At 38.4% G+C, this 72089-nt stretch overlaps 1 protein-coding gene and 1 non-coding gene across 2 annotated transcripts; one reads left to right on the top strand and one right to left on the bottom strand.

Annotated features, from left to right (window-relative positions):
* The first annotated feature begins 55235 nt into the window (after window positions 1–55235).
* Window positions 55236–55309, top strand: TRNAN-GUU (transfer RNA asparagine (anticodon GUU)). The gene has a single exon. It is a non-coding gene; the product is annotated as a tRNA-Asn (tRNA).
* Window positions 55310–64353: 9044 nt separating this feature from the next.
* On the bottom strand, window positions 64354–67367 carry LOC104589880 (protein IQ-DOMAIN 11-like). The gene is made up of 6 exons (XM_010248328.3): window positions 67011–67367; window positions 66464–66625; window positions 66078–66374; window positions 65701–65925; window positions 65411–65551; window positions 64354–65333 (listed from the first exon to the last, which is right to left on the bottom strand). Exons 2-6 carry the CDS (start codon window positions 66536–66538, stop codon window positions 64722–64724), a joined length of 1350 nt encoding a protein of 449 aa, XP_010246630.1. The 5' UTR covers window positions 66539–66625; window positions 67011–67367; the 3' UTR covers window positions 64354–64721.
* Window positions 67368–72089: the final 4722 nt, after the last annotated feature.

The following is a 72089-nucleotide window of genomic DNA, read 5'->3' as shown; positions in this document are numbered from 1 at the left end:
ATGGATTCAAATTTTATTAAACTCATTTTAAAATTTCAATTACATGAAATTAATGACTTGAAATAAATAAAATTTAATGATTAGCAATTGGATAACCGTGACCCAACCTAATCCAACCCATTAAATAGCAGCCCTTTATTTGATTAGCCAAACTTCTTACTGACCCAGGCTAAATGGATACAACCCAACCTAATGGATGGATTTGTGGGGTTAGCAAGTTAGGTAAAAACAATTGCCACCCGAAGCAAATTATGATGTAGCATCCGGGGTTGGCATCATAATTCTTGATCATCATCGCCCTATCTCATGTTGGTTTTGGAGCTTCAATTATCTCATGTTATGGTTGAAGGGAATGTGCATAACATGATTATTAATTAATTCGATCACTTTTAGAGGTTAACAACAATTAATCCAAATTGTCAATCGTAGGTTACATTTGAATTAGATTCATGTCTGTATAGTGTCTTATTAAATTCTCCCCGAGCTTTTGCAACAGGGTGGCATAGTCAGTTGCCAAACATATTCTCTTAAAATCTTTTGTGATTATGTAGTCTCAAAATGCTCCAAACATTATTTGTGATAATTCTCTCTTGAACAAACATCAATGTATTTAACCTATAATATAAGTTAAATACATTTTCCATTTCAAGAAAATAAATTTTAATATGGAATTTCATTAAAAATATTTGTTATTAAACATTATAAAATAATATATGATGGTAATAATGAGAAAAGAGAAGAGATTGAGAAAGAGGAGAAGCTTTGTAATTTCATGCAATAGTTTCTTTCTTTGGCCTCAATGGAGTTGCACTCGTGTGCGCATTGTCGATGATGTGTACCTTTGGCATGCAGATGTGCACTCCTTCTTGCATATTAGAATTGTTGCACTAGATAATTCCATGCACTTGGGCATGCAACCGAATTCCATGCAATGTTTCATATCCTTCACAAGATCTCGTGGTCTCTCAGGGTTAAAAGTCTTTACAAATTCCTCCCAAAATGATTTACATTTTATTTCTTCTATGTGCATAGACATCACCAATGCAAAAACCAAAAGCATTGCAACTACTTTATTGTTGGCCATTTCACTTCCCTCTCTCTCTCTCTCTTCTCTCTCTGTGAAGATATCCTTAAACCTCCAAGGAAGTATCTAGGAGGCTTGTAGATCCTTGATTTGTGTAGAGAAGAAATGACATTTATATAGGAATTAGCATTTAAATTTAAGGTAGCTAATTAGTTATGAGATTACATTTTTTAGCTTTTTAGTTGAGTTGGTTGCAAAGAGATGGTGTGAAGGAAAATATGGCCATAGGAAATGGTCTTGGTAACTTGGTTTAAGCCTTTGAAATGTTAACCAACTTGATTATTTTTGGGAGAAATTGATGATAGAAAGCACTCCTTCAAATGTTGTGGGACCCATATCAATAATAACCAACCCTTAATTCTGTTTCTTAACTCAAACAAAAGACCAACCATAAAGACTTTAAATGTGTTAATTCATGTAGGTTCTATACATATAGTTAAAATGGCTATAGTTGTTTAAAAATTAAACCTGATCTATTTAATTTTTTTAAGTAAATAAGAACCAAATCCAAATTTAACATGTTTTCTTTTTCAATCCAATAAAAGAAACTCCATTCATCAATAGATTTAGTACAAGACATGGTCTTTTTGACAAATAAGTCATGCAAGCAACTCAACATATAAGTGTCCTATTGTCCAATAAGTGAAAAGAGGTTACACTGTAGTGCACTGTGACCTCATGACACGACCCAGTATAAAATCACAAAACTCATTACGAATAATGATACTAATACCACCAGTTGGGAACTATAGAGCCCCATAAACATATATTTTTAGAACACAGGAGAGGTTTCATCCAAGAGACATACTAATAATGTGTAGCATTATGTATTATTCATCGTCCCTCAATATTTGTGTGAGGATGAGAATAAGCCTAGGTTCTCAATAGAACATTACTAGGATGAAAAGGTTTTGGCTCAAAAACATGAATTAAAAGATACGAGAATATAGAGAGCAACAACACTTTAAAAAGACAATTACTTAATGGTAATCCCATTATACACAACTGAGCAACAACACTTTATACACAACTGAGCTTAAGTATTTATGGGCACACAAAATTTGATCTACCCAAAGATTATACTTCCTAGCCGAACCACAAGAGAGAAAAAATGGAATCCACACAATTCTTGGCATCAAATAGGATTATAATGGATGTCCACTGATTAGCTTTAGCAAGAAGAAGAGCCTTCCAAATTTCTCTTAATTCAGCCACAACCAAATCCTTCTAAATTCCTCCTATACTACCTACAACTATAATAAACTTCTTATTGCAATAAAAACACAAAGTCCGTAAGTAATCCTAACTATGACTTCATAGGTTGATCATTTTGATTTGGATGGTTGAATTACTTAGCCATCAATTGGATAAAGAATGGTTTTGTTTTTTAGCTAGTTCAAAAATTGATAGGTCTAATAGAAAATGAGAGTTAATGCCTTTAAGTACAAGAGTTAATGAGAGGGGATTAAATGAGGTGTAAAGTAATAGTTAGAGTTATATTTTAAACTCTTACAATTAGAGGTGGACTAAATACACAAATATGGGGATTTTAATATACACTAAATCTGGCATTAAAACTATAATTAAATGACTTTTATATCATTTCTTAGACAAAGAAATAGAGGGTAATTTGAGTCCAAAAACACATTCACTCTGTACACCTAGAACAAGCTAGCAAGGTGCCAACCAGCTGGTTGGTAAGGTCTCCCATTGATCATAGTGGAGACTTAGGCTCAAATCCCACCTGCACTAAGGTTGGGGGGTTATGGGTTGGGGGATGGGCTACCCGGTTATGTAACCCTTCAACAGATATCTAAAAAAAAAGGAAGAACAAGCTATTCATTGCAATAAATCACCTAATTAGTGTTTAAAATTCATCTTTGATGGAGCTAGGGGTAGCAAATGGGTGGGTTGGGTTGGGTTGGGTTAGGTTTGGGTTGACCTTCAACCCAACCCATCTAACCCACCAACCGGTTAATGGCCCATTCCAGAAAATTTAAATAGGTTGGGTTCAACCCAAAATTAACCACCATAATCCTACATACATTAAATAGAACACAACATAAATTACAGAAAAAAAAAGATTAGAAAACATAGAAACAAAAACAAACAAAAATTATAAGAAAATATAACAAAAGTTATAAATAAACACAGAAAATGAAAAAATAACAAAAGTTATAAATAAACACAGAAAATGAAAAAATAACAAAAGTTATAGGAAATAGGAGAATTCTAAAAAAATACAAATAAAGATAAAAATGAAAGAAAATGCAGAACTGTACAATAATGAAGTTGAAAACAAGCAAAAGCAATAAATGAATCTATTATTCACGAAGATGACAAGTAAGGGCTTGAGGGTTTCTAGTAATTAAAAGGAGAGTGTCCCGTCCCCATCCCTTTTACAAAGAGGCCACAATTGATTCATTGGACACTAGACCACTTATTTGTATGTGTTGGGTAGCCTAACGGATTGGCCCAACCTAGGCTGTTCATGATTGAGCTTGGACATAATTGAAGGTCCATGAGCTCGAGCTCGAGCTTTCGCAAATAAGTCTTGCTTGAGCCCAGTTGGGTAACATTACATATAATACAAGTAACACACACACACACATATAATATATATATATATATATATATATATATATATATTGAGTTAGGCCGATTTTGAGTTATTGGGTCTTAGGCCCATTAGTTTATGTTATTTTAAGTTGTGACTGTTCAGCTACTTAAAGTAGCCACCCTACTAAGGGTATTCTTGTAATCTTCCATTTTTTTATTTTAAGTATATAAATCAAGAGCGGTTGGTGGTTAGATCTATTCAACTCTGGCGACATCCAACTTTCTTTTCTTCTTCTCTCTTCTTCTTTACTGCTGAAACCCTTAAGCTTCTTCTACTTTTCTTCATAAGGCATTCATCTGAAATTGTTATCAGCAATTTCTACTTGGTATCAGAACAGGCCGAAGGTTTCTTGAGCTGCTCTATCATTAAACCCTAGATCGGCCGACTACATGGTGATATGAGAGGCTGATCGAAGACCTCAGGTAAGCCTAGTTTTTGGATTTTTTTGGTGGGTCTATTTTGCCCTGTAGCTAGTCAAGGTTTTCCCATCAAATTCAGGAAGAACTAGAGAGGGAGAGTCATGTTTTTGTAGGACTCTTCATTTTTTACCTAGGAAGTGGTGCCCTAATTTTTTAGGGTTCCTTAGTGTTTTTTGAAGGGGCGGCTCAAGTCCCATTTGTTTTGGAGGCCTCTAGAGGGAGTGGCTATTTTTTCTCTCTCTTCTCTTATCCAACAAAAAAGGAATCTTTTGTGGAAAGACAACCTAGGGTCTAGAAGGGTGTGTGTGGTGCCTGAAAGGGATTATTTCCTTTTTCTTCATCTCAAAGTGATTTTCTAATCCTTTGTTGGAAATAATAGAGGGCATGGAGTTGAAAACAAATGGGACAAGGGGAGGAGGTGTCGAAGACGTTTTCTGGGCTGGGACCATCACTACAGTTAAGTTGGATGGTACAAACTTTTTAGAATGGTCACAATCTACAAAGATGTCCATTGGTGCTCGTTGAAGGTTGGGGTATATCACTAGTGAGGAAGTGAAACCCGAGACTAATAGTTCCTGGTGGGTACAAAAAAATTATATGGTAATGACTTGGCTGTGCAGTTCTATGCTGCCCCATATAAGTAAAATTTTTTATGGGAAAATACAGATAAGGAAATTTGGGATGGGGTTGCAGAAACCTACTCATAGAGTGAAAATGTTGCTAGGGCCTATTAATTGAGGAACCAGGTTATTGCTACCCAACAAGGAGATAAACCTATTCCTATTTATTTTTCCGCCCTTAAAACCCTATGGCAGGAGATTAACCATCTAGAAACAATGGTTTGGGAAACCACTAAGGATGCTGCTACCTACAAGAAACTCTTAGAGGATAATAGGGATTTTAAATTTCTTGTTCGTCTCAATCCCGAGTATGACATTGCAAGGCAACATATCCTTTATAGGGATAGTGTTACTCTCTCTCAGGCATATGCCTTTGTATCAGGGGAAGAGAGTAGGATGAATGTGATGATGAGGAATTCGAGTCCTGAATAGTCAGCCATGGTCAGTATTGTGAAACCTAAACAGAGTGGAGACCAGGGTGGTAGTGAAAGTAGGAAGGAAGATAAGAAGGATTTGATTTGTGACTACTATAAGAAGCCTAAACACACGAGAGATACCTATTGGAAGCTTCATCCTCACCTTATTTTGAATAGACTCAAAAACAAGAAGGGAAATGTTAACATGGCAGCCACTAGTGACTTACCTGGCCCCCCTACTACAGCTACTTTGGAGTCTGTTGCAGCTACTGTAGTGAGGGCCGAACTTGAGAGATATGGGCAGTTACTAAATCAACGAGATACAGTCAACCCTAATCTAGTAACAAGTGGACAGCTGGTACAAGTGGTTCTGGTGGTGGACATTCTACTTCCTTTGCTCATATAGGTAGTTCACATGCCACTACAAGCTATGTTTCTACTACAGGTAAGGAGGGACCTCCTTGGATTATAGATTCTGGAGCCTTAGAGCACATGACCCATAGTTTCACTTTTTTTTCTTCTTACCAACTTTGTTCTGGCAGAGACAGAGTTTCCATAGCCGATGGATCTCATGTTCCCATTGCTGGGAGAGGTCTGTCAAGACTACTGATTCCATTTACCAACCCTTTGTCCTTTATGTACCCAGATTAAGTACTAATTATCTATTAGTAGTTTAACTAAGAACTTGAATTACTTGGTGATTTTTTCTCCTGGCCATTGTGTTTTGCAAGATCTGGTTTCAAAGAGGACGATTGGGAGTAGTCGTGAGGTGAATGGAATCTACATTCTGGATGCGCTTCCTCATCATCAGAGACATCATGTTAGTAGGGATTTTGAGTCAGAGCTTGTAGGTCAAATTATGCTTTGGCATAATCATTTGGGACATTTGTCTTTTCCTTCTTTGCATTTCTTATTTCCAGAGTTATTTGAGTCTGTTAATTTGTCTAGCTTAGAGTGTGAAAGTTGTCAGCTTGGAAAACATTGTAGACATGAGTTTAAAGCTAGTAATAAAAGGTGTTCATTTGCTTTTGATGTTTTTCATACTGATGTGTGGGGACCATATCATGTTCCTTCTATGGGTGGCTACCAATATTTTCTTTTATTTATAGATGATTTTTCTTGGTATTATTGGATTTATTTAATGAGATCTTGTGATGAGGTACCGTTCTTGGTTTGGTAGTTTCATCAGATGGTGCTAACATAGTTTGGGGTATGAGTGAAGGTGTTCAGATTAGATAATGCCAAAGAATATTTTGAGAAGAACCTTGCTTTGTATCTATTAGAGTATGGAGTAATCCATCAGAGCAATTGTTCTTACAGTCCACAGCAGAATGGTGTAGGAGAGAGGAAGAACAAACACATTGTTGAGATTGCATAAAGCATGATGATTACATCTAATGTTGCAGTTCGGTTTTGGGGTGATGCAGTTCTCATAGCAATCTTTCTGATTAATAGGGTGCCCTCTCGTGTACTTGGATTCAGCACCCCATTCAACATCCTTTTTCCTGAGGGTTAGATGTTCCACATCCCTTTCAAGGTCTTTCGTTGTGTTTGCTTTGCACATGTTCTTGGTCCTCACCGTTCGAAACTTGACCCAAAGGCAAAGAAGTGCATTTTTCTTTGGTATACAGAAAATCAGAAAGGGTACTATTGCTATGACCCAGCCTTTGGGAGTCAGTATGTTACTATGGATGTCACCTTTTTTGAGTCTACATCCTTTTTCCCAAAGGGTTCTTCTTAGGGGAAGTGTTTTGGGGAAGTAAGTGAGCAGTCTATTCCTCTTCCAGTTCTAGTCCCTATGTCCATTCTTGTGTTTGATCCTCTTCCGGTTCTAGTCCCTATGTCACCTATCTTACCACCTCCCTTGCATCCTACTTCTTAGTGTTCTTCATGACAACACCTACGACTTCACAAGAAGGTTGACTCCACTACAGAAGAACCCACATTACTTCCTATCGGTTCCTTAGAGACTTCAGATTCGGTTGACATGGACTCAAGTATTCCTCTTGATCCCTCTAATGTTTCAGTTCTTATTGATTCTACTAATCCCATTACAGATGACCTAGACCTTCCTATTGCGCTCGAAAAAGGGAAGAGAAAGTGTACTGCTCATTGTATATCACAGTATCTATCCTACAGTGGACTTTCTCCTTCTTATCGATCTTTCTTTTCTTCCCTTGACTTTGTATCTCTACCTAAGGGTGTTAGTGAGGCTCTCTCCAAACTTGAGTGGAAGACAACTATGTAGGAAGAAATGGAAGCCTTAATTAAGAATCAAACATGGGAGATTGTGGATCTACCAAAGGGCAATGAGATTGTTGGATGTAGATGGGTTTATACAGTTAAACACAAGGCAGATGGAAGTATAGAAAGGTATAAGGCTAGACTGGTTGCAAAAAGGTACACTCAAGCCTATGGCATTGATTACTTAGAGACCTTTGCACCAGTTGTAAAGATGACTTATGTTCGGATCCTTCTCTCTCTTGCTGCTATATACTCTAGCCCCATTTCCAACTTGATGTAAAAAATGCCTTTCTGAATGGGGATTTGCAAGAAGTGTATATGGATCTTCCTACTGGTTTCTATAGTGATGCTGAAAAGGGGAAGGTATGCATATTTAAGAAGTCACTTTATAGTTTAAAACAGTCTTCTAGAGCATGGTTTGACAGGTTCAAGAAGGCCTTGATTGCTTTTGGCTATACTCAGACTTAATTAGACCATACTTTGTTTGTGAAGCGAAGGGGATCCCTAGTGTTAGTTCTGATTGTTTATGTGGATGGCATTGTAGTTTGAGGAAATGACCTGAGTGGGATTGACAGTTTGAAGAAGAATCTACATAAAGAATTTGATATCAAGGATCTTGGGGAGCTGAGGTATTTCTTGGGCATTGAGGTCGCAAGATCAAAGCATGGAATTTTTATTTCTTAAAGGAAGTATGTTCTGGACCTTTTATAAGAAACAATGAAACTTGGAACAAAGGCAACCAGTACTCCTATTGATCAGAATCACAGAATTAATGCATCAGAAAGTGAGATGGTAAAGGACATTGGGAGATATTAGAAACTTATGGGGTGGCTGCTATATTTATGTATGACAAGACCAGACATCTCCTATGTAGCGAGCGTGGTGAATCAATACATGCATGCCTCACGAGTCTAGCATTGGGAGGCTGTTGACAGGATTCTTGTTTATCTAAAGGGACACCCATGCAAAGGCATACTATTTGCTGATTATTGAAATGTTGTTATTCTATATGTTTAGTACCGTAGGGGTACTTTAGTACTTTCAACACTTTTTATTTTAAGTTGTGTCACCCTAGAATAAATAATAAAAAGTTGGTGTTGCCATTTTCTGAAACTCCAAACCTATGTCTCTCTTCTCTCTTCTCTCTCTCTCTCTCTCTCTCTCTCTCTCTTCTTCTCCTCTGGATAACATGGTATCAGAGCGGGACTATCAAATCTGAAAGAAGAGATCGAGAAAACCTTCTTTGTCTTCTCCCTTCACCAGATCTAGATCCAGATCCAGATTCAGATCGAGCTGAAGTACTCTTTTTTCCTTTTCCTTTTCCTTTTTTTTATTTTTTTCTGGTTGTACGCCAGAACAAAAACTATAATAGGTTCAGTCTGTTAATATGAGGCGAGTAGTCCCTCTTATTTCCTTTTTTGTGGGATCGGTTGATCCTTGTAATAGACTGTAGGTCAGTAATGACCTTTATATGCTGCGACAACAACCTTCTGGTGAACTTGTAGGTCAGGGGATGACTTGTATATGCTGCAACAACAGCCACACTTGATTTGTAGGTCAAGAAAGGACCTGTATATGCTACTACAACAACCATACCTGATTTATGGTAGGCCAGTGATGACCTGTGAGTTCGGTAACAACAACTGTTTTTTGTTGAAGAACTAATATTTAAAAGAGGGGAAAGGAGGGGAGTGGTTGTCTCTAATTCCCTAGTGCAATTTTTTTTTATTGGGGTGTTTGGCTACTTTTATTTGGGCTCCCTTATGTTCAGTTGGAGTGTAACTTGAAGTTGTGATTATGAGTGATGAAGACTTTGCCACATCTGGAGTCTCCTTAATGCAAAACGGAACAAGTGGGGGAATAGATTTATCCTTCCCTATGGCTATTATACCCCTAGATGGTCTGAATTACTTAGAATGGTCGAGGGGGATTAAATAATACATTACTATAAGGAGAAAAATAGGGTATATAAATGGAAGAATTAAAGAATCGAATTTCAAGAGTGCTAAGTATGATAGATGGAACTAGGAAAACAACATGGTTATGTCTTGGCTTTTGGTGTCTATGCAACCTCAAGTGAGAAGGAACTTTATGTGGGCTGAAACGGCTTATGAGATTTTGGAGTAGGCAAAATCGACCTATTCTGAACTACGTCACTATGCAAAAATTTATCATTTATAGGCAGAATCATCCACTTGTAAATAGGGGGAGAGGAACCTTTCTGCGTACTATTCAAATTTGACCTCTGTGTATAAGAAGTTAAATCACTATCAGAGTATAGATTGGAAGTGTGATGAAGATGCAAAAGCATACAAGAAGCTTGTTTCCAAACAGAGAGTGTTTGCATTTCTCCATGGTTTGAATCCAGTATATGAATCCATCAGAGTCTAGATCCTATGCAGCAAGGATCTTCCCTGTCTAGGAGGTTTATGGATTAGTACATTTGAAAGAGAGTAGAAGAAATTTAATGAACAACTTCGGAGGGGATGCAGTTGTGTTGGTAGCAAAAGGGAATGCTACTACAGGTGGGGAAAGCTTATTTAAGAAGGGGGACCCTCAAAAAAGGGTGGAAGACAAAGACAAACAATGGTGCACCTATTGCCAAAAACCCCAACACACAGGGAAACATGTTGGGATCTCCATGGGAAGCCCAAATGGGCCCAGGATTTAAGCAAGAAGCAAGGGTCAAACATGAATAAGAAGTCAGGACAACAAGGTCTAAGAAAGTTCACCACAACAAATATCTTCTCAAGTGAATCAACCCCCTACTACTACTATGACTCAGACATACACTTCTAGTTCTGACTCGAGGGAGGATATTGTCAATTCCTTCTATGACCATTTGGAACTCTATGGAAGAGCAATTCGTCAGATGGTTTCTTCTCCTCCTTCAACTTCATTTGCGTCTACATCAGGTAACTCTGCCACAGCTTTTCATGTATCGTCTCATCCCCCTGACTCTCCTTGGATAATTGGTTCTGGAGCATCAAAACATATGATTGGTAAGTCCACGTATTTTCATACCTACCACCTCCTCTCTGGAGGAGACAAGGTGAGACTAGCTAATGGTTCATATTCTACCATAGCTGGTCAATGAACCATTTCTCTTCCCTTTGGCCTCACCCTGACTAATGTCTTACATGTTCCAAAATTCCCCATTAATTTGTTCTTTGTTAGTAGTATCACTAATTCTTTAAACTACTCAATAACATTTTTTCCTTCTTATTGTTTACTCCAAGATTTGCCCTCGAAGAAGACAATTGGTAGAGGACGTATGGTGGATGGACTCTACATGCTGGAGAATAAGGCTAGTATTATAATCATAGAGTCTAAGAGTCAGTTTAGTACAAGTCAGATCTATTTATAGCACAGTCATCTCAGTCATTTGTCTTTTTGAGTTTTTAAAACTAGTGTTTCCTGAGTTGTTTAAGTCAATGTCAGTGTTACAGTTTACATGTCAATTTTGTCAATTGAGTAAGCATTGTAGAATTCATTTTTCTTCAAAGAATAATAAATCTGAATTTCCTTTCCATATTATTCATTCTGATGTTTAGGGCCCTGTTACTTTACCGTCCGAAAATGGCTACAAATATTTTATTACCTTTATTGATGATTACTCCAGATACACATGGATATATCCCATGCGAACCATGGATGAAGTACCAAAAATTATCCATGATTTCCATCGAATGATCTTCACCCAATTTCAAATTGAGATTCAAATTTTTCAATTCGATAATACAAAAGAATATTTTCATAATGATTTCATGGAATTCTTTGCTTCGCATAGATCACTTCACCGTAGATCCTGTGCCCGAACACCAAAACAAAATGGTGTTGCTGAAAGAAAGAACCGACACCTTCTTGAAATGGCTAGGGGTTTACTCATCCATATGCATGTTCCAAAACATTTTTGGCTTAAGGCGGTCCTTTGTGCTACCTATCTCATTAACCGTATGCCCTCTCGCTGGTTAGAGTGTAAAGCCCCACATTAGCTTCTTTTTCCCAAGGCTCCTCTTCTTTCTATTCCTCCTCGTGTGTTTGGTTGTTGTTGATTTGTTCAAAATCTAGCTCTCACCCATGGAAAATTGGATCCCCGTGCTATTCCTTGCATCTTTTTGAGGTACTCTACTCAAAAGGGGTACTACTGCTTTGATCCCATCTCCCAAAGATAAACCCGGTGGCTGATTTCTAGGGTTCACAACCGGTTGACTCGATAGTTGCCCTACTTCTCTCATTGCCTTTACTTTCGCCAGTTGTCCCATTTGGCTCTCTAGTCTATCGATGAACTATTACTGATTTAGGATCAGCTGATGAAGCTGCATGAATTGGTCATCTACAGTATGGGCTTGAGGAGGTTGTGGGTAAGCTTGATAACCTTGAGCCGGTTGATTCCTAGGGTACATCTGCTGGAATTGGTTCTGTACTTGTGGCCTCTGAAATTGCTGGGCCATGGAGTTAGATGGATGATGATATTGTTGGGACTGTGTATAGGTGACATGGTTGAGCTGGTTGAGTCCCAGGGTAACCATTGTACTCCCACTAGGTTTGGGCTTTAGACCATTGGGAGTGCATATCTAGTAGGGGGTTTCTTGGGCTTGGGCCCTGTAAGTGAAGTTGGGTTGATTTTCCCACCCAGGGTTATATGGGCTAAAGAATGGGTTAGCATTGGGTTGGAAAAATCTGTTGGCCGCATGTACTTGGTTTGGATTGACTGGTTGACATGGGCCCACCGCAGGGCACTAGCTAACATGATGGTCTAAGCTTGCATAGATGGAACATGATGGATAGGATGACAAGGTTGGGTATGGGCCACTTTGTTGATGATATGCAAGGACTTGGTCAATTCTATGGGCCATTCCATTAATCTTGTCTAGTTGTCGGGATACATGGTTCCAATCTAGTTGTGGCTCAGGTTAGAAGTAGTTTCTCATTCCACAAAATCCGGCCATTGAATTCATTTTGTTTTAACCCCCATTTTTTTTGAAATTTGAAACTTAAACTTAAATTTGAATTTTTAATTTTTTTTTACTTTTTTCTTCTTCTTTTTTTTTCTCTTTTTTTAATTTTTTTTATTTCAAGTTTGAAATTTAAATTCAAAATTTGATTTTGAAATTTAAATTCAAATTTGATTTTTTAAAATATTATTTATTTATTTTTTTGCTTTTTTCGAAATTCAAAATTTAAAATTTTGAAATTTAAATTCAAATTTAGATTTTGAAATTTAAATTCAAATTTGAATTTTTAAAATTTTATTATTTTATTTTACTTTTTTTAAATTTGAAATTTAAATTTTCGAAATTTAAATTCAAATTTAGATTTTGAAATTTAAATTCAAGTTTGAACTTTTAAATTTAAAAAAATGCAAGAAAATCAACCACACGACCTAGGGGCTGACCTAGGGTTTCCTAAACTAGTGGTTCAACCATTGTGAATCCTCTTAGGTTCACTTGGAATTACACCACTTCCTTTGGTTTGCCAGGTAAGAGGTGGGGATGTGGGAGGCTCCCCTTGCTCTCGCAAGGACTTAATTAAGTAACCACAAAACCTGCTTTGGCTTTGCCATTTAACCTCTTTCCTTAGACACCAACCATCGGTTATGGAAAGTAATCACAAATTTCCCTAAAATTCAGCACACCTTTGAACCAAATGTGAAGCTTCCCTAAAGGATCTTGCTATCCAAATTTTAAATTAGGGTTTAGGGTAAACCGCACATGAAGGGTGGTAATTTTTGGGCCAAGGAAGGGTGATGAAATCCCACCTTATCTTATTTAAGTTGGATGCCCTTAAATGAATTAACGGAAAGGCAAAATAAACACAACAAAATGCAACTAACTACAATGCATGAACAATTATTTCTAAGATGAAATTCAGTAATTAAACCTAAAAGAATAAAGCAAACAACTAAGCAAAAGGAACAATTAAAATAATAAAAAGAACACCTAAATAAATTAAATAAACCTATATAATGCATGCTCAAGAATATCTTACCCTAAATATTGGAATGAAAATGCAAGAAAAATATTAACCATTTTTTTTTCGATTTTTTTATATATTTTTTTAATTCCAAATTTAAATTTTTGGGAGTTTAAATTCAAATTCAGATTTTGAAATTTTTTTATATATTTTAACTTTTGTTTTCATTTTTTTCTTTTCAATTTTTTTTTAAATTCGAAATTTTAAAATTTAAATTTTGAAACTTGAAATTAAAATTCAGATTTGAATTAAAATTAAAATTTAAATTCAGATTTGAAAAACTCAAATTAGAAAATTTCAACAATTTCCTACTTAGCAATTATTTATTCAATTAAACAACCAAAAGAAAAGAAATTAAATAAAGCAACAAATAATAATTACAAACAGAAAATAAAACAACAATTAATTGTGCTAAACAGAATTAACAACTACCAAAAATAAATTCTAACAAACTAATTGCCAATCTAAAAATTAAAGTGAAAATAAAATGATCAAAAAGAAAATTATGCAAGAAATAGATAAAATAAAGAAAAAAATACAAATAAAAAAATTAAACCGAAAATAAAATAAACAAAAGAAAAAATGCTGAATTTTTTATTTTTTTTCGTTCTACAATAAAAGGAAAACACAAATCTAAAAATTAATACAAAAATAAAAATAATGAAAGAAAAATACGCTGCAAATTTATTTTTTTATCTGAAATAAAAAAAATGAATCTAAAATTTAAACCGAAAATAAAACAAAGTAAAATAAACAAAGGAAAATTATGCTGCAAGAAATAAAATAACAAATTTTTTTTCTTGTTTTTTTTTAAATCTGAAATAAAAGAAAAACACAAACCTAATAAAGCAAAAAAATCGAACAAGAAATTAAAATAAAGAGAAAAATAGATCTAGAAACAAAACGGAAGAAAAATAATACTAAAAAATAAATCAAGTCTAGAAAAAAAATTAATTAAAAATTCAAAAGTTACTATTCTATAGAAAAAGAGTTTGAAAATAAAAAAAAAAAGAAAATTAAAAATAAAATGAAATGACTACAGAAAAAAAATTAATTAAAAATTCAAAAATTACTATTCTATAGAAAAAGAGTTTGAAAATAAAAAAAAAAGAAAATTAAAAATAAAATGGAATGACTACACCTAAAACGCAATCCAATTTCTCTTCTATTCTCTTCCGTCTCGTAGTCCCGCAACGCTCCAGTACCCCACCTTTCGCTATTCCGTCCTGTAGAATCAAAGTGAAACAAGAACTAAACTGAGGTAATGGATCAAGTAATAAAATGAAAAAGAAAAAATAATGAAATGGATCTGGAGAAAGTAAATAAAAAAAATTGTCCATTGCTTCCCCGGCAATAGTGCCAAAAACTTGGTGTTTATTCTGATTCTCAAACAACTACTAACGCAGTAAATGGGTGAGAATGGGTAATATCCACAGGGAAGCAAGGGAAAAATTAATATACACTCAAATCCAGACAAGAGAACACAAGAGGGAAGTGCAAAAATATAAAAAATAATTAATTAAACAAGAAAGATATAGAATTCGATTAGTATTGAAAGTTAAAAGTGTAGAAACATAAATAAATAAACAAAAAGAAATGAAATAAAAATATGTAATCCGATTAGAGGTAGTAATCTTCGGATCTCTCCTTTGACCCTCGAACTTCTCGAGCTAGGCTTTTTGTCTTACTTGGCCGAATTGCAGATCTACAGAAAATAAAACGAAGATCAAACGGATTGAAAATAAATTGCAGAAAGTAAATAACGAAACTGGAATTGAAAGAACACAAATTAAAATTAAAATAAAGTAAAAGTGGTTGGGATCCGATTCCAGAGGTGGCAGTAGTGGTGTTGGCGAACTGCAATGAGGAACCCCTCCTCTTGCCTGGCGTCCTCTCTTCCTCTACCCTTAAACTTCTCAAGATCAGCCTTCTGTCTTACTTGGGGGCAGAATCCAACCCCTTCTGCAAGACCCCTTGGGTTCTTTTTATAGAGAAGGGTGGACATAATTGGGAATAGAGAGAAAGATGGGGGCGGCAGCTAGGATTTAGCAAAGTTAGGGATGCCCTAGGGTTTTTAATGGATGGCTAAGATGGTTTTGGGGTGATCCTATGCCTGAAAATGGAAGGAGAGGGCACCTAATATTATGTAAGGTTGAGATTTGAGCACCCAGAAATGGAGGGTGTAGATTAGAACATATAGGGTTGAAGGGTTGAGATTAAAAGAATTGGTGCCCTAGCTTGAATGGTAGGGATATAGGATGGAGTGAGTGGCTGAGATTTAATGGTGAGGACCTGAATGGTGAGGATTAGCAGAATAGGTGGCACCCTAGGGTTTAAAAACTACAAAGGAGAGCCCTAAAATGGATGGTGGAGATTAAAAGGAGTGGATGATGGAGATTTCACATCTGGGGTGGCTAGGGTTAGCTAAGGAGGAAAAGATTAGGTTGTAAACGCCTCCCTAGGGTTTGCTAATGAGAGGAGAGCATGGTAATATAGTAGGATGGGCGCCAACTAGGTTTAGCAGATAGGAGGCGCCCTCTTGTTCTCAGTTCTTTACAAAACACTCCCTCTCTCAGCTGGACTTCACACCAGCTTCCCAAAAACTGCATTTCAGCCATGAAAACTTCCCAGTTTTCTATATAATTTGCACAAAGACCCTCAAAGGTCACATAATTGATTTTAAATGGGAAAAGGGTGCACTTTGACTATTTTAAGGCCAAAAATACCCCTGAATTGATGCCCTTAAGGCATCAAAATGCAAGGTTATCAGTGGCCACCAGCTGCCTCTAGCGTCGATGTTCTTGGGGTATTTATATGAATAGTTGGACAACACTGTTCACCAAATGATGGATCCTAGTTGCAGATGCTGAATCAGCTATGTCTGTGCTCCTTTTCTTTGGATGTACCTGTGCAAAAGTTTCAATCTCAATGTGGTGCCTCGTGAGCTTTCACCTCTGCGTCTCAATGTGGTCACCTTAGTAGGGGACGCGTTTGAATGGAAGGTGTTTGGTGTTTGCCGTGGGAAGCGGTGGCCACAGGCTACTAGGCACTTGGATATCAAGACAAGTGATATTGATATGAAGCTTTCTTCGCTCGATGGTTTTACCTAGTGACCTTATGTCCAGGCTGTTCCGCATGCTATGGCATTTTGTGTTGGCATGCCCGTTCCCGAGGGAGGTGACCAGCATCGTGTTGTGGACGTCAGAAATGCTTTCGCTAGTGTAGCTCAATTGGTGGTCTGGCCCGATGTGGTAGCCTACCTTGATCACACTGGTGAGGCACAGCTGTTTGTGTACCGTCCTTATCGTGTCCTTTGTCAATTTGGGTATGATGACATCGGTGCCCAATTCTTGAGGGTGTCAGGGGAAGACGTGTTCTGGACTCGGCATCATGAGCTCGCCTTTCCCAGCATGTCGAGGCTTCCCATGGCAGGATATTCCAAGGCTTAGGGGTGCCAGTCACTTCAGTTAGTGTATCTTTGCGCTCTTTTTGGGGGTTTTCAGGACCTGATAAGGGTGAATCCCCCACCTCCGCCATGTGTTGGCACCTCTGGAGGGGCACACTACTAACTTGGGTGGAAGGTCATCTCTAACTTCATTGCACTCACCGGTCAAGAGGGGTGCCAAGCATAGCCGAGGAGGGCTTGTTTTTGGGGAAGAGGAGTCTGCTCGCCCTCCTATTGTGAAGAAGTGAAGGACAGTGAGGGCCTCTCATGCTAATCTGCCGAGGTCAGTAGCACCATCTATTGGCTCAGGCATGGCTTCATTGTAGGCCCAGGGGCATCTTGTGGAGGTTGATCGATTGTCTGCAGTACCTCAACCAGAAAGGGAAGCTTCGTCGGTGGTGGGTCCAACGCAATTGGTTGTGACAGCGTCTGTTGGGAAAATCACCTGTATTAGATTTTCGAGTAGTCGTATGAAGAAGGTGGCACCCCCCGCCCAAAATGGGGTTTTGAGGATGATGATTTGGTATATGACTATTGCTATTGTGCTCTTTTCCTTTTTGAGTTGTATTATTGCTATGTAGTTGAACTAACATTTTTCGCTTACCTTTCTTATAGGCTGTGGAGAGTGATGGAGCTCAACTGGACACAGAAGTTTCAGTAGTTCCCTCCAAGCAGTCAATGGGAGTTCCAACTAACTCCCTTGATAGGATAGATTTAGTGAGTAACTTAGTACTTATGTTTACGTTTAGAATGCTATGCTTATTGCTTACAATGGTGATTAACGGTTGAACAGTCTTTTGTTTTAAAGTGAGTGGATTGCGATGAGACGCAATCCAGCGAAGGTGTCGCGGGGGTTGGTGAGCCGGGTCAAGAGGTAAGTCATGTTGCTTTCTTCGTTATTCTTTTACTATTTGGCACATGGCCAGAGCCGTTATGACTGATTGTTGGTATATGACTATATCGCAGGTGCCCTTCTCTAAGTATCTCACTGGGGTGCCAGACATGCCTTTCTTCAAGTGTTTGACTGAGGAGCTTCTTAGACAGTGTATGCCCTTAGCTCCAATTAGATTGATGTACTTTTGACATTTATTGTAAATGAATAATAGTACATAATTGATTCATGTTATATATGGTGTGTTTCTGTGTAATACCCTTAAACTGGACACTTATGAGATTCGTGTTAGTTTAGAATCTTCACAGTCGTTGGATAGACCAGGGAAGGTTTATCCTACTAAGGCTAATACTAATGTGCTACCAAGTCGGTTGGGGTGGCTTGTCTCAACTGCCAGGGTGAGACCTAAAGCACATGTAGTGTGGGTTTGATTGAAACTCTGAATCAGACCATTTTCCAGTTATACCCTGGACCTTGGAGACAGATGGGCAAAACTGTAAAGTTACACCTAAACCCTAGACTCGATTATGGTACTGCACTAGGTGTTGGATTGGGATATCTTTGATATGCCAATCAGTGAAATCCTTAGCGGGGGTCAAAACCTGAGTATGTTGGAGCAGTCTGAGAATTCACCTGAGTGGGTGATCATAGTGACAAAATCAGCCCCTTTGTCAAACAAAGTGAATGATTGGGAAATGCACTATCTCTGATGGAAACCTAAACTGCCGATAGTTGATTTCAAACTTGTTGAGATTTGTTTTGCAAAGTATATTTATATAGAGATATACATATATATTAAGGTTTCACAAAATGTTTGCAAAAGCTTTTAATTCCCGGGATCCATGTGAGTAGAGAGTGCAACACTGCACCTTGCAACTGGGGGAGAGGTCCTTTCTTATCGGGTAGTGTTTGATCATTATGGGCTGAAAGGTTAAGTGTAAGACCATTTAGGGCTTTTACCTGATGGGATAATCTCACTTAAGTCCATAGTTCTTGGGCCTTCCTAAGGTGGTTGGACCCAAGGACCATTTAGTGTAAATGTTGGGCCTATTAAGAGCCCATATGGGCTTTTGTGGAGATCAATGTTAGGGTTCCACGCCATACAAAGAGAGCCAAGCTAGCCAGCAAATTAAAGGGAAAGTGATCTTGATAACTTAATGGGCCTAAAGCCCAATTCGAACTGGGTTAATTAGATTAATTAATAGTGGGCAAATTTGGGTTTAGATATGCTTCTAAATCAGCAAGAGGATAAGATATGTCTTATCTACTTAAGAGTTCATATCCAAATAAAGATCTGGATCAAAGAACCCTTTCCTGATAGAATTAGGAAGGTGATCTAGAGAAGTTGTAAATAGAGGGAGAAATCCTTCTGTTAAACACTTTTGCTGCATCCAAATCTTCTCTCTGTTCTTGCCGCCCTACCTAGTTCGATCTCCACATTCTTGGACTGATCAAGAATAGTTCTTGATTCTAATTCTTGCTTGAAGAATTAGATTTGAAGTTGTGCTCACATCCTCTGTGTGATCCTTGCTGAAGGATTGCAATTCTTGCTATTGTTGATCCTAGCTCATCCTAAGCTGTGTCATCTTCAGTGGAGGTGGGATTTGGTGACCTCTTTGGGCGTGAACACCTACGTTGGGAGCTACTTGCATGGATTTCGTATTAGGTATAACGCTCCCTTAATCTTGGTTTCAGATCTGGTCCGGTTTGTTTCAAGAACGAACCTTGAAAAATGTAATTTTTCTAAATTAGGGAATACGATTCCCAGAAGGGAGAAAGAAAATTTTTTAAATTCCACCTAGCCACACTACATGGTTCGACCATCCATATGATGGATCTCCCTTCCCTTCAGAGCTAAGGTCACTGCAGCCCCCAGTCTTAGTTCTAAAGTTGCTGAGGACGTTGATGGTGACAACAACGTCCCTAATGCTGTTGTGCAGGGGGTGCATCAGGCCAGTCAGCCGACTGTAGAATCAGCCGTGCATTGTACTGAAGAATCTCCTACTGCCATTACTGCCAATGCTGAAGCTCCCATGAGTGCAGAGCGTAGAGCTTCCATTAAGCCGGAATCTCCCATTGTAACGGGTGGTACCCCTGGAGACATGCATGACCAGTCTGGAGATACTAACGTGAGGCCTGAGGTTGATCTAGCTGTTGATCCTAAGAACCCCATTGTCATGGAGCCTAGGATTGATTGTCTTCCCTCTCGAGGAGCTGACATATATGGAGGAATTAGTTCAAATATAGCAGCAGCTCCTAGAGTTTTGCGATAATCATGACATCCTGACTCTTCAGTTCCCGGTTATAGAACCAGTTGTGGTTCAGGGTGATCGCAAGGGTGTTCAATACAATATTTCCACTATAGTGGCAAAGTTTGCATCAACTGCTATACGCATTGGGTCGCTGTCGGAGGGGAAACTGCACCCTGAGGTCTTGGTTCTACATTGAACACCATCGCCATGCTGATTGCCTGGTGATGACCTACCTAGCGGAGGAGCTATCATTGTCTGACTTCAATTTTTGGCTAGAGGCTTGTCGAGGCTTTTTGTCAATGGGTTTCTTCATGACATAGATTGAAGAGTGTATTGTGACATTAGCCCATGCCTTCGAGAAGGATTGTTGGGACATACCGCAATCTGATTTGGTTCATTCAATGTAGGACATTTGTTAGCGCCGGAAGGTGGTCGAAGCAAACATTACTAGAGTTGTAGGTAAGCTCAAGAACCTTGAGAACGAATGCACGCGGTAGAAACAAATTTTAGCAAATTATGAGGCGGAATTGGATAGTTTGATGAAGTTTGAAGAGACTAGCTAAGTGTTAGAGAGTATATCTGCGATACGTGAAGAGTAGGCCAAGTGACCATTGATTGTGCTGAATTGTAATGGGCTATTCCAAAGTCCTCTACGATGTACTGTGCATGTGTAGCAATTTGATTTTAATTTTGGTGATTTTGTAATCTTAACATTGTTATAATGTAAAGCAACTTTCTGTTTTGGACAATCTCATGAAAAAAGTTTCAGGTTAATTGCACTGTGTGTTTGTCCATGTCGTGGCATGAGTGAGGTAGACTTTGTCGCGATGCATTGGGTAGTCAAGTGATGCTTTGGTTTATTGCAACCAAATTTTGGGGATGTAAGTGGAGTGTCATTATTGATGCTGGGGTGGGTGGAGTGTGTACTCTTGGGATTCATTACTGCTAAACAGAGTATCTCCGTTTGTGGATTTGGTAGGATCAAACTCCTTGCCAAAAGAGTACCTCGCGGACAGGATACCCAACCCCCCTTTTGTTTTAGTAGAAAGCATTACTAGTATCACATCGGGTATCTAAAATATGGGATGAAGGAAAACCCCCCATTTATTGTGCGAGATTTGTGGACCATGTGCATAGGGAAGGGATTTTGAACCATTTTGTAGAAGGATGTGAATACCATTGTGAGTGTAATCAACTATTACAAATAAGTACGTTTCATGAGTATTTATGAGAGTTGATTGTGATCAAGTGTCATTGCGAATGTAATCAACTATTAATTGTGGACCACTAGAAAAGGAAATCAAGCGTGGCCCTTATTTTGGAGGCTCGATGCAGGTGTTAATTCTTGTTTGTTGAGAAGAGAGAAAAAGAAAGTTGCAAATGTGCACTTAACATTGGAAGGGACTTCACAGGTTTTTGTAGGTAACATCGGAAATAGTGGGATTCAAGTATTTCAGGGTCGAGTGCCTGTTGGACTCTATCGCAATCAAGTATCAGTACATGCATAGTCAATTTTGTCGCAAATCGAATAGTGCTATTCAACATTATCAGGTGTGATAACGTTATGTAGAATGAGTTCGTGATAAACATGTTCATATATAGGAGTTGTCCCGATACCTAAACATTATCAAGTGCGAAAGGCCAACGTACAACAGGAATGAGTTGTGAGGTGAGCATTAAGATTTGTACTTGTAAAGGAGGGAAGTTGAGTGACATTGCAATTTTTTTCCACCGATACAAGGATAAGGGTTGTCACGTCTTAGATAGACGGGGGCCCTTCATGGGAAATACGATTGAGGTTTGGCCATAGAATAAATAATTAGCATAAGTTAGAGTTTCATCGCAACCATGTTTGGGAAGCAAAGTGTTGTTCTTAAGCTAACTGTTATTGTCAATGCAGGATGGGTGGGGTTTGTCTTCCCTTAGTCTCTCTCGGTTAGACAAAGTATTTGTGTTTGTAAGTTGGATAGGAGTAATACCTACTGTCGACGAAGCCACCCCAATGGTTACATAGAGGTATTGTTGTGCCTGGGGTTGCTAGGGCTTTGGCGGTGCCTATGGTTGCCAAGGCTTTCTTTGTGCCTGGGTTTGTTTGGTCTTTCTCTGTGTTTGGGGCTGCCAAGGCTTTTCTCTATGCCTGGGGATGCTAGGGCTTTCTTTGTGCCTGGGGCTGCTAGGGCTTTCACTGTGCCTGGGGCTGCCAGGGCTTTTCTCTGTGCTTGGGGCTGCTTGGGCTTTCTTTGTGCTTGGGGTTGCCAGGGCTTGGGATTGCTAGGGCTTGTCTGTGCCTAGGGTTTCCAAGGATTTTGCATGGAACATGTGGTGTCGGGTGCCTAGGTTGCTGGGGCTTTGAACTGCGCCTGGGGTAGCCAGGACCTTCGCATGGAGCATGCGGTATTGAGTGCCCGGGGTTGCCGGGGATTTGAGCTACACCTGGGGTTGCCAGGGCTTCGCATGGAGCATGCGGTATAGAGTGCCCGGGGTTGCCGGGGCTTTGAGCTACGCCTAGGGTTGCTAGGGCCTTCGCATGGAGCATGCGGTATAGAGTGCCTGGGGTTGCCAAGGCTTTGAGCTATGCCTGGGGTTGCTAGGGCATTCACATGGAGCATGCGGTATAGAGTGCCCGGGGTTGCCGGGGCTTTGAGAGCATAGTAAAATAGATTGTATAATCATAAACAAGATATGTATGTAAGTAAGTATTTCACTACTTTCATAGTGTACAAATGCATGTAATCTTAATTGCAGGGTAAAGCAACTTCATCACAATTAGAATTCTAGACTTTATCGCAAATCAAAAGAGTGACTAATAAAGAGTCATGTAAAAATCCGTAGATTTGTTCATAAAACATGTACATATATTTGTGTGATTACAAAAACATAGAGCTAATCAAAGAAAGGTTTCAACCAGTAACCATTTACGGTTTCGTCGACTTTGCTAGTGTCCACAGTTTTTAATACATAATAGCCCGAGCTATGGGCTTCTTTTATTAAGTATGGCCCCTCCCATGTTAATGCAAACTTTCCCGTAGACTTGCCTTGTTGAACGTTAAGAGTCGTCTTCAATACTTTATCCCGCTCTTTGAAATTCCTAGGCTTCAAGTGTCTATTGAAGTTATTGGCTAGGGCTTGTTTGTACTTACTCTGTCCTTGCGAGGTTGCATCTGTAACTTCATCGACTACCTTGAGTCTGTTTGCAACTAATGAATCTAAGTCCTCTGGCCTAATCTTTTTACCCATTGCCAAAGCTAACCTGGCAGATACAACTTTTATCTCTGCTGGGAGCACCACTTCTTGAACGTAGACTAAGGAGTAGGGCATCACTTGTGTACGTTTTCTAATAGATGTGCAATAGGTCCAAAGGGTTTCCGACAACTTATCTGCCCAATCCTTTTGATTATCAACCACTATTTTGCTTAGCATCATTAGTAAAGTCTTGTTTATGGCCTCTGCTTGACCGTTTCCCTAGGGGTAATATGTTGTGGATGTTCCTAATCTGGCATCGTACTATCCTAGAAGGACACGAACTTCTTGCATTTTGATTGATATGTCGTTAGCTATCAGTATTTGCATCGGTACTCTGAATCTGTGGACTATGTTGTCTTAGAAAATTTGTTATATTGGCTGCATAGACTTGTCATAGGGGGATGGCTTCTACCCATTTAGTGAAGTAATATGTGGCTACAATGATGAAGTAGTACCCTCTAGAGGGTGGGTGTATTTTTCCTATTAGGTCTACCCCCCAAGTGTGGAATGGCCAAGGTGTGATACTGGGTGAAGGTTGTTGGTAGGCTTATGGATCCTTTCTTTGTCGATTTGGCACTTACGACATTTGCGCACATGCCACTGCGTGTCTTCCATCATGGTCGGCCAGCAAAACCCTAAGTGTTGTTTGTGATTATTTAGCACCAGTTGCCCTTGATGAACTGCAGGTTCGGAACAATGGGCTGCTTCCAACACCCCCTTGATTTCATCGCCAGCTAGACATCACAAAGGTTTTCCTGTGTGCGATTTCCTATACTGTACTCCATCTTGGAGGTAGAATTGCTAGACTTTAGACTATAGCTTCCTCCTTAATGCAATGCCAATGGGCATTGTGTGTACATATAGATAATCTATGTACATTCTTCTCTAGTCTTCTTCACAGACTGCTAGACATTCTATGCTATCCGTCTGTGGGGTGCATTTGTCGCATTCTCTTTGTATCTTAGTAGAATCCCACTTCATCGTTGGCCAGTAATACCCTAACCTCTATAATCAATGGAATAGGGTACTTGTGACACCTCCATAGCTGGCTTTCTGACATCAGCACCGCTTTGGCCTCCGATTTTCCCACACACCTTATCTTTACACTGTCTGATTCTCTGTGTACAACACCCCATTCACCAGTTGGTACTTCGTGATCAACTTGATGTCTTGTGTCCCTATGGTCTTACTTTTTAGCTTTTGTATTACTTCGTATCTCCAATCATTCATTGATATTTTATGCTCCTCTTCCACCTGGTCCCTCAGGGTGAAAATAGATTGTTTGTCAACTGATTGGATAGTGATCTCAATTGGCTCTAGGTCAGCTTGCATTTTGGACCCTAAGGTAGCTAATGTGTTAGCAAACCTGTTTTTAGCTTTGCTTTGATGTTTGAAGTCTACATCCAAGTTATGCATTAGCTTCTGGATCAGGGTCCTATATGGTAGAATAGTTAGTTCTTTCATCGTCGTGCTTTCGTTGGGCTATCCGATCATCGGTTTGGCATCACCAATTACCTTTATCTTCTTTGCGCTAGCTTCTATTACTTTAATTAGACCAAGGACCAATGCTTCATGTTCTGCTATGTTGTGAGAATAGGGGAACTAAAGTTTAAAAGAGTAGGCGGAGGTTTGTTCGTCAGGCGAGGTTAGGGTTACTCCAATGCTAGCCGAGGTGTTCATGCTACTCCCATCGAATGTTAGGACCCACTCTTTACTTTTGGCAAGGGCAACCATTGGTGCGTCTCCAAGAACCTTATCTGATATAGGAAAATAAGTGCTTGATGGGAATGTGACCAATAGATTCGCTGCTACTTGACACTTGATGGCCCTGGGCTGTGTGTATTCTATTGTATACTCATTGAGTTGCATCATTCATTTGACAAGTCCGCCAAAAAGAGGAGGTTTATCCATGAAAAACTTAATTTGGTCATTTCGTGCGATAAGCCTCACCTTTTGTCCTAGGATTCAGTGACTAAATTTTTGTGTGACAAAGACCAGGGCCAAGCACTATTGCTCCATGTGGGAATAATTCTTCTCTACTGGCTTGAGGGTTCTACTAGCATAGTAGATAGGGAGTTCCACTTTGCTATCATCCTCCTGTGCTAACAAGCATCTTATGGCCTCCGTTCCTATTATAATATATACTCAGAATTCTTGCCTATCTTTGGGCGGTGACATCAGTGGTGCCCTTGCCAATGTCATTTTTAACTACTCAAAGGTTCCATGGTGCTCCTGAGTCCATTTGAATTCAGCAGATTTCTTGACTAACTTCATTAATGGCAACGCTGCGTGCACGAGGTCGGGGATGAACCTTCTCAAGTATGTTTCTTTTCCTTGGAATGTTTTTAATTGGGATTCATTTATGGTGGTGGGAGGTCTAGGATGGCTTTAACCTTTCTTTCATTTAGGTGTATCCTGGTTTGATCTACTCGGTAGCCTAGAAACTTTCCTGACTATACTCTGAATGTCCACTTTAGTGGGTTCAACCGCAACTTGAACTCTCTACACCTCGTGAACACTTTCCTCAAAACCTTCGAGTGATCCTCTTTTTTTCTTGCTGTGACTACTATGTCATCTACGTAACACTCGATTTTCTTGTGGATCATGTCATGGAAGATGCTAGTCATTGCTCTTTGGTATGTAGTGCCTACGTTCTTCAGTCTGAAGGGCATAATTTTGAAATAAAAGTTCCCTATAGGTGTCCTGAAGGCCGTGTGGGGTGCGTTTGAGGGATCCATGAAGATCTGATTGAATCTGCTGTAAGCATCTAGGAAGGAGAAAAGTTCGTGTCCTATAGTTGAATCTATCAACACCTCCATGTTGGGTAGAGGGAACTTGTCTTTTGGGCAGGCCTTGTTTAGGTCCCTAAAGTTGACGCAACATTTGCAATAAGGTGGAGTTAGTGTTTGGGTGTTGTGCTATTGCTAAGGAGTTGGGTGGGAAGGTACTAACCTCAATTGTCTATTCCTCTTCTTTACTGGGACTACATTGGCTATCCATTGAGGATGTGCTATAGGTTTGATGAATCCCACTTTCAAAAGCTGCTCAATTTCCTCTTTGATCTTTAGGTTTATCTCTGGCTTAAAAATCCTCTATGGCTTCTTTACTTGCACAGAGAGTGGGGAACAAGCTCTAAATCTAACCCTGGCATCTGGTCGTATGACCAGGTGAATACATCCTGAATTTCTGCGAGAGAAACGCAGATTAGATCAATTTCAGGTTCTAAGGTTTCTGCGATAAGGACACGTCCTTACCTTTTAGGAGTGCAATGAGTTTTCGTTTGTCTTTGGCTTCTAGCTTGATGGATATGTATAAAGGTCTTCTGTCTGTTCCATCATCCATTAGGTTGATCTCATCTAGTGGTTCTTCTACTGTGTCAATGGAATCATCATGCACATGGGAGGCATTGTGACATCATTGCAGTATTCTAGAGCATCTTCCCTCGACTCCTGTCATTGTCCATGTTATTATTTGTCCCCAATTTTGGGGATTTCATGTCTAGATAGGTTTGTATTTAAATGTTCTACCTTCGTGCCATGTTCGATTTGTGATGCGATGAAATGGTACTGGTTGAGACATTACTTAGAGTCTTCTATCATGCCAATTGTTGCTGCCAAATCTAGCGCTAAGGGCACCTTGGTAACTTTCAAGGTGAGGAGGCTTTGGGAAAGGCCAATGTCCCTTTCATAGTTGGAGTCATCTAAGACCGAGCATTACCTTGCCATTCATGGGGGCACTTGGCCAAGATCATAGCGTCCATAACTAACATCGTTGTATTGATGACAAACTGAAATGATGATGATGACCTTGGTTGAGGTTGAGATGATGAGAATTCCCTTTGGACATGCCATGTGTCATCCTCTAGTGGAGTGATCAATTATACCCATATTAGGATGTATACAATTATACAAGATGTGTTTTATTGATTTTATCATATAATATCTTTTATTAGAAAAAAAAAATTATATGAAAGTTCCATGTGATGTATGAATGAAACACATACGTTTGCTATAGCTTCCTTACAAAACCATATCTATAAGTTGATAAGCAATTGAACATTTAACTAGACACCGTACAAAGTGTAGCTAGATGTTTCCTTTAGGGAAAATTCTATATTAATACCCTGTACTTTGGATCTAGTGCCACTTTGGTCTCTGAACTTTAAAACAGACAATTTAGTATTCAAATTTTCAAAACGTGCCAATCTATTACCTGCCATTAAACCAGCCGTTAAGTGTCATTTGAAAAGACATAAATACCCTTCAAATGTCATCTAATTCTCTTTATCAACTATCTAAACATTGACAAAAATGGACAGTCCCAAACCCTTGCCTCCTTTGTGTTAGATAGTTTTGTATGCCCTTAGCTTCAATCTGATTTGATGTACTTTTGACATTTAGTGTAAATAAATAAAGTGCATGTTTGATTCTTATTGTATGGTATGATTCTGTGTAAGACCCTAAAACCAAACACTTAATGAGACTCGTGTTAGTTTTAAATGTTCACAGCCATTGGATAAGTCTAGGGAGATTTATCCTGCCAAGGCTAATACTAGTGTGCCGCCAACTGTTGGGATGGCCTGTCTCGGCCACTAGGGTAAGACCCAAGGCACATGCAATATGGGATTACTCGAATCCTTGAACCGGACCAGATTTCCAGTATTGCCCTGGACCTTAGAGACAGATGGGAAAAACTGGAAAGTTACACTTGACCCCTAGACTTGATTATGATACTTCACTAGGTGTCGGATTGGGCTGTCTTTGATACGCCAATCAGTGAGATCCTTGGCGGGGGTCAAAACCTGGTTATGTTGGGACAGTCTGAGGATTCATCTGAGTGGGTGATCATAGTGACAGGATCAGCCCCTTTGTCACTGATGGAAACCAAACTGCCGGCAGTTGATTTCAATCGTTGGAATTTTGTTTTGCAAAATTTATATATATGATATATAGGTATTTTCGTTTTCAAGTTGTTTGCAAATGGTTTTAATTCCCGGGATCCATGTGAGTGGAGAGTGCGGAACTGTTCCATGCAGCCGAGGGAGAGGCCCTCTCTTGTCGGGCAGTGCTTGATCATTATGGGCTGAGAGGTTAAGTGTAAGGCCATTTAGGATAATACCTGATGGGCTAATCTTGCACTTGCCCACAGTCCCTGGGTTTTTATAAGATGGCTTGGCCCAGGGACCACTTAGTGTAAGTGTTGGGCCCATAGGGCCCATGTGATGGGCTCAGGGGTTCACTGGGCTTCTCAGTGAATTCAGCGAGGCCTTGTAATAAAGACTGGGCCAAACCCATGTGGCTGGTGTGTAGATCAATGCTTGGGTCCCACGCCATACAAAGAAGCCCAACTGGGCAGTAGATTGGAAACCAATTGAGCATTGATTACTTAATGGGCCAAAAGCCCATTTCGAACTGGGCTGATATGATCACCCACTTGTGGGGCCGATCTGAGATTAAGGTTAGCAAAAGGATTGGACCTTTAACCTAATCCACTCCAAGAGACCAAATTCGAATCAGATTTGAATATGGTAATCTCTTGATAAGATCAGGAGTAAGCTAACATAATCTGCAGATAGGATTAAGATCATCCCCTATCCAGATGTTGATTTGGATTGGGATAACTCCTAATAGGATTAGGAGATTTCTTAATCAAGAAGAAAGAGGAGAAATCCTAAGAGAATCAACAGAATTCGAACCTAGGGTTTTGAGCAAGAAAATATTCCTGCGAATTGAGATAGGATCTCATACACTCCAGAGAGAAGAGAAACAACATTCGCCATCTTCATCTCAGGAGTTCTCCTCTAGCTATCGCCATTCTCTAAAAAGATTCGATCTTTGAGAAAAGAAATCAAGAAATCAGTTCTTGATATCAGTTTTGCAGAATGAACTGAAAAGATTTGGTGCTCAGTGTTTCTAGAGGATTCTTGTGAAGGATTCAGTGTGTAGAACGCACTCTACTGGTACCGTTCTACAGATTGTTGTGTCATCTTCAGCAGGAGCGGTTCTTGGTGTCTTCTTTGGGCGTGAACACCAACTTTGGGAGATACTGCTTCTCTGGATCAGGTATAATTCTTCCCTTGTCTTTTGGTTCAGATCTGGTTCGGTTATGGTTCAAGTAGGATCCTTGAATATTGTATTCTAAATTTAGGGAATACGATTCCCAGTTGGAAGAAGGTAGGAAATTTTTTTTGAAATTCGCCCACCCATTCTGCAACCTTTTTGGTGTCCATACGATGGATCCTACCATTCTTTCAGTGGTATCAGAGCCACAGGTTCAAATCTTGAACCAAGAAAATCAGATCTGAACCTGCGCAGATGGGCAGAAGTTGTTCTACCAAGATTTGCGCAGATTATTTTCTTTATTTCAAGAAATTGTTTCTTGTTGAGGATGATTGATCTGAAATTAATTTTTATTAAATCTAATATTTATTTAGAACTATTTTTTATTTGTTTTGATTTAATGGACTATTCGAACTTGGAAATCGAAGTGCAGATTTGGCGCAGATGGTCTGCGTAATTTTTTTTTATTCATTCAATTCAGTCTGTAAAATATTTTTTACTTTTTATTTTTCTAGATTTGGCGCAGATGGCGCAGATGGACTGTTCGAACCTGGAAATCTCCTGATAATTTTTCTGTTTTTATTTTCTTGATTGAAGAAGAAGGCGACGCTGGAGATTTGCGGATGGAGAGATCGCATTCTGCGTTTTGTAGTTTATAAAACTGCAACCCTAGTAATTAACCTCTATTTTGCAGGTGGTGTGAACAGTCCATATTTGATTTATGATTGTCTAAAATCAAAAATATTAATTTCAGATCTTTCATGAATTAACTCTTGAATTGAAAATCAGTTTCGGACAATTTCGGACTAGATTGGACCAAAACCGTTTGGACCAAATCTAGGGTTCGAAGGGGACTGTTTTCAGTCCAATTTTCTCACACTTGCAGTTCCAAATCTGATGTTCAATTGTAGGGATTAATTCGGCCCACTTGTAAAGCCCAGTGAAAGGGTTAAAACTGCAAAAGCCCACTCTTGTGAGAAAGGCTATATGGGCCGAACTGCCAACTGTGTTCAGCCCATATACCTAAACAACATTAATTGTTAATGTTATGGATTTTAATTGGGCTGATTAATGGGCCTTACAATAGTTTTTTTGATTGGATCATTTCTTCCATTACATGTGATGTGTGGATGTATGATGTGCTACGACCATGAGCCATAAGCACTTAGCTCATGATGAATCGTTAGTGGTTCTTACGCACACCATGGCTGAATGTACATCATTGCCATTGTGTCCCCTAAGGTCATTGGATGACCCCTTCCATGCATGGTGGGCCCCACAACCCTAAAAAGGGACGCATGCAGAAACCCTAGCCGATTAAGGCCCACTAGAAATCTAACTTTATGAAAATCAGTGGGAGCCACTTTGGTCTGACCTAAAATTAACTAGGGCGTAATTTTGTTCTCTCCAGTAAATATGGGTCAATGTGATAGGGAGATCCATGTGATGGACTCTCTAAAGGCCTTCCATCATTAGCACAATGATGGGTCCTTTAGTAATGAGGAAACACACCATAAAATTGGGCTATCCATTTGCTGTTGGATCTGTCAGAGTGTTTCATAAGATGATAGGGGCATCATAGACCGATGTGGGAGGGGCTTCACCAGAAAATGGGAACTCTCTCACGGTACCTTGGCGTAACCTGAATATGATGGGTGAGCACTCACTGGACAGAAAGGTTTACCTGAAAACGGCTCTGAACCTTGTTTGACAGAGGCCAAAGGGAAACTCATATGATGAGTGGATATGATCTGTCATAAAAAGGTGGTGGGGTTTTGTAGTTGAAACAGTTGGCTTCACGCACCCTATGTGATTTCCCACATTTCCAGAGACATTTTGTCGTCTCCGTCACTGAGATAGGAGGGAAATCTCAGAGATGAACAAATGGGAATGGAACATAGATTAAAAGCCATATCTATGTAGGTAACATGAATCAAACTAAGGTTGTGGACTAACGTTTTGTTGTTTTACCAGAAAATGGCAAACGGTCAATTCGCAAAGCTTCTAGACGATAACAAGCTTAAGGACCCAAACTATGTCGACTGGTACAGAAACCTTATGCTGGTCCTAACTTCTGAAAAGTTAGATAAGGTAGTGAAAAATCCTACCCCGGAGCGTCTAGGTGATAGAGCTTCTGAGGCCCGAAGGAGGGAGTACCAAGATTGGGAGGATAAGAACTCCCTAGCCCACTACTTTGTCATTGCCTCACTGGACAACTCAATACAAAGGCAGTTCGATCAGATCGAACTAGCCAAAGACATATTGGACAATCTAAAGACAATGTATGAAGAGTAGAATCGTTCTACTCGACAGAAAGTCTTGAAACTGTTCATGACCGTGCAGATATCCAAAGGGTAGAAAGTTCATGACCATTGTCTTTGGATGATGGGCTACATTAACAAACTTGAAGCCCTTGGATCCGGGCTAGATCTTGGCACACAAGTAGATGCCATCCTGTATTCATTGCCCTCTTCCTTCAATGCATTCATAATGAACTATAATATGAACAAGCTGAATGTCAGTGTCCAGGAACTCTGCAATATGTTGTAGAGGGCCGAGGACTTACTTAAGAAGGATGAGCCTGTAGTTATGCTTGTTGAAACTAACAAATCGGGCAAGAAGAAGAGAAAGGCAAAGAAGCCCCAGAAGAAAGCTGCCAAGCCCAAGAAGCAGAAGAAGAACAAGGCATCTGATGCCTGCCACTTCTGCAAGCAGACTGACCACTGGAAGAGGAACTATCCTACCTACCTGGAATCTAAGAAAGGTAACTTCGAAACATGTGTCATAAAAACTAATATGTTAGTGACTTTTGTGTCCTGGTGTGTTGACTTCGGGGCTTCAACTCATGCATGTAACTCACTGTAGGGGTTCAAAGTTAGCAGAAGACTGAGTGAAGGAGAAGTGACACTGTTCTTGGGAACGACTGCAAGTGTTGCGGCTGCGGCAATAGGAACCGTAGAATTAGTCTTTAGAGAAGGAGTACTTGTACTTAAAGATTGTCTTTATGTACAGAACTTGAGAAGAAATTTAATTTCTATTTCTAAACTATGTGCTAATGGATATACTATTTATTTTAGTAATATGATTACTGTTAAATGGAATAATAAATTCATCGCATGCGGGGAACTAGAGAACGGTCTCTATGTTCTAAATCCTTCTCTGGTAACTAACTTAACTAAAACTACGTCGGTCAAAAATCCCAAGAAAAGAACTCGTGATACAGTAAGTCCCACGTGCCTGTGGCATTACCGGCTTGGCCATATCGGTGTTGACCGAATTACAAGGCTGGTAAATGATGGTCCTTTGGATTTTCTAACCGTAGAAAATCTTCCCACTTGTGAGTCTTGCCTCCAAGGTAAGATGACTAAGCGGCCATTTAACGGTAAGCCTGGAAGATGTACAGGCACACTTGACCTAATACATACTGATGTATGTGCCCCCTTGAGTGTTAGGACTTGTAACCAACATGTGTATTTCATTACATTTATCGATGATTATTTTCGGTATGGTTACGTGTACCTAATGAGACATAAGTTTGAATCCTTTGAAAGGTTCAAAGAGTTCAGACAGGAAGTCGAGAAACAGTTAGGGAGAGAAATTAAGGCCCTTCGATCGGATCGAGGTGGCAAGTATCTCTCTGACGAATTCAAGGACTACCTGAAGGTCACGGGATAGTGTCACAATTAGCACCTCCTGCTACACCTCAACTTAATGGTGTTTCAGAGAGGAGGAATAAGACCTTGTTGGACATGGTCCAGTCACTTCTCGTACGCTCGGAATTACCCACATCCTTTTGGGGATATGCATTAGAGACTGCTATCTACGTGCTGAATTGGGTTCCAACCAAATCGGTTCCGAAAACTCCATATGAACTCTGGACCGGAAGGAAGCCAAGTGTTAGACACTTGAAGATTTGGGGTTGTCCTGCACACGTTAAAAGAACGAGTGCGGACAAGTTGGAATCCAAGACCAGTCGTTGCCTATTCTATGACCCAAGTGAGCAGAAAGTGTTCTACAGTCAAAACGCCCAATTCTTAGAGACTGATTACATCCTGGATACCCATCGTCGGGAAATAGTTCTTGATGAGGAAAGCTCAGGAGCAGTGAGAGATGTCCCACAAGTTCCAGGTAGTAACCAACCTAAAAGATCCAATCGGGTATCCAGGCCACTGGTCCGATATGGTTATGACCAGGATAGTTACCTGTGGAAGCCTTGACTAGTGAGGAGGATCCCGTGACTTATGCGGAAGCTATGTTGGACATAGATTTCCAAAAGTGGGTGGAGGCCATGAGAGCTGAGATGGACTCGATGGAGGCCAATGAAGTCTAGACGCTAGTAGATCCGCCCTCTGAGGTAAAAGCAATTGGTTGCAAGTGAATCTATAAGAGGAAGAAGGGCCCCGATGGTAGAATTGAGACCTACAAAGCTCGTCTGGTGGCGAAAGGGTATACTCAGAAAGAAGGCATCGACTATGAGGAAACCTTTTTGCCCGTGGCCATGCTTAAATCCATTAGGATTCTGCTAGCTGTAGCAGTATACCATGACTATGAGATTTGGCAGATGGATGTCAAAACCGCGTTCCTGAATGGAGATCTTAGTGAAGATATCTACATGCAGCAGCCGCAAGGCTTCATTGCTGCTGGTTAGGAATACATGGTATGTAAACTTAATAGAACCATATATGGACTTAAGCAGGCTTCTAGGAGTTGGAACATCCGTTTTGACTCTGTCGTCAAATCGTTTGACAAAGGAGGTTCTTAGTGGTAGCAGTCGATTATTTCACTAAGTGGGTGGAGGCCGAACCCCTCGCAACGATCACAGCGCGGAATGTGCAGAACTTCTTCTAGAAGAATATAGTTTTCCATTTCGGACTACCCCGAGTACTCATCTCTGACAACGGTAAGTAGTTCGAGGACATCAAATTCTAGAACTGGTGCAAAGACATGGGAATACAACAAAATTTTACCTCAGTGGTGCACCCTCAAGCGAACAGCCAAGCGGAGGTCACAAATAGAGCCATTCTCCGCGGACTAAAGGCACGTCTAGCCTGAGCTAAGGAACTGTGGGTGGATGAGCTACCCAACGTACTATGGGCTTATCGGACCACGGTGAAGACCGCAACATGCGAGACCCCCTTCAACCTCACGTATGGCACCGAAGCAGTCATCCCAGCTGAGGTCAAGGTTCCCACGCTACGTCTGGAAGTGTACGATGACGAAGCAAATAAAGATGAGCTACGCACCAACCTCGACCTACTTGACGAGGTACGGGACCTTGCATACATTAGGACCGCGGCCTACTAGCAGAGAGTAGCTTGGTACTATAACGCTAGGGTCAAGAAGAGGAACCTCCGCGTCAGAGACCTGGTTCTTCTTAAAGTTATGGTACCTGAGCCCGGTGTTGGTAAGCTCAGGCCAAATTGGGAAGGACCCTACTGAGTAAAGCGGGTGCTTGGGGAAGGAACGTATGAGCTCAAAACCCTAGAAGGGAAGCAAGTACCTCGAGCATGGAACATTGCCAACTTAAGACAATATTACCTATAATTACCGAACTGAGTGGACCACAAGTCGCTCTCCAAGCCTAAGGGCCAAAACACCGAGCTAACGAAAGGCTTCGGCATTTTAAGACCCAGTCGCCTCTTCGGTATGGGCAAACTCTAGGAGAGTGGACTATAAGTCACTCCCCTAGCTTAAGGGCCAAAAAATCGAGCTAAGAACCTTGGCACCCGGTCACGTCTTCAACATGGGCGAACTCCGAGAGAATGAACTATAAGTCACTCCCCCATCCTAAGGCATAAAACGCTGAGCTAACAAAAGACCTCGGCGCTCAAAGTAGCTCGCATAATTTGAAACGATTCTTCAGTTACTCTTGCTTGTTACCAGCTCGGCAGCTCGGCAACTGGGGTAACCTATCTACATGACTTGGATCAAAAAAGGAACCATTCCAAGAAAAAACAAACATTTCATACCAAGGTTCTTATAGAAAAAAAAAAACCAGGCCTAACGGCCTGGGAGAGTACTTCAAGAAAGAAAGAAAAAAGAAGAGAAAACCAGCCTCAGCCACCCGGGAACATACACTCCAAAGTCCAGAAGAAAAAAAAAAGAACAACCCCAGCATCAAGGGTCCACCGCCTCCCCTAGGTCTCGCTCCCCTTCTGAGCCTAGAGGACCTCATGCCGGACCCGGTCGAGCTCGCATTGGAACTTCTGCACCTCCGTCCTCTGGTGGTGGGCGTCGTGGGAGTGAATGGTCGTCTGACAGGCCATGGCGTGGAGGGCGGAGTTCACCTGCCAATAGACCTATTCATGGGTCGGGTGGCTCGATGGGCCGGCCCCTGGACGGGCTTGAACGTGGTTATAGGCCCGCGGGCTTAAATTTGGGCCAAAAAACCCAGCCCGCAATAAATTCGAGCTGGGCTCGGGTTTTGTCAAAATAGCCCAGCCCGAGCCCGACCTGGCCCAACCTAATATTAGACTTAAAGTGAGTAATGTGATTATGTCCATTTGAATAAATTTTTTATTTTAGAATGTAAAACTATGTTTTAAAATATAAAAGAAAGGGGAAAAAAACCATCTTGTAGGCCCATTATTCATTTAAATAGGAAAAAAAAACTATCTGAATTTTTAATTCTAATTTGAATAGGGAAAATTGTTTTTTTTATTAGGTCGGGCTTCGGGCTCGGGCTCAGACCCAAGTTATAGGCACGTTGGTTGGGCCGGGCTCGGTCTCGGGCCTAGCATATTTCCCTTAATGACAAGTGAAAGCCCAGCCCGAGCCTGGCCCGACCCAGCCCATGAACAGGTCTACCTGCCAATAGAAAATCGGGGTAAGTAAAAAAAAAAACAAAAAGAGAAGGGGAAAAAGCAGGCACTTACCACCATACAATGGGACGAGGCCAGCCCCAAGAGCCGCCTAGGGTGAATCCCGGACCACTGTGCGATCTCCTCATGGAAGATCGACTCCCGGCTCTTCCGCGAGGCTAGCAGGAAGTTAGTGATGCTCTCCTCCCGCCCCTTGGTAGGGAACGCTGGAAAGGTGGAGGGGTCGGATGGCACGGTCAAAGGGTACTGCCCTAGAGGTGGGACCTCTTCTTCTTCACCGCCTTCTGTGGCTACTCCCTCGTATGATGTGGGTGGGACCTCCGGTGGCGAAACAAAGGACGGGTCCGCGGCCTCGAACTCGACGGCCCTAGAAGTAGACGCTGAGTCCAGGCAATACCTCTTTGCCCTGCGCTTCTGGGATCTTGACAAGAGACGACGCGCATCCACACCTGACATTTTGGCTGCAAGAAATAAAAGGCATTAGCCCAGCTCAAAAACATAAACAAAAAAAAAGACCTAAAGGTGACCTATTGGGGCTCAGGTCAGCCTGCACGAACTTGACCTCAGCCAAGTAATCCGAACAGAGGAACCCGACCTCCGCCCAGGACTGCAGTATTTCCCGAACCTTCAGATCCAAGCTAACGCCCGCATCCTAAATGGCGGTCCTCCAGTGGGTCGGAAAGGGCCACCCCTCGGGGTTGTGAACTATAAAATAACCCCACTTCCAGGTCAGAATCCTGTTAGGCAACTCGTGGAGAAGCTTGAATCCAGGACGGGGGGAAAAATAATAAGTGCGCTTATCTAGAGGGGCTCCGGGGGAGGCATTCTTGATCAATAAAATGGAAGCAAAAGTGTCAAGGGATAGAGGAAGACAGTACTCAAAAAACAAAGAAATAGTCTCCACCAAGTCCCGAACAGAGTTCGGGTGCAATTGGTCTATGGTGACGTTGAAGTGGGTGAGGACCTCCACTATTAAAGGATGCAGAGGGAGTCGAAGACCAGCCATGAGCTGATCCTCAAAGATCACAATCTCATCATGATCGTGCTCCCAGGGATAGTTACCGGTTGGAAGGCTATAAGTGAGCTCCTTGGGGAGATCCTATTGGAAGACCAGGGCCCAAAGTCTCTTCATTGACATGGAGGAAGGGTCGAAGCTATCTGGCTCCCGACTCTGGGAAGTGGAAGCCAAGTTACTAGAGGCTTCCGGAGCCTGCCCCTCGGGGAACCCCCAAGCTCCCCCCGAGCTCAAGGGGACCTCGTCCTAATTACCATCCCAGGAAAAGACACCATCGTACGGATACCTAGACATTGTTTGACAAGACAGAGGACTCACCGGAAAGGGAACTAAAAAAAGCGACACGAACGGGGAGAGCTCGAGCAATCAAGGCGAAAGCGCGACCTTAAAATCGAAATCAAGGCAAGTTGGCATAAAAACAAATGAGGCCTGGGGCCCTCCTATTTATAGCCACTATGCTTGAAAACCAATAGTCTCGATTAAGGCGAATCTAAAGGCTCATAATAAAACCGGCTGCATGTCCTCCGAGACCGAAGGCAGTTTAGCGCGTTTTTCGGCGCCTGCAGAATCTATAAGCCGCGTGACATCCGCGCATATACCTCATGCGGTCGGTCAAAGTAGTTTGAATTATGGGTCAAATCCACCCGTCACTTCATGCACTCCCCCGCACTAGAGCAAGACCCTTAGCCCGAGGAGTAGGGCACAATTGATGGAGGGTGATTTGACCCAACTTCCTGACTAGGCGACACGTGGACATGATTCAACATAAGTGACAGCTTCGCATGACAGCTTGGCTACAACTCGGCGTGATGAGCTCGCTAAAACCCAGCCTAACAACTCGCTACCAGGCAGTTCACTACAAGGCAGCTCGCTACAAGGCAGCTCGCTACAAGGCAGCTCGCTATTGAACAATCTGAAGGTTTTGGGAAGCTACTTATCTGACAAGACCGTGCCCGTCAGACTGCTCCCACGTCCATTGTCTAATGGCACAGCACCTACCAATCCAGAGGATTGCGCCCATGTCTCTCATCAGGCGGTGTCGTGCCTGCCAGCTCCGAAAAATGTCTCTCGATTGATAGGGCCGTACCCTGTGACGGTTACCTGCGCCCACCTGCTCAGCCTTGGTAAATAACGGCTGCAGCAGAGAATCAGAGGCGGTTACACCCGATTTGACAGGGCATTAATATATAAGGGCTCCAACCCCCAAGGAAAAAGGGTAATTGCGCATCCTCACTCTTAGCCCTTATTTTCATTGCAACTCGCTCAATTCTCCACCGAGTTCTAACTTAAGCATCGGAGTGTTCCCGCCAGGTAGGAGTGACCAGATCGCGCTCCTTCACCTTCTTCTCTGCAGGTACCTTGTCCGTCGCCAAATAGAAGAGTAGCCCCTGCCAGCTAAGAATGACCAGATTGCGCTCCATCAAACATATTATACAAATTGTGGCTAGATTTTCCCTGTAGAGCTAACGTTTTTCTACAAAAATGTGTGTAGTCAATCAACAATTTTAGTCTTTATCTGTGGACAGCATAAAAAATGTAATTGTATGTTGCCTTTACCTATGGTTTTTTACAAAATCGTACCTATATGCTGATTAGTAATTGAGTCTTTTAGCTACGAACACGGTATAGCTATAGTTTTATGATAAAACTATATTTTGCCATGGAACATAAGCTATGGTTTATTGTTTGTAGCTAAATGGTAGCTATTTTGAATTTTATACATGGTTTTATCCATAGCTAAAGGTAATTTTTCTTGTAAATATAATTATACATGATAAGACCAAGTTAGTTTCTCAAGATAAATATACCAAATTTCATTTTCCATAATATAATAAATAATTTTAGCATTATAGTGGGAATAAGTTTTAACATTCAAATTGGTTTAAAATCATGGTCGAAGAAATATTGAATCATTTTTAAAGGATAAGATAAGTGGATCTTACATTTAAGCTCACTAATGGGCTTCTAACAACCATTTTGGTTATGGCATTGCAACTAGTATATTTCTCTACATAAAGTCTTGTAATCCTAAGCATAGGGCATCAAATTTCTTACCTTAATTTATTTTATTATGTTAAATCTTTCTTTCTAGAATTGAATCCCCAACCTCTTTTGGTTGGTGAATTACTAAGGTGGCGTTTGATAAATCTAAAATATGAAGTTTGAAAAGTTAAAAATATATTAAAAGTGTCTAAAATTTGAAAAGAGGTATAGATGCTTTTCTACATTTTAAAGGCTCTGAATAGATAAGGTTGTTTGTATTGGATCAAACCTTTAACATTTGAAATTCCTTGATTTTACTATTTTACCCCTATAATAGACAATTTGGTAATTTTGAGTTCAATTTGTATTATTTTATATAAAATAATTTATATACTTTGTATTATCAAATTCAAATAATTTATTAATTTGTATTATTAATAAAAATTTAATAATTAATATAAATAAAAATTTTAATAGTTCAAAAAATAATTAATAATGTCAATCATTAATAATTAATAATAAATAACTAATCACTAATATTAAAATAGTTAAATAATATTAAAATAATACAAAATAAAATAATAATTAATTAATACAAAAAAAATCATAAAAAATAAATAATAATAATTTATTCAATTCAAAATAATAAGTAAAAAATTACTATTAAGGGTGGTTAAGACCAACTTCTATCAATTTCTTTGAGGATGCCGCGGGTGGTGATTCCATGAGTCCATGGTGACGAAACGGACAAAGTTGATGTGAACCTCAAGGTTTCGGCTCTTGCCGGAGTAGCCGAGGCACATGAAAACTCCGAAGGAGATAGAGGCCCATTGTGGGTTCTTTTGCGAAATTTATGCAGGTACAATTTGTCGGGAGGGATTGCAGTTGCTGGAGATGACGAATAGCCACTGGTGCTGAACATGACGACATTGTGACATCCGCAGCGAGGGAAACCAAAGCCCAGTGTAGGCAGTTGGATGTTGGTTATGCTTTGTGAGTCCATATTCAAACACGTAGGTAGCCATGAAACCTGGAGCAATCTTCACATGTGCAGACGGTGATCTTCTTTCTCCTTCATTTGAGACAGAAAACACAAATGCATTAGGTTTTTAGGTTTTGGAGTTAAATAGGGGTAAATCGTGTCATTTCAAAATTTTTGGAAGGGCATTTCTGACTTTGTGCTAGTTTTGAAACACATTTGAGTGTGTTGAGAGCCGGGATGCAAAATTGTAATTTCAAATCTAAAAACAAATTTCAAATGCAACACCAAATGAGTCTAGTGTCTGAAAAGCAAGTTTTTTAGACACCAGACCTTTGAAAAGCATTATCAAATGCCACCTAAACTTGTTACCTCCTTGTAATCTACATCCTAGGCTCTATTTGAGAAGAGTGCAAATGCAAATTTGTACTATGGAAAACCTTATATACAATATTTCTAAACCTTGTATTTGTATTTTACATATTTGTATTTGTAGTTTCCCCAAAGGCTTAGTTTGGAAAGAATACAAATACAAATATGTAGAGTGCAAAACCTTGTATTTTGTGTTATTTTGTATGTATTTGTACTCATTTTATCTAATAAAGGGGTTGATTATATTACAATGATCACCCATTCAGGTAATATCCTAAATTGTTCCAACATACCAAAGTATTTGATCTTAAGAGGATCTTAAGCTGGTTCGTTAAGTGCAACTAGGGGTGGCAAATGGGTGGGTTGGGTTGGGTTGGGTAAGGGTTGAATACCAACCCACCGATCTTGACCCACCAACCCACCATGATCCACCCTGACCCACCCATACTAACCCATTTGACCCATTCATATGACCCTTGCTCACCCTCACCCATACTAACCCACCTACCATTGCATATAAATACATAAATGGGTCGAGTTGACCTATATACCCTAAATAACAACTTTTGAGAAAATTGCAAAAAAATACCAAAAAATTTTAGAAAATGCATGAAAACACTAGAAAAATGTAAAAATTAATCATAAAATTACAAAAAAATCACAAAAAAATGCAGAAAATTGCAAGAAAAAGACCAAAAAATTGCAGAAAAAAAGCAGAAACAAAACAGAAAATTGCAAGAAGGAGCATAAAAATGAAGAAAAATACTAGAAAATTAGAAAAAAATGCAGAAGATCGTAGAAAAATGAAGAAAATAGCAGAAAATGCAGAAAAATACTAGAAAATGCAGAAAATTGTAGAAAATGCAGAAACTCCACCACCTCTTGAGGCTTCCAGACTAGAGTATAATATCCTGCTCATCTGGATTCAAATTAAACTGCTGCAGAAACTCTATCAATCACATGAACTCCACCACCTCCCAATATTCTATAATGTGAACAAGATTACTTAATAAATGAATTAAAACTAACTTCAATATTCTATACCATGAATAAGGTAACTAAAAAATAGGTTCTATAACATCTGAACTTACGACTCTTTAGTAAACATATAACACTCAAACAAACTTAACTAACAGATACATGTTAATTTTGTGTAGATATAAGCATATATACTTAAATATTATTAGATCAGAACATAACTGATTGCTTGAGATCAATCCCTATTAGATCCCATTACAAATGGATCAAATTTAAAATAAACATATACGAGAGGATGCCCATAAAGCCCTAGTTTGCTGCTCACACCAGATTTACAACAAAAGATCTTGACAAATCTCCTCCTAGCCATGGTGTACCATATACGAGATTGTCACTTGTAAGCCATGTTCTAGCTAAAGAATCTTCCAGACCATTAGAGTACTTAAAACCCATTTCAACAAAAAGCTCATATCCATCCAAAAACCCTTCCAACGAACCTTTAAATTCCGAGAGCCTTTAATAATTAAGCTTTCGACTGCTTGACCTTCCTTGAAACTTTGAGCTACTGATTTCCATGCTTTAGTAACCTTTTCTTGCATACATTTTTGTCTTTTCAGAGACTGAGATTTCAGAAATTGAGTTTCCATTTATTGCAGACTTATATGGATCATAAGCTGCATCAGACAACCATTTCCAAGCTAGTCTTTGTTGGTATTCAGATAACTCGGTCTTGGTGTTGCATGGACATGGATACAGGAGTAAAAAACCAACAAATGTCCAAAAAGGAAATGTTACACAAAAGCATCCCTCAACAATCTTTGGAGTAACAGAATCCGATGCAGGTCCAATACAAACATGCCATCCATTTATAGTGGCCAGCAAACTAACGATGACAAAACAACCAGTGATTGAAAATGGCAGAGCTTGTAGCAGATGAACCATGAATGGCAGAGTTTCTCACTGTGATTGAAAATGGCGGAAAAAAAGTAAAGAATCGCAGCAGATAACTGAGAACGGCGGAGTTTCTCACTGTGATTGAGAAATGTTGGATAACAGTATAGATTTTGTAGCAGATGAACTAAGAACAGAGAAACCTTCGAGGTTTTGGACTTTTTTGAACCCTAAACAAACTACAAACCCAGACCCTCTGATGAAACCTCGATCCAAACCCTTGACCCTCGACCCAACCAATCCTGGCCCTTTTTCTCTCACCCTACTGGGTACCCTTGACCCAACACCACCTTGATCCTCTTCCCCTGACCCTAATGGGTCATTTGACCCATCTTGACCCACTATTATGATGAGTGGGTATGGGTGGATATTTAAGCGGGTGGGTTGGGTGGGCTAAATGGGTTGGGGTCAACATTGCCACCTGTAAGTGCAACTTTCTAATTTTGCCCATCTGTCTCTAAGGTTTAAGGCATTACTAGAAATTGTTTTATATCCAATGATTCTTACAAATACCCATTGATTGTACTTAAGGTTTAACCCCAACAGCCAAGATAAGTTGTTGAACCAAGTCGATAGCACATCAATATCAACCTTGTCAGGATAAACTCTCCAACTTTATTTAATGGTTGAGAACTTTCTAAGCTAATATAAGTCTTATAAGTGTCTAGTTTAATGAGTAATTCATAAAAACATACTATTCTAAACATAAAATAATAATATATTAATATTATTAATACATAAAACTCAATGTACATCAATTTAATTGAAGCTAAGGGCATACACTGTGTAATAGCTCTCACATGAACTTGGGTATAATTAGATAACAAGCCTTAGTCCATACTATCCACATGCCCTTCAAACACTTTTTGTGTTAGTGGTTTCGTCAATGGATCTATTACATTATCTGTTGATTCTAACTTCTAAATCTAGATGTCTTCTCTCACAACAATCTCCAATAAGATATGGCATTTTCTTTCGAAGTGCTTAAACTTCAAGTGGGCTCTCAACTTGTTAGCTTGAGTAATGGATCCAATTTTGTAATACAATAGTGGAATGGGTAACATGGTAAAGGTATTACTCCTAATTTTTGAACAAATTTCTTCATCCAAACTACTTCCTTTATAGCCTCACTTGTGGCAATATACTTGGCCTCAATTGTGAAATTTATTATACACCCTTATTTTCTACTTCTCCAATAAACAACATAGAATCTCAACATAAAGATGTATCCAGATATAGATTTTCTATCATCTAGATTTGATTAAAATTATCATCCATATAATTGATAATTTGCAATGAACTACTATTGCAGATAATGTAATAGTCTTTTATTCTTTTATTCTTTTATTCTACTTGCAACACTAACAACATGTGCAATGTTAGGTTGAGTGCACAACATGACATATATGATGCTCCTTATGACAGAGACATAGGGAACATTTCTCGTGTCCTCTATCTATTCAAGGGTTTTATGTGACAATCATTTGGAGAGAATGACTTTATGTCTGAAAGGAATGAATCCCTTCTTGGAGTCTTGTATGTTGAATCTCTTGACTATTTTATCAATGTAAGTATATTGTGACAATCCAATTAGTCAATTTGATTTATCACTTTAGAGTTAAAGTCCCAACATATAGGAACCCTCTCTAAGATCTTTCATGGAAAATTGCTATGAAAGCTATACTTTCACTATTGACAACATTCTTTCATCATTTCCATTGAGAAGAATGTCATCTACATAAAGAACTAGGAAAATAACCTTATCTCCCACTAGCTTTCTATAAACACAGGGTCCATCTGTATTCTACTAGAAATCAAACTATTTGATAGTTGAGTCAAATTGGATGCTCCAACTTCATTAAGCTTGCTTTAATCCATATATAAATATGTTGAACTTACACATCACGTGTGTTGAAAGGGATAGAGACATGGATGAACTAAATCTAGCGGTTAGCTAAATTTTTATAAATTTTTCTAACCTAACTCAAGAACCAATTTCTCGATAATTTAAATCTAAAAATTCAATATCGAATTTGCCCTAAACTAGACCAGATTTGAAACTCAAATTAATCTCTAATCATACCTGATCTGGAGTCTAGAAAAGAAGCTCACAAAGTTTTGGTTCACACCCAATATCAGACCCGATCTGGCCTCCAATAAAAAATGGCGCAGTTGCAATGCGAAGTTGATTTAGAAATGCCCCCTTCTAAAAAACCAATCTCCAAAATGTCTTGGATATGTTGTAGCAATGTAGGCCTAAGTGTGTATTAGGTTTTCTCCAAAAATGCAATATAAGGTTAAAGAATTTTCAGCCCCACCACATTTGGTTCAAACTAAGGTTTCTAGGAAGTAAGGCAGAATAGGAGATAACTAGATTATGGATAGAATAGAGAGTGAATTGTTCCTCCCTTCTTAGACCCTTATATAGAGCACTCTCCTAATCCTAGGAATGGCAATGGGGCAAGGCGGGGCTGGGTTTTATATTATGTAATATAATATAGTATAATATAATATATTATAATATATAAGGATACATTAACAATTTTATATATATATATTATGTTTTATAATATAGTTGGGGCAAAGTCGGATGGGGTGGACAAATACTGTCCCTACCCCGTCCTTAACCCAGAGTTTCGGATTTTCCTTGAATCTCGATTAGTTGTCAAAAAACTTGCCTCGATTAAGAGGGGGTAGGGCGGGGCCCTACGGGGATGGGTGAAATTTTCATCTCTACCTAATCCTACTAGGAGCTAATCTAAATCAGATTTCAATCAAAACTTTATCTCTAATTAGATAAGCATTATCTTCTTAAGAGAATGGATGCTCCATACCCATTTTCGATTCAAATCACATGACAACTTGAGTTCTCATGTGATCACTTAACTAATGACATTGGTAATGGGCCTTTGGCCCATTTTCCTTAATGGCTTACTAACATAGGCATTGCATGACCACATTGGCCTAATCATTGTATGGTGTAGGACCCATAAAGGTCTCACATCACAAGGGTTCTGCCCCACCTTTGGAAGAGATTAGGCTAAGTGGTAATGAACCCATAACCCAATCAACTTGGGCTCAGTTTGGGCCTGACATTTAAACATAAATGATCTTTAGATTCAACCACCTTATGAAGACCCAAGGATGATAGACATAATCAAGATGAAACCCATTAAGAAATTATCCCTATAATGGTCTTCTATACTTAACCTCTCAGCCCATGATCATGCAAACACTGCTCATAGGGAACGACATCTCCCATGACTATAAAATGCAGTGCCACACTCTTAGCTCAGATGAATCCTGGGATTAGAACCTTTTGCAAACATTTTTCATAAAATAGTAATATAACATATAAATACGTTTTGCAAATTAGATTTCAATTACAATTGAACCCCACTACCGATAATTTAGATTTCCATAAGAGAGAGTGTAAATCCAAATATTCATTTTATATAACAAAGGGATTGATCCTATCTCTATCATCACACACTCAGGTAATTTCCTAAACGACCCTACATGACCAAATATTTGACCCTTGATGGATCTCATTGGTTGGTATATCAAAAGCAGTTTAGTCCAAAACCTAGCATAGTATCATAATCAAGTTGGGGTTAATTAAGTGCAATTTTCTAGTTTGGCTCATCAATTTCCAAGGTCCAAGCCATAATTGGAAATTGGTTCAGATTTAGCATTTGTCCAAACACCCAATGATTGTGTTGGGTCTAACCTTAGCAATTGAGACAAGTTACTCCAATTCGGTAGCACACTAGTGTTAACCTTGTCAGGATAAACTCTCCAAGTCTATCTAATGGACCAGAACATTGTAACCATAGAATGGAATTTTATCTTCATTCCATCTCCATTTATTCATATTTGAGGTTTTCCTCTTCTTAAGGACAGAGATATTATCCATACATTCCCCTTTGGTCTTTATTGGACAAGATTCATAGTCATTTTAAGTTAAACCTTTCTAATTGTTAAGTGTAAACCCATTATATTGGGATCCCCAGGTACTATGAAAAGGTTTTCCATTTTAGTATTAGCCATTTCCACTAGTCTATGAGAGCCCTATCATCATATGAAACAATCCAACTAACTAGCATAGTCAAACAGATAACCCAATTTTGTGGTGCATATCTGCTTACTGGTTCAACCTGTTTTCATGTCAATGATAGAAGGATTTTATTGATGTCGTCTTATGTTAATCCCATCATTATGCGCTTATATTAATCCCATCATCCTGTGTTAATTCCATCATTGACAACCCCTAGTTCAGCTTTAGGTTACACTAGAGTGGCTCCATTTCATAAAATCATATTTGTGTGGGCTTTCATGGGCTAGGGTTACTGTGGGGTTCCCCTCTTTGGAGAGGAATCAAGTGAGAAGCCCATGGACAAGGGGATCATTGAATAATTTGTAAAACATCATGGAAATGATGTGCATTCAGACATGATGGGTGTCAAGCCACCAAAGTCTCAACATGGGTTAAGCACTTATAGTCTATGTGTGAATCACATTTACATAACACAAAACATCATATGTAATTAACTAAATCTAACTTAAAACTTGTAAAACTTAGGCCTATTTATATTAACACACTATCAGCCCATTAATGAATCCATTTATCAAATAAAATTCAATTTAGTATATGGGACTAACTACAAAAAGTAGTTCAGCCCATATACCGGTCTAAACCGAATGGACTTATATTGTTTTATTCTAACTTAATTTGGGTTTTCCAAGCATGGGCCAAATTGGTCCATACAATGATCCATCAAACCCTTGGCCCAAGACTAAAAATGATCACTTAATCAGTGATCTAAAGGTTGTTAATAGTCCCCAAATAACCATGGGTTTGTCCTAATAATTTGGACCAAACCTAGGTCAATTTAGCCTAGGATTTGGTGTCCAAGACATGCACCAACTACAATATTTGATGATCTGAATATTAACAGTCCAGATTCACAATCAAAACATCAGAACTCAATCACACAAATAGATGCGAATAAATTATATTTCACAAGGAGTGTGATGATTCAAATCCAATCCAAGAAAATGGTACTAGTCATCAAACTGTTTTATGTTCCCCGATCATGAATTCATCACATGTCTGCGATCTCCAATTATTTCTCATATGTAAATAAGCTAGGGAAACCCTAATTATTTTAGTACTTACATCAGAAAAAGAACCCAATACAATTTTTTAAGAAAAATACAAATAATTAATTACAAATTGCATTTCAAAGTTAAAATTGCATAATGTGAATCAATCTTGCCAATATAAAAGAATTTGATCTCCACAAGACACCAGCCAACAAGCCAAGATTCTACCACAAAATTATTATAAATAATGGCAAAAAAAATAAAAATGAAACAATCTTTAGATCTTTTGCCAAAGTCTAATAACCAATTTCTCAATAAAGACAGTTTCTACGTCAAAATCAGCTAGACTAGTTCTGGATAATTTGACTTTAGGTTCAAATCTGCTCAAGTTCAATGTTAGAATTGAACCTAATGCTCTGATGGCTCTATGGAATGGACGAAAATTCAATTGTTTCATGCCAATATTGGACCGACCTAGCATTAAACTGAGCCATATTTGAAACAGAAATTAAATTCAGTGTACTTGATATCTAGTCCACAAATTGCAACTCCCGGAGTGGTAGTTCACGCCCAAAATCCAAACCCAAATTAACCTCCTAACTAAAGATGGTACAGTTGTATCTAGAGGTCGATCCTCATCAGTGCCCAATTTTTACTCAATTCCTTTACCCCACCTATTCATATCCTCCTTTTAGACCCTAAAACTTAAAACATAACCAGATCAACATCAAACTTATCAAAACTCAAAACTCCCTCTTCTAGCATAACCCACATGTTAGATGAGAATACTAAAATCAACATCTAACATCTGATTAGACACGATCCGTAGGCTTAGGAAACTAAAGCTTAGTTGCACATTAAATTTCACGACCCTAAACAATTATATAACTTAACAACCAAGATCAACAAATTCTTTATAAAATCTGAACCTTCCACCCCACTCCTTTTTTAAATCCATGCCCATACACCAATTCTTAACTCAAAATTCCCTTGTTTAACATGCCCACACACCGAACTCCTTCATTTAACTGTTTAATAAATGTGATTTTGTTTCAAGCCTCCTCATTGATTAATAAACTATAGGCTAAAACCTGGACCCAAACCAAATCTTTCAATCCACACCTTTGGTCAAATATCCATCACTTTTGTTAAAGTCAAGACATCTAAAAATGTCTATCCACCAAATTTCATTCCAAAATTCCCTTGTTTAACACACCATAAAGTAAAGATTTTGTTTCAGTAAATCTCATTGATTAGAGATTATCAACCATGAATCTTTATCATTCTAGCCTTATTTGACCAATCAAACCTCACCACTACTACCAGAGACCCAAAAAACACCAATACGCCAATTTTCATATCCTAATTCACTCATTTGACCATTAAACTAGAAAGGTTTCATTTCAACCAACGAGATTAAATTGCCACTTCAGATCTGCCCATTCATGAGAAATCTTTGATTATTTGAGCCTTAAACCTCAAATCCACCTATTATGTTTCAAATATGAGGTTTACAGAAATCCTCCAAGCCTTCAATAGTTTCAAATGTTTCTTGAGCTTGTTCAAACACTTTTTCCATTAAATTTAGTTAGAATCTCATTGACAAGGTTATAAGCATTTCCCACAAGAATTTGGGAATTCCTAGCAATCTCTCTACTTTTATTTTGTTGGAAATTAAGCCTAAACAGTTCACATATTGGGTAAAGAGAGGGATGTCTAAACTTTTCCTCTCCCAATCATTTGAATCCAAAATCTCTCAATTAAGTTCCTTTCTTATGTAGAATGATGTTAGTAATTTGAAGATAAATCAAATTTTCAAATCTGAAATGAGGGCCCATTTCATCTAAAAAATGAGTGGCAACTCCTTAATTTTGAGCCAAATATGAGCTTCCTAGAGCTCACAATCGTACAACAACTTCTCAAATGAATTCAATATCTAACAAGTTAGAACTTGAGTAGCCATGAGAACCAATTTAAATATGATGTTTTCTTTTTTTCAAAAGCACAATAGAGAATGATAGAAGAACAGTACCTTCATTTGCTAGTTTGAACTAGGGTTTATAGGGAGCAAGAGAGAAGAGAGAGAGAGAGAGAGAGGGAAAGAGAGAGAGTACGAGAGAGTGTCTAGAATGGTGTACAAGATCCAAAGGCAAAACTGATTCCAATCGTCCGATTGGAGTCATTTTAATCCTGAATCTCATCTCACATCAAGTTAGAAAACGAACATCATAGATAGAAAGAACCCAAAATTCTAAATCCAATGACACCATGATCACCTAAATCCTACACCACTTATCCCTTCATTTTAAGACCCAAAGATAAAATCACTTTTGATCGTCTAATCAGGGTCATTTTGATCTTGAACCTCATCTCACATCTAGTTAGAAACCAAACATCATAGGTGCATAGAGCACAAAATTCCAAATCCAATAACAACAAGATCACCCAAATATGACATAGTTTACCACTTTACCACAAGACCCGAAGTTGGAACCAATTCTAACCGTCCGATCGAGTTTGTAGACATCCCATTTTTGTGCTCTTTAGTCTTTCTACAACACTTTGAGCTTTAAGCATGCTTTAGCTAACCTCTTAGCCGACCTAAGGGTATTTTTGGAATTTATAAAATTTGGGGCCTCAAGGATCCAAGACCATAGGTACATAGAGCCCAAAAATCTGAATACGATAACACCAAGATCACCCAAATTCGATGTCGTTTACCCCTTCATCTTTAGACCCAAAGCCAAAACCGATTTCGATCATTTGATCAGAGTCATTTTGACCCTGAACCTCATTTCATACCAAATCAGAAATCCAAAACCACTGGTATGTAGAGCCTGTTAGACAGTTTATGTATGCCCTTAGCTTCAATCTGATTTGATGTACTTGTTATTTAGTGGAAATAAATAAAGTGCATGTTTGATTCATGTTGTTTGGTTTAATTCTGTGTAAAACCCTAAAACTGGACATTTATAGAGATTCATGTTAGTTTTAAATGTTCACAGCCGTTGGATAAGTCTGGGGAGATTTATCCTGCCAAGGCTGATGCTGGTATGCCACCAAATGTTGGGATGGCCTGTCTCAGCCACCAGGGTAAGACCCGAGGCACATGCAGTATGGGATTACTTGAATCCTTGAACCGGACCAGATTTCCAGTCTTGCCCTGGACCTTGGAGATAGATGGGCAAAACTAGAAAGTTACACCTGACCCCTAGACTCGATTATGACACTTCACTAGGTGCTGGATCAGGCTGCCTTTGATATGCCAATCAGTGAGATCCTTAGCGGGGATCAAAACCTGGGTATGTTGGGGCAGTTTGAGAATTCATCTGAGTGGGTGATCATAGTGACAGAATCAGCCACTTTGTCGGACAAAGGGTAATGATCGGGAATGCACTCTCTCTGATGGAAACCAAACTGCCGGTAGTTGATTTCAATCGTTGGAATTTTGTTTTGCAAAATTAACATACTTATATTTATATTTACGGTTTCAAAATGTTTGCAAATAGTTTTAATTCCTGGGATCCATGTGAGAGGGGAGTGCAGCACTATTCCTTGCAGCCGAGGGAGAGGTCCTCTCTTGTCGGGCAGTGCTTGATCATTAAAGGCTAAGAGGTTAAGTGTAAGACCATTTAGGATAATACCTGATGGGCTAATCTTGCACCTGCCCACAGTCCCTGGGTTTTTATAAGATGGCTTGGCCCAGGGACCACTTAATGTAAGTGTTGGGCCCATAGGGTCCATATGATGGACTCAAGGGGTTCATTGAGTTTTCAGTGAATTCGGCTGGGCCTTGTATTAAAGGCTAGGCCAAACCCATGTGGCTGGTGTGTAGATCAATGCTTGGGTCTCACCCCATACAAAAAAGCCCAACTGGGTAGCAGATTGGAAAGTAATTAGACACTGAACACTTAATGGGCCAAAAGCCCATTTCGAGGTGGGCTGATATGATCACCCATCCATGGGGCGAATTTGAGATTGAAGTTAGTAAAAGGATTGGGCCTTTAGCCTTATCCACTCTTAGAGACCAAATTCAAATTAGATTTGAATCTGGTAACCTCCTGATAAGATCAGGAGTAACCTAACTCTATCTACAGATAGGATTAAGATAATCCCCTATCCAAATACTGATTTGGATTGGGATGACTCTTGATTTAGGAGGTTTCTTAATCAAGAAAAAAGGAGGAGAAAAACTACCCAATAGAGAGAGAAATACAACAGATTTCGAACCAAGAAAAATTGCAAGAAAGGTTCCTGCGAATTGAGATCAGATCTCATATACTCCAGAAAAGAAGAAGAAGCAGTTCAGCCTTTTTCGGTTTTGGAGTTCTCCTCCTGCCGCCGCCATCTGCCTTTGCAAGATTAGATCTTTGCAGAAAAGGAAAGTCAAGAAATCTGTTCTTGACATCAGTCTTGCAAGAAAAACTGAAAAAGATTCGGTGCTTAGTACTTCCAGAGGATTCTTGTGAAGGATCCAGTGTGTAGGACGCACCCTGCTGGTTCTGTTCCATCCACAACTGTGTCATCTTTAGCAGGAACGGATCTTGGAGCATTCTTTGGGCGTGAACACCAACTTTGGGAGATAGTGCTTCTCCGGATCAGGTATATTCCTCCCATTTGTCTTTTGGTATAGATCTGGTTTGATTATGGTTCAAGTAGGATCCTTGAATATTGTATTCTAAATTTAGGGAATATGATTCCCAGTTGGGAGAAGGTAGGAAAATTTTTGAAATTCGCCCACCCATTCCGCAACCTTTATGGCGTCCATTAGATGGATCCTACCATTCTTTCAGAGCCCAAAAGTACAAATCCAATGACACCAAGATCACCCAAATACAACACCATTTACCCCTTCATCTTAACACCTGAAGCCGAAATTGATTCTAATCATCCGATCAGGATATCTTGATCCTAAACTTCATTTCACATCAAATTAGAAATCCAAAACCATAGGTACTTAGAGACCAAAAATCCAAATCCAACGACATCAAGATCACCCAAATCCAACACCGTTTACCCCTTCATCCTAAGACCCAAAGCCAAAATCGATTTTGATCATTCGATCAAAGTCATTTTGATCTTGAACCTCATTTCACATCAAATCCAAAATCCAAGACCATAGTTATGTAGATCCCTAACATCTAAATCCGATAACTCCAAGATCACCCAAATCCAACATCGTTTGCCCCTTCATCTCAGGACCCGAAGTCGGAATCGATTTAGAATGTCCAATCGGGATCATTTTTTACCCTGAAGCATATTCCACATGAAATCTGAAATCCAAACCTGTAGATGGATAGAGCTCAAAATTTCAAATCCAACAGTACCAAGATCGTCCAATTCTGACACCGTTAGCCCCTCCATCTTGAGACCTGACACTAGACTCAATTCGAGCCTTCCGCTTGGAATCCCCTTCACTATAACTTCGAACCTAAGCGTCCCACAACCAAACCTTTATCGCGGCCTCTAAAAGCATCTTAAAATCCAAGATTTGACCAAGTAGGAGCCTCCAATCAATAAAGGCAATCACCTAAACTTGGAATGTCTAATTCATGTAAATTGGTGAAACCTTCTACTCATTGTCTTGATTGATTGAGAGGACATCTTCTAAAGTTGTCTTGATAGCCCATTCTCTCAATCAATCTCCCTCCAAAAAACCCTTTAAACCTCATCCACTGATCTTCCTAGGCTCCCTATCTCAGCCCTCCATTCCCTTCTCAAAAAATCTATAAATACCCCCTCTCTCACATTCAAGACACACAATCTAGTTTAGGGAGAGATCTCTACTCCCATTAGTCTATAGAAAACCCCCTTCTACGGGTGTGCATGAAAAACTGAAAAATGAATCGAACTGAGAAAATCGAATTGCAAAATGCAGTTAACTGAACCGATTAATTTGGTTTTAGTTTGGAATTTTTGAAAAGTCGAAGGACCGGTTCGGTTTTCAGTTAACCTACAAAAAAACCAATGGTTAACCAAACTGACCAATATATATATTTATATGTATATTTTATATATTTTTTAATATATGTCACATATTTTCTATATATTATATATAAATATATATTCATTATATATATAAATATATACTTATATTATATTTATAATAATCTATTTATAAATATATTATATATATTATATATTTTTAAAATATTTATAATATATTATATATCATTTATTATTTATAATATAATATTTATACATATATTTATATAATATATATTATAAATATAAAAAACCGAAAAACTAAAGAACAGAACCAGTCAAAAACTGAAACCGGCGGACCGATTAACTAGTGGTACTGGTTTGGTTTCGGTTTGGAGAAATGGAAAAACCAGTACCACCGGTTCGGTTTGCAAAATATGCCAATAGTTCGATTAACCGAACCATTGACACCCCTACCCCCTTCATATTCCAAGCAGCCACAAGCTTCCCTAACCTTCATCCATCACATCCAAGGCCTTCCCCACTCACTCTCCAACATCCCTAGAGTCCCCGATTCCGGTATTACGGTCAAAGAACCCCTAGGTCATGCTTACATCTAATGTAGAAGTTATCAAATATCAATCACTCTTCAAGTCAATATGTGGCAGCAGAAATCACAGTCATCCAACAATATTTTCTCCATTTAGAGCTACATATCACACCCAGTGTGGTAATTAATTCTGTTGCATAGAATCATGTTATTGTTTGCATTTGATTTGAATCACGCCTTGTTTGCTTTTGATTTGAAGTTAACCTTCAACCTTCGAGATTGCCTTTTTTTTATTAGTCACCATCTCCATTAGCAATCCTAACCCCACTATCCTCACCTTATTTATTTGTGAGCTTTGTTTCTTTTAAACATTGTTCATCCTTTCTCAATTAGTTAATTGCACCCTTTCATTTTTTATACATTTTGCACCCTTTCATCCGAACATCTTTAGAGTATCATTTCAGCGTAGTTCCATTGACCATGGTTTTCAAAACCGGATGGTTGGATCGGAAAAACCGGGAATCGGTCAGATTTTTGTTTTTCCCAAAAATCAGATTTTCCCTTAAAACCGTTGATTTTGGTCAGTAAACTTCTGACTCGGATGGTTAATTGTTTGAATCGTTCGAACGATTTTAATTATTTTTTATTTTTTAAAATTTTTTTATTTTTTGTCAGAATGGTCCGAATATTCGGTTCGAACAATTGAACCGTTTGACCTAAAAACCGAACCCCTAATCGGTTCGGTCTCCGAATCGATTTTAAAAACCATGACTTTTTTTCTCTCCAAGTCCCATCCTCATATCCTGCTTAGCCATAATGGAGTAGTTTATGGGTTTTTAATTTGGACAGTCTAAAGTTTCAATGACCATTGAATATCACTCAACATTGGCTTCTGCAGGGTTAATATCGGCGTGATTCTGAGCAATTTTGCCCAGGAAGTAGATCTAGTTCTTTCAGTTTCATTGGGAGCTGGAGTACCAGCAGCATGAACATCGATCTCCGCTGATGTATGAAACTTTTTAATTCTCAACTGATTAAAAAAATAAAAGCTAAACAAAACTGACATGGATGGAATATGATAAGGACTCTCATGACAAACCAGACCTTGAATTACTGAGTTATGCCTCATTTATCTATGAACAAGTTCGTCCCTTTATAGGCAAGTTTTAGATAGGCTTTTTCAGTATGATTTACCAAATAAACTGGGAACAAGTTCGTCGGCTCGTTATGGGGACTGGCAGAAGCAAAGAAGAAAAAAACATTTTGAGAGCTAAAGCGCAACACAGCTGGAGTAGCTCAGTTGGTTAGAGCGTGTGGCTGTTAACCGCAAGGTCGAAGGTTCAAACCCTTCTTCTAGCGAATGAAGCTTTTGTTTTAATGAAAATAAGAGTAAATTGAAAGTTCAGGGTACTTAGGTTTTGAGAGTTCAGGTACCTATCTGTGATTTTAAAATGCCGGGCTTGGGCCTAGGTTTTTTGTTAAGGCTCGATGTAGGCCCGGGCCCACATCAAGCCCACAAAATTTAGGATAGGGGTTAGGCCTAATTTTTTAGGCCTGGCCCAGTCTGAATCTTTATGTATATATGTTATTTAAAAATATTTGATAATTGATGTTTTATATATTAAATAGAGATTAATAGAGATTTGTAGGAGATTAAAGATTTTAATCCTACGATCTTAAATCTTACCAAATTCTAATCTAGTATTTAATAAAATATAGAAATTACTAAACCCTAATCTTCTTGACTCTCTCTCTCTCAACAATTCCACAAAACCATCGCCGCACCCAATCTCTCTCTCTCTCTCACCAAAAGACGAATCTTCTAGTGATGAAAACTCCACTGATGAAGATAAATCTGAAGTTTAGAGTGGTTGCAAGTTTTGGGTAAAATTGAAACCATTTTCAATATTTTATTACTTATTTATTTACATTAATTTGAACTATTTTTTCTAGTTTGCTAATATATTTTTTATTTCACTTTTTATTTGTAGGAGTTGAATGGAAGATGAAGCCCCTTATAAAGATGTTTAAAGTTATTTTGTAGATATTACAAGACAATGGGATAGTTATTTTTTTATAGATATTATAGGTTCTAGGTTGATTTTTTGTTGATAGAAGAATTGGTTTGTTAAAATTATCATTTTTAGCATACTAATGACCAATTGAAACTTATAAATTACAAGGTATAATTATTTAATCTTTTATATTAGAAGCTTTTATCTTGATATTAAGTTTAAAGTTTCATATAGGTTACTGTAATCTCCACGACAATAAGTGAAAAACAGTACAATTGTTTAATTTTGGAACTGAAATACAATAATTAGGCCCGGAATCTTGGCCCAACCCAGCCTGGACCCATATAGGGCCGGTCTCGGGCTTATATTTTTAGGCCCATAATGCAGGCTGGGCTGGGCCCCGGCCTAGCTAAGCCCGTTGTTATGAAGGCAAAGCCCGGCCCATGATCACCCCTAGTCCCAGTGGCGAGATGTAGTGTCAAATTATGTGTGAGGCTTGGATGCATATTTTGAAAATTTAAAAAACAATTAAGGGCATTTTTTTATGTGGCAATTAAATTTTCAAGGGTAAAAAACTTAAAGATACCCTAAGTTTTCAAAAATTAATTTAAAGATACACTAAGTTTTTAAAATATACTTAAATATACCATATAGGTTCTGGGTGAAAGCATCTTCCTTGAACAAAAAGACAACCTTTACATTCAACTGATTTCAGATGGGAAGTTCATCAAAAGACATTCCTACCTAACCAAGGAGATGTTACAACCATTTCACGTTAATTTGCCAATCAATAGTTATATCCTTATAGTTTCATGTTTAGGTATCCTTTGTCAGACTCAGTCTCATGGGGTGAATCACTAGGTGAATTACTTGTTTTTCCTCTTTTGGTTTAGAAAGCAAATTAGAGTACGTCTTTGGTTTGAAATTTGAAAGGAAATGAAAGACAACAGGGTCATAAGGTATGTTTAAGTCCTCTTGATCAACTAAGGGTGTATTTAAGCCAATTACTAAAAATTCAGTTTACCCATTTTTAACAAGGTATATAACATGCTATATTTAACTAATTTAGTGAAACCACAACCCTAGAAAAAATCTTATCCTTTAAACTTAAAACACTTCATGCATATACATTCATAGATTCACCATTCAAGCATGACATACTATACAAACATGTTTATATATCAAATATCAATAACATGTCAGGTTCAGCTTGGGTCAGGTTGCAAGGCTTCAACAAGGTTTTTAAAAACGAATCGGAAACAGAATCGGTCAAGGGACCAGTTTTTGGTTAAGCAATTCAACCGTTCAGGTCGAACAGTTCGACCCAGGACATTATAAATAAATTAAAAACAAAAATATATTTATAAATAATAAAAAAATAGCATAAATTAAATAAAAACAGAAAAAGTATAGAAAATAAAACTATCTAAATACAAAAGTTATACAGTACAAAATACATAAAAAATATAAAAATAAAATACAGAAAAAACACAAAAAATAAATAAAAAAATATAGAAAAATAAAACTATCTAAATAATTAACAATTAAGGAAACCAACAGATTATTAGATAACTATGACATTGTTGAAGGGCCTTAGTAGAACACTAGATCTTCTTGTATCCATAAATTAAGAATCTGAGACTGAATTCAATTAGCTTTACTCTGGAAATCCTCATCATCATCTCTAACTCCAAAGACTGCATGAAAAAGAACTAGAGGTAATCCAATGCCAAGTGACAAAAGAAGGTGAATCACAGCATGTGTGCGGATGAGCTCAACAATGGTCACGATGACAAAGATTCTAATGCCAAGGACAGGACTAAGCGCTTAATTAAATTGGCAACCAACGGGGCAGTGACAAGAAGTCAGGAAGCAATAGAAAATCAGTTAAGCTTGTAATTTGTATCATCGGAAGAACCAGAATATATCCAGTTTTGAAAATGCCACCACTGTCAATAAGGTCCCAAACACCAAAGGTCTTTGCAAGAGGCTCAGAAAGATTATGGCCCAGACAGTGAGAGCATAAGATAACCCCGCCGAATCCTGAAAAATGGGTTCTTGGGGAAGCGTGGTAGGGGAGGGTAGGGGCTGTCGCCGCTTGATAGAGGTAGAAGCCCGGGCCACCAGAGCTATCTACGTCGAGTGTGTCGATTGAAAGAGGAGGGGAGACAACTCAAATGCCAGTGCAGAAAGAGACGTACCGTTCAAAGCTTCTAAGATCCATTGCTCGATTTTGCATATTCTGCAGAGAGACTTGCGAGGGCAGATCCAAGTTGGTTGGTCCGGAAAGTCATGGGAGAGGCAGGCTAAGTGAAATAGGTTCGCACTGCGGCAGCTTCTGGGCTAATTGGGGCTGCAAATTTTCTGCGTTTTTGAGCTATGAATTCCTTGACATGCTCAAGCTTGGCTACCACTGCCCCCGCCATGGCACCAGCAACAAAGATGGTCACCGCCGATAATGGTGGTGTGGTCGTTCTAACCCCGAGCATTCGTAATATTTGGGGTCAGGGTTATAGGAGTCATTTTATTTTTTGTTTTTTTATTTTATTTAAATCAACGAAAATAAAAAATATAACCTGCAAACTGCTGCTCAGGTTGAACGGTTTAGCGGTTCGACTGCACGGGTCAGCGGTTTTCTAACTTTTTCAACGGTTTTTAAAGAATTGTCAGTTTATAGTATAACCGGACCCACGGTCCTGACCGGTTATCGGGTTTTTCGGTCCGACCGTCCGGTCCGGTCCGATTTTGAAAATCATGGTCAACCCTAACCTTAGCAAAGTCGAATCAGGTGCAAACTTTTAAATCCAAACCCTGATTCAACCTTCATTCCAATCCAATCCAACCTAGTGTTGGCTAAGACGGTGTTCGGTAGTGCTGAATTGACCACCAAACACTGAAAAACTTGCTTTTTCAGCGCTCATTGATCATTCATTCGGTTGCATCTCCGAATGCCGCCAATGTAGCTTTGAATTTTTAGATGGCAAGCTATTTCCGAGTGCATTCTCAGCTAGCGCATTAAATATTTTTTCCTGTATTGTTTCCTTCAAAAATTCAAACATTTCAAAACTACTCTTGTGTTCTCTCATCCCAACCTTAAAACCCTTAAAACCCTTTATGCACTTTGACTATTGCTATTCCATTATTGAATACGGTAGATCAGAGGTATAAATCAGATCGTGTTAAGCTAACAGGACATGACCATAGTATGAGCCCTGGCGGGCCTAGGCTGGCTATGCCATCGGCTTGGCCTTGGGCCAAGCCATGAGAGGCATATTTTTTTTTTTTAATTTTGAAAAAAAAATGAAAATTTTAAAATAAGTTCACAAAATAGACAAAAAATTGAAAAATTAAAATTTTATTTTATATGAATTTTGATGTATACAGTTGTTTATAAATGAAATAATAAAATGAAATTAAAAATATTATTATGTATATTATATATTTTTATATATAATTATTATTACATACACATATACATATATATATATATATATGGTCCATGCCACGCCATGTGCCCGTGCTAGCGTGATCTAATTTGTCATGACGTGTCATGCCTGCCCGCAGGCCTAAAAATCCAAGTCCAACATGACCTGAATTACAAATCTACGATCGGCGAATTTCATTAGTGTTTAAGCTTGAAAAAAGAAGTAGAGGTAGGTTATTACTATTATTTTATAAATCTCTTATTTTTTACGCCTTTATTATATTTATATTTATTTTTATTGTTTTACCTTTTTGATAGTTTTTAATATTTATGTCTATTTAGTATATTTTATTTTCATTTTATGTTATTTTTAATACTATTACATGATTTCTTTATATTTATTAGTTTTTTATTACATCATTATTGTCTTTTTTACATTACTATTATAATTATAATACTTTTTACTATATTATTTCTTTTTACATTAATATTTTTTCGCTAACAAGAGTTGTTTAGAAAGCAAAAAGCACAAAAGGAGAGTGAGAGCAAGAGCTTGATTACACTTAATTGCACATACCTTGTGAAGGCATGAAGGTGCCTATTTATAGGCCTTAGGGTCCAAGAGACATACTTGGGATATCTAGGAGCAATAGGCCTTATCAACCCGTTATCCTCAAAGCACATTGCACCGGTCTTGGCGATAATCCTCGTCCAATCTCTTTGAATCTTTTGGGGATCGAGGTCATCCTTGCCAGGTGGGTGACGTATCGCCATCGATTTCAGAACTAATAGGTGTGCTAATCAGATAAAGACAACCCACCACGTAGGTCGGTACCCCGGAGGTTAGTTGGCTATTCTAGTCATTGGCTGCCCAGGTCAGGGAGGTTAAGCCAACACCCGAAATCCTCAGCTTGTTCTCCCAAAGTGATATGCTCCACTTAGCTGAGGGGTGACCTATTGGTCTTCCCTAGGTCGAAATGTAGGTCAAGTTAGCCGGTTTAGGCTGACTTGACTCGATCCAACTTACCCCCACATGGCGTTGAGGTGTCTTTAGGCGGTTCAGATTCACCATGCGCCTCATCGTGATTAGTTGGCCAAATTACCCCTCATAACCTTTATTGTTTCATTTTTCTATATTTGGTTATATTTATAATAATTTTTACTATTTTGTCATTTTTATATTATTTTTTATTTTTATTGATTTTTATCATATTTTGTATTTTGTATTATTTTTGTAATATTTTATAATATCCTATTACTTTATTCCTTTTCATTTACTTTCATTTAAATAATGACTTTAAGAGGTAGATATATAAATTTCTCAGGTGTCAGATTACTGAACAACCCCACTGTATTCAAATGTTTGTAAAAGCATAAAAGTAAATTTTTCTCTAAATACTTTAAGAGTTTTTTTCAAAGATTTTTTTATTTTTAGACTTCAGACTTCAGATTTACCAAATGCCACTTAAGTTGTGCCACTAGTTATTAATAATGAAAAATCACTTGCATTTGAGAATCCACTTTCGCCTAAAACTTCCACAGAGAACCCACTTTCTCAAGAGCCTCATAGAGGCTAGAGGTGTCAACAAGATTCAAAAATCTAGTTTTGAATTTAAGATTCAACATAATCAAATTAAATTCATATAATTTGAATATCATAATTGGCCAAATTTGGATATGACATAATTCGATTAGATAAATATCAAAATCGACTGATTATTTAATTCTTATATAATATATAAAATAATCAAATATTTTATAAATTTATATATAATATTTAAACTATATAAATAAAAGATTTATTTTATATATTTATTAATTTCCTAAAATAATTAATCAACCGAATTCGAATCGAACCAAATATTTGAATATTTAATTGAATTTGAGTTGAACATTGATTTTCAATATCCAGCGGATATGAAATCAAATTCTGAATATCAAACTTTCTAATTAGATTTAAATTCGCATATTTCTTGATTCGATTCAAGGGGGTTAGGATCTGTTGGTTACTTTATTAACTAGGTCATTTAAGGGTGGAATTTGAGTGGGCTTGGACTTGGTATTTGATAAAATTTGAATGGACCTGATCCGATGCTGTGAGACTTGTTCAAATCGGATACTCGACTTGCATTCCTAGGAACCATTCTTGGATCCGCAATAGGATTTCACCTTACAAAAAATCATTCCAACATATGATCTGTGTCTACACATCTCATACATGACGGTAGACCTGGCAATTGGGTTGGGTGGGTCGGATTCGGGTTGGGTTGAGTTGCCAAATGCTAGACCCTAACCCTAAATGTTCGGGTTAGGGTTGACCCATGGGTCAATTCGAGTCATCCCAAAACATAATTAAAATTAAAAAAAATAAAGAAAAATTACATTTAATGTCAAAATTAAAAGAATTAACCTTAAATTTTCAAATATAAAATAAAAAACTTAAACACTTAACAATTTAAAGAGTAAACAGTAAAATGTAAAAAATGGAAACTTCTAACAATGCATAAATAATCCTAATTAGACTTGACAATCGGGTCTGCGGGCTGACCCATGACCCAACCCAGTTTTTTTAGGTCGGGTTGGGTTGGATCGTTTTCACGTTCGGGTAGCTAAATATGAGACCCTAACCCTGTTTTTTCGAGTTGGGTTGGATCAACTTTTTACCAGTCTACATGACGGTCCTACTTATGTTGAGATTTGCCAACACAGATCATATTGAAAGAGTGTTGGGACGGTTTGTGTTGGGAGGAGATCTCAATTCTTACTTGTGTATGCTATTTACATGCAGTATGTACGTATGCTTGAAAGCGTGTTTCTACGAGGGATCCAGCAATTAAGCCACTAGTGGATAACCAAAGGATCCGGAGTGTATCAAAGGACTCTGAGAACTGATCTGAACGTACCACAACGATTGGGAAGTGATCAAGGCACCCTAACCAACTGGAGGTGAGTCCGGATCTGCTCCTCACAGAGCGCGCGTCACACTGACCTCACAGCCTGTCCTGACCATACATCGGGAACGTCTCCAGTATTTGTATTTATTATTCATGGGAGATATTTCCAATACAAGATGGGATGTGGTTGTAAGGTCGGTATGAGACACTCTTTGTGAGAAGCAGATCCCAATTCACTGGAGGTGACCTCCTCTTCCAACTTTTGCTGTATCCTTTTTCTTTTGTTCTTTCACTATCTTAAGCACTGCTGTAAATAACTTAGGTATTGGCTAGCGTTGAGGATCAATCCAACTATCCAAGCTTAAAACGAACTACACAAACACAATCCAACTGGGGTGCTCATTCATCAAGTAAGCTAAGGCGTTTCAAGTAGTGGAATCAAGTTGGATCAAATTTTGGCTGGTAACAAAAAAGACTTGAATTATGAGAAGCCAACTCTCAAATTCTTCAACCCAAATACAACTAATTAGATGGATAAGCCTGTTCAGTTAAAATGTTAAAGGTAGAAACTATAAAAGATTGAAAAAAGAAAAAAGAAACTGATCACAGCATATTAATTGTTGGGCTTGCCAACGCCTCAATCTAAATTACTCAAATTTGGACTCTTAAGGCGAAGCCTGTTAGAGTCAACAGTACTGTCTTTTGTAACTCAACTTATTCATTATAAATATAAAGTGGGTCGGCTAAAGTGAGTGATTTTTTCTCTTCTAGCCCAACCCTTATTCTCTTTCTCTTCTTGTGCAAGAAGGACTAGTACCAAGCACCAAACTTGGTACAAAACCTACTGGGACTCAGAGTTTGTGGTCTGGAATTTGCAAGTTTGGAGCAGATTCTAGAGTGGAGTCCACCCTGCAACCATGCATGCGTCAGGGTCCCTGTAGTGGAATCCCCAGGCTTGATGTGAATCCTCAAAACTGGATGGAGTCCACACGTTTCAGGTGGAGTCCGGACTCTGACAATCTGATCATAATGTTTTTTGCGTACAAATTCTGATTATAAACCTATTTTCCTCCATATATTGCCTCGAGTACAATGTCGACATGACAAGTGAGAGCCAATTTGCTTGTTGGCTTGAATAAATCAACTACCTCACCGACAATCCAAGCTAGCTAGGCCTAATAGTGATCCTTAGGAGCTTCAGATTTGACACAACGCTTGATCCATATTACTAGAAATTACATGGTGAACTCCATGACAAAATAAAGCAAATCAAATGCTTAAGTTGGTCTTTGCAAGGTGAATTCAAAATCTCCAGCAAATGATCACATACCCATAAAAATTTGGTTATAGATGTTTTGGGTAAAAGAGTTTTGCACCAGAATGCTTGACCAGACATGATTTAATAACCAAAGGGTAAGGGTAGGAATTTCTTGTAAGGTACCAAGTACCAAATCCCGACCAGTGGTAGTTATGAAAACTCTCTGACAAAACAATTCAATTGACCTATAAGGGAATCTTGTTTCTGATCTTGGCTTTTTTTCTGGTCCAGTTTGCAGATTTTATACCTCTAGTTTACTTTGGAATTTTATAAATATGGATAGAAGCAGAAATAAATGCAAAGTAGGATTAGTTATAGGCCATTATCCAATGTTGGTCCTAGCTATCTAGGGTACGTTGGGAAGGGTAAATTGGATTAGTTAATAATTATAATTTGAGATGGAGTTCCATGCATTACTTGATTGAGACTTGGTGTCATAATATTGTTCTTCTGAATTGTTGATATTTTAAGTTTGGAGTATGGGAACCTGAAATTTGTTTGTATGGTTTCATTTGAACTAAAGCACTTCTTTGTGTCATAATGTTCTTCTGAATATTGGTATTTTAAAGATGGAGTATGGCCGGGGAACCAGAAATTTGTTTGTATGGCATCATTTGAATTGGTGTTGTATTTTTTATTTTATTTTTTTTTGTGTTATAATGTTCTTCTGCATGAACCATTCTTTTTTAGGACTAACATATTATAGTGTTTCATTTAAGGCCAACCATGCCTTCTACACAGTACACACAAAGGCAAAGAACCCGCCAAACCTTCTGCAAAGAATTTTCAGCAATCTGCAATTTACACCACTAAATGAACACAAGCCAATTAACCTTCCCCTAGAAAAATATAAAATAAAATGAAACAGAAAAGACCCTATCAGAAATTAAATTTCCTCATAAATTTTTCAAGGACCAACAAATAATAAGATATTCACAAGTCCCTCTTCACTGAACCAATAAGAGATTCTGCTTCACTCAAGTTTTAAGGATATCTATAAGGTCCTTTCTAAGATATCATTTCTGAAACCATAATGTATTGAACTTGAAGCTTCTGGATTATAGTATTGGATTTGGTAAACAATCCAACAATCAATGAGACATGGTTACTTGGAAGAAAGTCAGCGAAATGCTTTGTGTTGGTCCCAATTTGGCAATGAGAATAAAGAATCAAGGCTGAGGTCTTTGGCTGGCTGGTATGATTTTATTGGAACTGGTATACCTTTAATGCGTGGAGACCTCTGTTGACAACTTGGCTTGGTAGTCCTATTGGTACAAGTTGCACTACTGCCATTTGAAGAACAAAAGGAAAATCCATGCTTAGATGGTGAACCATGATCAGAGTAAGGATCTGCAGCTCCCAGCCTTTGCTTTGGTGTGCTAATTGACCTCACCTTCGCTTTGGCAGATTCGGTTGCAGCCATGTAACTTGGAAGAGAAGGAAAGCCAGAACAAGGATCATTTTCTACACAGCTCCTTTTTGATTGATGAAATGATCTCCTTGGGAGCAACATTGGGGAGTTAAATCCTTCTAATTGTTCATACTTTTGCAGCTCTCTTGATCTAAGCAGTTTTCCTCCCTCAATTTCTCTGTCGATTGCATCTAAATAGGCGACTCGGTCAAAATTCTCTAGTTGTTTCCTTTTCCATGCTTGGGCATCCACCCATTGTTCCAACCAATCACTGAACACACCATCTACATTATTTGGTTCGAGTTCTGTTCGTCTCCTCTCCTGAGGAATATTCACTCAATGTCAAAATTCTAAATAAGGCTAGATAATTTGAAGGAAACAAAGCAACACAGGCATACCCGATAGCTGTATGAGTATCTTTTTATACGTTCTCTCTTGATCATGGCTTCTTGCTTGCTTAGCAACACAGCATTAGTTTCTTCCTTAGAAAGCAAGCTGTCATCCCATCTTCTCTGACTTTCCAGTTTGAGCTGCTCCAACTACAATTTTAAGCAACCAAAAATACAGAGGCATAATCAAATTTTTAACATAGACATCTCATCTTTCAATGCCCAATAGACAAGGTTCAATATAACTGGAACTCATCTCACTGAAATGCATGAAACAGTAATATCCCACCCCCACATACCCTTGTTTCAATGTCTTCTGATTCCTTATTTGGCACCATCAACTCTTTCTTCTCTTCTGTCAAATTATCCTCCATTCCAAGTCTCTTTGCACACACCTGTGATTGGATCTTTACAAGGGACTGCAAATTCTTTAAAGTGGTCATTGCTTGGCGTCTCACAGCTCGACCTCGAACAATGGCTTGGAGCCTCACAAGTGCCTTCAATGCACGCAATGCTTTCCTTGCCTGTAATACTTGCCAAAATGAATTCATAGATAGAATGCAGTAGGCAGAGTTGGAAAGACCAACATAAGATTAGGCATTACTTTTGTATCTATACATAGTACATAGAATATGTCAGTTTATGAATTACTCTAACATGAGTTCAATAAGCTTACAAGGTAACCACGGAATGCAGTTTGAATTTTAATAGCAGCCCATTCTTGGCTTCTCCCCTCACATAGATTATGTGATTGAGGGGTTCCCCTGAGACGTACAACCTCAGCAGCAGCCTGAGCTGCTGCAACTGCAGCCTCAGCAGCTGCTGCAGTTGCAATTGCAACAGTCACTGCATGCTTGCTCTGCTCTTGTTCTACCTCACTTGGTGTCTTCTCCTTTGATGTTGATGCTTCTTCAAGTACATGAAGGCGCTTCACCTTAAACTTTCCAAAGCACCATCTCCACCTCTTCTCCTCCTGAGAATGGTTACAAGCATTAACAGTCAAATAAATTTCTTTGGTTGAAATTGAATTTGCACAATCAATGAAACCCAAAATACATGTACCTTCTCTGGTTCAGTCTTGGATTCTGAAATAAAGAGTCTTCTCACCAGATTAAAGCAGCACCTCTTCTTTGCCATTGAAGAACCATCACATCACATCACATCATACCATTACAGAGAGAACGTGAAAGATGGGCAGATATAATGGTATCTAGCAAACCCTCTCTGAAACCGTTCAAACATATCAATTTTAAAAGATAACAAAACAATCAGAACCCGATGACTCATATTCACAATAACTAGACCAAATTCACAGAGCCATCGAAATTAAGACAGAAAATCTAATGCAATTAGAAGACCAGAATCAGATCTAGAAACAAAATAAATAGATAAAAGAAAGAAACAGAGCCATCGAAATTAAATTTTGTAGCCCGAAGTTTGTGCATCAAATCCGAGGAACTCTTTTACCCACTTAAACGAAGCATACAAGATTAGTGAATCAAACCAGAAGAATGGCATCAAGCAGCTGAATTCCTAGATCCACAGATTCATGCCCAACACAAAACCCAGAAAGAACAACGTTAAATCCAGAGAAATCCCATGATTGTACCTGAAGAAACTGCACCAGAAATGGATTGTAACAGACCCAACTCCCGGAACCACTCCAATTCCCAACTGGGAATTCCTCAACTCTGTGATCTGGAGAAACACCCAAAGCCTGCAGAAGTAATCATCATTGGATAATAATCGAGGTGGGTTTCCTATTCGCTGCTTAATTTTCCTTACTTTTTCTATCTTCTTTTGAAGGATGAACTCAGCTACCTCAAATGTGGGCCTGAAGACGAGAACTGTCGGGAAAAAGCCAGACCCGTTTCTCTTCAATGATGCAGTATTGTAGTAGTGCAGCTACTTTCTTAAGACTGTGACAAGGTCTATTTTAACTTCTAGTGCTCCTTGCTCTTCTCCTACTCTCGCTTTCCTTCCTCTTAACTGTCACTGATATCTTTAATTCCAAGATCGAAATGACTGTATTACCCCTCTTTAGCTTTCGAAAGTGATCCATCATGGATAATACTGCTTCACCATCATACTCATACATACATGTCAACTGTTGACATTGGAACTTGATAGATAGAGCCATATCATGATATCAATTTATCAACCTCTCTCTCTCTCTCTGAGAAATTTTAAGTCACCGACTCACCATTCAGCCATTCACCAACTGGGGATAAAATCTACAGTCCACCTGTGTTTCCGTGGAATCCTAAAGGCAGAACAGAACACAAAAGATAAATCAATAATTAAATATTAATTTAGTTGCATACTAAATTATGTGGAGGAGGAGGCTTTGTCATGGGATTATTAAACCCATAAACTGAGTGGGTCCATGGATTAATTTACGAAAACTCATCAGCTCTAAGTAGGATTTCATACTTCTAGATTTCTTTTCTCTTCACATAAATTCAAAGCTCTCAAGAAAAATTTAGGCTGTGTTTAAGAATATTCTCCCTCTTGTCTTCTGCCAAACAAAACGTCGCTTTGGGAAATAACCCTTCTTACTGTTTTTTGGTCTAGGCCATGTCTTTGCTGGGGCCAACCAAATTATGTGTCTGGAGCCTCTGAGTATATAAATATTAACACTTGACAAGTCAATTATATATGTTTTTGTTTGGTTGACATGACAAATAATCAGATGGAAGCACTATAACAGTGTTTTCAAAATCGGACAGGAACAGATGGTCGGGCTGGAAAACTAGGAATTGATCATCTGATCAGTTCCATTTTATCTAAAGACTGTTTTTTAATCAAAAAAATATTGATTTGGCTAGTGAACCGCTGACCCAGGTGGTCAAATCATTGAATCATCAACCCAGATAACAATTTTGACTATTTTTCGGACTGTTCGACCCGGAAACCAGTCCCTAAATCGACCCAAAATGTGCCTACAGGGGGGTCTGCTAAGCTATACTTTTAGCCCTCAACGTGATGCATACAGGCCACGAGGAGCGGTCGTCCAGGCTACCAGCCTTCCACATGCATGGGCAGCCCCATTAGCAGATCTGCTCATAAAAGAAGCTTTAACGTTCACATGGACGGTTCCAAGTATCAGACCTCATTATAAAAGAAACTTATCCTCTCCCCAAACAAGATTTTATTAACAATGGAAAAAACAAATCCTTCATCAGTAGCATATATAGGAGATCAACAACTGTAGAAAAATTGGAATAGTATAGGATAGAGAGAGCACAGTTGCCTTGCCATCCAGCATAAGCCGATCAGCTAGCTCAAGAATGAACAAGCTTAGGCTGCGTTTCATGTGTCTTTCCATGCGGTTTTTTGGTTCTTTATAAAATAAGAAGATCAATTTTTGGTCTATTTCTGTTTGGCGTGCAGAAGATCTAGCTGTCAAAAGACGGAACACCGCAAAGCCCATTTTGGCTGATTTCAGGAAGCTCCAAATGAACCTTCTCGTATCTTTCGCATTTTATTCTCATATGGAAAGACGTAAAAAAACGCACAGAAAAACGTACATCTGTCAAACGTACTTCGAACTACTCAGATCTTTATGCAAAAGCTCAATTTGTCTTTTGACTATCAGAACTACTAGAAGATCTTTTAAAAAAGACACACCAAATGGGCCCTTAAATCAGGTAAGCTTTTATCAAGCTCAAGCTTAATTCTGGTAAGATTATTAAAGATGGGAGAACATTCTCTAGATTTCCTTTGAAGCATATACTATTGCACCCTAATACATAGTCCACATAGGGGTATTTTCGATATATAGTTTACCTTACACAAATCAAGAATCCTTGAGGACTTAATTCAATGATATAAAAGTTGGTCTATTCACCAGGGTTGTATTCAGTTGATTGAGAAAGTGAATTTCATGCATGGGGATCTTCCATGGACACAAGTACAAAACGCCAAACGAATTACCACCTCTAACTTTGTATGTTCTCTGCATGAACTCTTTTCTTTGTTTCTTTTGGTTTTTATCATAACATTCTCCTTGTCTGATGCTTTTACAAGAAAGATCAGGAAAAGACTTTTAATGACCATGACAGAGTTGCGAGATTATGGAGATATATTTGTGCATGCTAGAGAAATTTTCAACAAATTCCCATTCAAAGTCTGAATTGTGATGATTTACTTTTTATATCAAAAGTTTGAGAGCAATGGATATCTAGTTCATAATCTATAACATACATGGTCCAGTGAGAAAAGAAATCAATGGCAAATTTCATTATTTGATACATACATATATACATACATATATACATACATACATATATATTGAGCTGCCACATTAGCTCCATGATACCCCTGCCCCCCATGTTGGAGCTTGCGTGACGCCCTAGAAGAAAATGAAACTGGTCAGCCCCCAAGGGTTTGGTTAAGATGTCAGTAAGCTGAGACTTGGTAGAGATATGACATTATTGAATAACTTTGCTTTGGACATGCTCTCTTACAAAATGACAATCTAGATCAATGGGTTTGCTCCTCTTGTAAAAGACAATATTGATGGCGATGTGAGTGGCTGCTTGACTATCGAAAAAGAGCTGGACCTAATTAACAATAGTAACATAACCATTGCCATCACACAATACTTTGCCTCGGAAAAAGATCGAGAAACAAGTGTGTTGCTTCTTTGTTTTCTATGAATGGAGAGAGGAGTCTAGAATAGTAACATAACAGTTATGTGGAGATCATGCAAGAGGACAATATAGCCTAGTCAAAGCCACAATGGTCTCAAAGAATCAAATCAGATGAGGATGAAAAAAATATCCCTAATGTAATGCACAATCCACTTAGCAGCATGCATATATGTTCTTCTCTTGGGACTGTTAGGACTGAGGGTCTTACCCAAGAACCCAAGAGAGGGGTGAATTGGCCAATTGGGTCTAGTTTTAAAAACTTGAATTCTTAAAAGAGTTGAGCTAAAAAGCCTTTTTCCCAAAATGAAGTTAAGCCTTCTTGTTAGTTTCAAACAAGATGCAACGAAATAAGACAGGTGGCGTTTGATAAATCTAAAATTTCAGATATGAAAAGTTAAAAAGATATTAAAAGTGTCTGAAACCTGAAAAGAGGCATAAGTGCTTTTCTACTTTTTAGAGGATCTAAATAGATAATGTTGCTTGTGTTGGATCAATTGTGCAACATCTAAAATTGCTTTGTTTTGCTATTTTACCCCTAGAATAGGCTATTTTGTAATTATGAATGCAGTTAGCACTATTTCATATAAAATAATTTATCAAATTCAAAATAATATCAAAATTATACAAAAAATTAATAAAAATAATTAATCACTAAAAATATTAAAAAGTTAAAATTAATAAAAATTAAAATAATCAATAAAATTTAATTAATAAATAATTATTTAATTGTTAATAATATTGAAATAACACAAACAAAAATAATAAAATAAATAATAATTACTAAAAGTAATTAATAATTATAAATAACACAATAAAAAATAATAAAAATAATTAATCACTAATAAAAAATTATTAATATGATTAAAATTTAATCAAATTAAAATATTAATAAATATTTAATTATTTAATTATTATTAATACTGAAATAACACGAATAAAAATAGTAAAATAAATAATAATTGATAATAATTACTAAAAATAATTAGGTATTATAAATAACACAATAAAAATAATAAAACTTATTAATCACTACTAAAAACATTAATATGATTAAAATTTAATAAAATTAAAATAATTAATAAAATTAATTATTTATTTAATATTAAAATTTATGTCTCACTTCGTGAAGAAAGAATGATCGGGAAGACAGGGAGAGAGATAGATAGATAGATAGATATAGAGAGAGAGAGAAAGAGAGAGAGAGTCGCTGCTAGTTGCAATGGCGGTGGTGGGAAGCGGGAAGACATGGGAGAGAGAGAGAGAGAGAGAACCGCCGGCAGCGGTGGTGGTAAGCGGGAAGACAGGGAGAGAGAGAGAGAGAGAAAGTGAGCGGGAGAGAGAGAACTGCCGCTGCAGCGGCGGTGATGGGAAGCAGGAAGAGAGAGAGAGAGAGAGAGAGAATCACTTGCAATGGCGGTGACGGGAAGTGGGAAGACAAGGGAGAGAGAGAGAGAGAGGAGAAAACACGAAAATGACTAGGTTTTTTGGTTTGGGGTTAATGAGGGGTAGTGCGCATCATTTCTAAAATTTTGCAAGGGTAGTTTTGACTATGCACCGGCTCTGAAATGCATTTGAGCACACTAAGAGCCGACCCAAGGTCTAAAGTTTTCAGATACGAAAACAAATTTCAAATCAAGTTTAAGAGAAGAAACCAAAACGAGTATGAGGATTTGAAAAGCAACATTTTCAAATTTAGACGTCTAAAGAGTGCAATCAAACGCCCCCTTAGTCAATAGATTCAGTAGTAGTTAATCAAGAATGTATTCTCAATGATTAACTTTACTATTAAATATAAATATGCAGGTTCAAGACAATCAAACAATATGATAGATTAAGGTGCAAAGGTTAGCAATTAACCATAAATAAATAACCATAATAAGTATATAACTACTCGAAATAAATAATAGTTGAAAGTAAATGAGAAAATGAAATAAGCAAGTTCTATGTATTTAGAGGTTGTGCAGTTAAATAAAGAATGAACAGTGAATGTAAATAACTATAGAAAATACATGGCAATTGAAAGTAAATGAATT

Source organism: Nelumbo nucifera, chromosome 2, assembly GCF_055504915.1.
Source record: "Nelumbo nucifera cultivar China Antique chromosome 2, China Antique-T2T, whole genome shotgun sequence".
In the NCBI taxonomy this organism is placed as follows: Eukaryota; Viridiplantae; Streptophyta; class Magnoliopsida; order Proteales; family Nelumbonaceae; genus Nelumbo; species Nelumbo nucifera.
Note: the sequence above shows the minus strand (reverse complement) of the source record. Positions and strands in the feature narration are given on the sequence as shown.

Bases quoted from the DNA above. Each gene is read 5' to 3' on its own strand.
- LOC104589880 (XM_010248328.3), bottom strand. From the start codon at position 66,538: ATGGCAAAGAAGAGGTGCTGCTTTAATCTGGTGAGAAGACTCTTTATT. The intron at 65,926-66,077 runs GTAAGCTTATTG...CAAGTATTACAG, and splicing joins CTGCATTCCGTGGTTACCTT to GCAAGGAAAGCATTGCGTGC. The intron at 65,334-65,410 runs GTATGCCTGTGT...AATATTCCTCAG, and splicing joins GATACTCATACAGCTATCGG to GAGAGGAGACGAACAGAACT.